This window comes from Erithacus rubecula, assembly GCF_903797595.1.
Source record: "Erithacus rubecula genome assembly, chromosome: 12".
Taxonomy (NCBI): domain Eukaryota; kingdom Metazoa; phylum Chordata; class Aves; order Passeriformes; family Muscicapidae; genus Erithacus; species Erithacus rubecula.
The window spans coordinates 12,945,294-13,017,382 of NC_136664.1; the positions used below are offsets into that span (position 1 = coordinate 12,945,294).

Here is a 72,089-nt window from a genome sequence, read left to right on the forward strand (position 1 = left end):
AGAAAAGACTTAAAATTCTGAAACTGCTGTACTATATAAAACTTGGTTTGATCTTCTTAAAGAAACACAAGTTTAACTGTCAAAAATAAGCTGTTGCTCAAATCTTTTGGAGTTGTGATCCAGGCAGGAATGTGCTTGCACCTAACATTTCTTTTTCTCCAGAAACATACTTCTGAGTATAGTTGCTCATAACATGAAATATAATCATCTGTTTAGATACTTTAAACACATTCATATCTTTTGCAAAGGTAACTTCTATCTTTTTGCATTTGTCACAAGCAGATTTTTCAGTCTAGCTGTCAAATGTGAACAAAATTATTTATTCTGAGGCTCTCCAGAGCTCTTATTAACTACATTTATTGTGGGCTTGTATTAGTTCTAAATGTGCTTTCAGTTTTTACTGTTCATAAGCTGCACTCTCATATATTCTTTTATACCATCATTCATCTAACACACCCACAGAAGAGCCACACATGAAAGACAAGACATGGAGTTCAGCATCTTGTTGTTCAGTGCAGATCAGATCTGAAGAAAATTGCACATTAGTGCAAAAGAAATGGCACAATGATGATTTGTTGATGGCACCTGCAGGAATATCACAAATGGTGTCAGCTGGCCTATCCCAAGGCATCTAGAGATATACAGGTTAAAGCCAATAGGCTTGAACTTATCCTGCAAGTTAATTGGGAATTAGGGGTGACTGCAGAGCCTCTACAGAGGATGACCATGAGAGGCACAACTTAACAAGCAGGTAGTCATACTTTGCATTATGTAACAATATTTTCCACCTCCCAAAGACAGATACTGAGGGGAATTCTAATCATAAATGTAGCTCCTAGACCAGAACTAACTACATTCAACATGGAACATCTCCTGCTGAAATTGTCAACAAAGGAAGCCCATATATATAGATCTAGGAGTCACTCCAAGACACTGCACAGAATGTTCACTGAGATAATTCCATTCTGTCCCCTTTCTAGTAATTACACTATGTTAAACATAATGTATTGCCAATTATGTTGCCAATTCTCTTGAATTGATAGGCTCTGTCCTCAGCAGGTCCCCCACTTAGCCTGAGCATTACACAACAGTGGCACAGCTGTTTGCTTCTGGTTCTGGAAATAAGGCAACCCTGTTCTCTGTTGTACTGCATGAGATCAGCATGCTTTTAAACACTTAAGTTTGAAAACAGAGATCAATATATGTAAGAAACTATGGTGTTAATGTCAAGAAAATTCTCTCCCTTAAAATTATCATCATGTTCCAGGAACTTGATCTCCACATCAGGTGTTTGAATATTTTTCCTATCATGATGAATAAAGTAGAATAATAAAGGCAAAAGTCCATGAGAGGGAAGAGACCCTAAAGAAAGATTAATTATTTTCTCTTTTTCCACCTTATTTCAAGTTGCAGTATCACAAAAATAGATGGACAATTTTTTAAAAAAAAATCCTATAAGGCAAAAAAACCACAATAGGTACCAGTGCCAATCTGGCACCCACTGGGTCCTTTGCCTTGCCAAAATGTTTCATTGAGCTGCTAGCTGAAAGTGTGAGGAGCATGCTGATGCTGCAGCTGCTGCTGTATTTGTTGTGTCCTATTCTGGTGGAGATTCTCCAAGGATTTCCTTCCAAACAGCTCATTTACAGCACAAATATAATAACCCCCCACATAAATAAATTCCAAAAAATCCTTCACAGTAGAAAGCACTTAGATGCAGGTCTAAGACAGACAAACAGAACATTAAACTCTATGTTTGTTTTAAACAAAAATTATTTGCCATGTGTTACTTGGTTACTCCCTGCAGCCCCAAATCAGTTGGGTCAAACTGCTGATTTCAACATTGTTTCATTCTTCTGAAGAGCAAATTGAGTTGTTTCAAAACATCTTTGTCAACTCTGTCATTTGTTTACATATGCTAAGTGAATGGGTGTTACAGGATGATACACATCTGCCCTGAACCACCACGGGAGTACAGGGCAGTTTAAATTAACAGGTAAATCCACAAACTGCATTTTACAACCTGAGTAAGTGACAGAAGAACTGTATTTTGCCACAGGTAGAGAGGAGGAAAAAAATTGGATTTGTGTCCTAGTTTTGGCACAGAGAATTGACCAAAAAAGCAACTGTCCACAGGGATGTCTAAGGAAGAGCTGCTAAGAGTCCTGAGGAAGAAGCAGGATGCCTTGCATGGCCCATGGAAGGGCATTGCCAGGTACCTGGCTGTGGTATGGGAGAGACCTCAGATAAAGAACCGTGTAATTTCACTGCCCCAAACAAAGGAAACTGAAAGCCAAGCTGTGCCTCTCTGGGTCACCAGCTTCATAGCAAGTTCAGATTGTTTCTCCCTGCATACAATATATTTCTTCTTGAAAAAAACTTGTTTTGAGAGAGGTGGAATGAAAACTTTTCAAGTTTGCCAATGTTTACAACATGTAAGCTGGCAAAAGTCAGCTGTTTAATACACACAGCTGTTTTATGCAATCAATGTCTTGGTAGTCTTTTTTAAATCTTGATTTACAAAGATTAATAAACTTAGGTACTTCTGTTCAAAGTATTAAAAAATACTTTTGTTAGATAACAGCTTCCAGAAAGATTTTAAATAGCATAAATAACAATAATTATAATATTTAGGTAATGGTAAGTAAATTGAAATTCAAATATATTATGCCACATAGGCTCATATTCTTGCTTTGCCTCCTAAGTTGTAGCTTACTCTGTCCAGTGTGCTAACACAATTTTGGTGTAAAGACTCATCCAGGGCTACAAAGCCTGGGTGATTGTGAGGCTGAGCTCTGAGTGCCCACCAAAAAAAATACAGGAGCAATGGGAATCTGCCCTGGTCCTTATAGGGCTTGAACTGAAAGTATCATCTTTCACACTGTAAATCAGACTGTTGTGTGAAAACAGTCTCCATACATTCATATTTTATAGTAGATACTGAATAATCCTATGTTATTCATATGTTATATAAAATAGTTATCATTATTATCCTTTTGAAATAATCTTGTGGTCCTTTGTAAAAGGAACCCACTGAAAGGATGTTTACAATAGTACAGTATTGTCTGAGAGTACAAGAAGTTAGGTTAAAAAAAATCTAATATAACTGGAAAAAAACTAGAAAAAAACTAGAAATCTTAAAAGGATCCTTGTCAAACTGGAGTTCCATGAAAGGACAGTAATTTTTATTAACCACAGTTTACTGGAGGATATTTCTCTGGCTCTGGCTGTTAGGCACACATTATGTATTTATATAAATACATAATTCAGTGTAAAAAAGTTACACCCCTTTTACCACATGAAACTCCCAAGTATGCTGAAGACCAGAGATCAGCTGCATGAATGAATTCAGCTAGAGATGCCCATTTGGTTGATCTAAATTCAAAAGAAAACACTTTTTGATCTGGTTTTATTGTACTGAGAAACTGCTGCTTCCATAAAATTCAAAGCAAGTAAATGCAGATAAGAATCTTTGTTTATTTGGAACAGTTTTTAAAAAGTTAATATGCCACTTGAGGCCACAGTGAAATCAGCAGTTTCAGATAGCATTACTTAAATTTTACACTAGATTGCTTCTGTGTGAATAACACTTTTCATAGCTTCTTACAGGCATGAAAATAGCTTTCCATTCACGAACTACAATGCCCTGAACAGTAAGATTCATGTTGTTTCCAGTGTTTTGTGAACAAGGCAGGAAGGAAAAAAAGCCTCCAGTGTGATTCCCTCCTGAGTATCAATACATGGTCCCGATATCTCAGGCTCAGCATCTGTTAAAGTTGCTGGAGTTAAATTTGTGGAGTTGAGTGCAGTGAGGAGCAGCATATGCTGCTGCCTTTCAACACATACTGCAAACTGCTGGTGCAATGCATCCTGCTGTGTAGCCCTTTAGGAGAAATTGGAAATGTTTCATCCATGCCCTAATGTTAGAGCTAACCCAGGGAGAGGCAGGACAGAGCTTGCTCTGCCTCTGTGCCTCCTTTAAGAGCAACCCTTACAGGACACACAGGGTGACACAAGGAAATATTGCAGTAATCCTACATTATTGTATTTTAAACTCTTGCAATTGAGGTAATTCTGTTAAAGATCACATCAGAGTTTTAAATTATAACACAAGGCACAGGCTGTATGACTAATACAAATTCTGTACAGCACTGGAGACGAGAGGCAAGAGAATAGCAGCAGCTGGGTCAAAGAGCATATCAGGATCCTGAAAAATCATAGAAAGACTCTAAAGAGGCTGACAGACATTCTCCAACAGCAGGAAAGACATTGGGACCGTGGAAGCAGAGACTGGTTTGAAGAGCAGCACATTTGAAAGAATGTGAGGCGTAGCAGGCCAAAATGACTTGACATTAAAGACATGTCTCTGTGGTGGGCTGCATGGCTCTAATGCTACAGAAATAGCACAGCAGATTCTTTATAAAAAAAGCTCAAATGTTCAGGGATGAGCAACCCTTACCTTCCTACTTGGTTCCATAGAGGAAATCAGCTTCTCAATTTATTTTACAGGTGCTCAAATGATTAATACTGAGATACTGGCCCTGAGATAATGCAACCTCTTCATTACTTGTCTTAGGAATAGCATCAAAACCCTTCCTTCTCCTTAGGCAACCACTTCTTTAAAGTCTCTCTTTTCATCCTGTGTGATAGGGATTGGAGGCAGATGACACAAAGTGAAGTAAATCAGTGAATAATTACTGCCCTACACAGAAGAAGCAGCCAGCAGTACTGCAAAAGGAGCAAGACAGACAGACAGAGCTAACATGCTGTCATAACCCTGTCACAGCAATTCAACTCCTCAAACTGTTTCTTTCAGCTGAGAAAAAGATGCTGCATCAATGACTTTGCAGATTAAAAGAAAAAAAATTCATCAGGAAAAAGCAAAAATAGACTAGACAAAAAGAGAGGCAAATGCAGTAATTCAATGAAAAAAATTCACAAGCAAGCATTTGACAAAATTGAATGATGCTTGAAAGCATAATCTATAATAAAACAGGAAAGTGAGGAGCAGATTACAGTTTACTCCTTTTTTATTCCAAAACTGTGATTCATCCACTATATAATTATCACAACACAACATTTTCATTTTCCCTAAATGGGAAGCTTGTTCAGCGCTTCAGTTTAAAACGTCTGAGTTCCCAACAGTTGTTCATCCACCAATCATATCTGAAGTAATCAAAAAAGTCCCTTGTTCCACTGAACATTAGAGAACCTTCACCTGTTTATCACACACATGACATGGATATACCTGTGCTCAAAAGTTCATACAGCTTAAGTGGCATGAAACACACGAATTTTACTGCTATACATATAGCAGGGCAACTATATTTGTAGGCAAATTTATATTATTTCAGAACCTGGGGGGAAATCCTCTTATTTTACTGTTATAAATTTCTGTAAGTACCTCTAAATGAAAGTCAGTGGAAGAAAATGCTTCATCCAGAGGTGCAGAAGGTATTAGGACATTCTGTTTTTATTGATCTGGGAAGTGCTGGTCTCTTTTAATCAGAACGTCTATCTTACCTCGTTACTTCCAAACCATTAGTGCAGTCTAAAAGAAATATGTAAGTACAGGGGCTTTTAATTGCTTTGTACAAATTTAGAATGAGAAGTTCAGAGGTGATATTTCCATCTGATTTGTATCTTGGCCATGATGCTTTTTTTTCATTATTGTGCAGCTAGCAACCCAGGAAAGACTAGAACTATTAATAATCATTCAATCCCGTGCATGCAGAGCAAATTCAGCCCAGTAGCTGCAGCCCAACTCAGAAAATAAATGTAATTTGCAATGAAGTCCTCTAAAGGGCCATGGTGTGCTAAATGATTTGTTATTAATAAGAGTTGCAAACAAGAAGTGCTCAAAAATAGGTACAAATAAATTTTAACAATTAAATTTTAAACATGACCTCCTTGCATATCAAAATTGTCACAATCTATAACAGCCCTTCAGAACTTCATGGTCATCACTTATTTTGGACTTTTCCACTGCTTTAAATGCAACAATATATGTGACAGTGATGGCAAACTGACTATTCAATTACACACTATTAGGCAAATATTTTTGCTTCATAAAATTTTAAGGATGTATTTCCTCTTTTTTTCAGAACTCTAGCCTTAAGTTGTTCTAAGTATTCTGCAACCCTATGCTCTTTAAGATTGAGGAATATACACAGCAGCGTGGAATGTAGTGGTTTAAGCTTTTAATTTTGTGTACTAGGCCAGTACAAAAAATTTGTATTTTATCCTAGAGAATTTTTGAAAATACATAAGGAATATAGGATATATAGTGTATAAAAAACTAGTATAATGTTGCATTACCTTGCAGCTGCAGGATTGCTTAAGAAACAGTAATTACGCATTTAGTTACCCTTTTCTCATTTGTCTCCTATATATTACATACCACAAAGCAAATTATTTTTGAGAACTGTGAGATGGAAGAACAATGGATCAATCTGAAAAGTATAGATCTCTTTAAAAAGTTACTTAAGAATGATGTCACAATTCTATCTTTTATCTGCTTTATTAATTACTATTCCATTTTCTTTTGTGTTTGTTCATTCTTAGTCTCACTGTGGAAATTAAAAAAGTGGTTTCAATGTTCTAAAGCCCATGGAGGCAGCTGCAGGCAATGTGGCAGAATTCAGATGTACTAAAATCTTAATCTAGAACACTGATGACATGGAATCCATTGCTGCCTTCTGTCTTCCCAACAATAATTTTACACCTTTTATAACGGTGTATGACCTTTCAAACATGGTGCAGAACACAAGAAAAATGTCTCACAAATATTCAGGACTTCTTTGCAATGCTTTCTGCCATGCCAAGGCAACAAACAAAATTAATTTCCTGGAAGTAGTGATTAATTTAGACATTAACTAATTCTAGCTATTTCTTTTCCTCAGAAAAATCTCACTTTTCATCAAACAGGAACATGTGGTGTGCTTAAGAAAAATATTGTATTTATAGCAGAAATTGAAAGCAGCCAATAATAATTTTAAATATTTAACCCCAGTCTTGAGATAAAACCTTCTGTAAGCTGTTTATTTAGATCAATAATTAAGAAATACCTATTCTCTAGATTAAAAATTTTCAATGTTAATTTGACTTACATGATTAATTTCTGCAGAATAGTGATATTTCTGAGAATTAAGGCCAAAAAATAAAGTAATATAATTAAAATATCACTGTTATGAATCTGGAATCCATACAAATATATTTGCCAATATTTAGAACTCTAATATATTTTTGTAATATATTGTGATATTCAAATTATTGTAATAATTCCCCAAGTTGCCACAAGTCATTACAAAACCAAGCAGAATTTCCCTGCATTAAACTTTGAAGGTTACACGAGAGGCAGAACATGAGTGGAGCACAACTTCCCCTTTGGCCAGAATGTCAGAGAAGGTCTCATTTGAAACTCAGGATATATGGACTTACAAAATCACTCTATGGAGTTACAAAATACAAAACCACAAATTTGTGTCGAGATTTCTTTTTTCTCTTGCAGAGTGTAAACCTTTCTGAGAAAGTGATATCAAGGAACTGACTCCACAGGGAATACATCGTGGTGAGCAAGCCAGGCATGATTCTGTTGAAAAGAATGGCAATAAAAATAACTCTTGCACATGGGTTCCTTTATCTTTTTGCCCATAAAGGTCTCCTTCTTGTGGGACCTGGCCAAGGACACATTTGAGTCTGTCCACCACAGAGTTTTGCTAGTCCAGACATTGCTGTTTCTAGTCAGCCATAAAAAATAGAGACTTTAGATATTTTATGGAAAACAATGTACCCTGATGCAGTGCACCACATAACTGGAAGAGAAGCCATTCATAAGATAGTAAGAAGTTATGCTTAGGTGTGTCAGATCAATAAGCAATAATGACTAAGGCAGAAAGTATTTGTGTTGAGATTAATGGTCAGTTATAGAAAGTATCCTAGTGCTATATCCAGATCCATTAAATCCACCACGTCAAACAATTAACCAAGTGACTTGTGGTTTAGTCATTATTACAGATACATGTTTGTTTTAGAAGATACCATCATTAGGATTTTGGTTTTGCTTCCATTCTTATTTGTGCAAAGTGTGCCTTCATGCAGCACCAAACCAATGTGTTCTAATTTATATCCAATTATTTTATTATCAAAATACTCCAACAATAGAAATGGAGAATAACTCGTTAGAAAAAAATTTGTACTGTTGAGTGCCAACCAAATCCATTTTTGACATTTTTAAGTGAATACAATGCCAAGCCTAAATTTACAGAACTATTTGATTAAGTCCTCCTTTCATTCTCCAGACAGATACAGTACTGCTAAAAACTTGGAAGCTCCCCATACATTTTTTGTCTTTGAGTTTACATCAGGACAACTTCCAGATCTTTTACTTCCCAACATGAATCCTAGGATAATCTAAAATGGCATTGACTTCCTTTTCAAGTGTACACATGGCCTAAGACAGCAATTTTTTTCATTTCTTAACTTGTGCACATTTGAGTTAGTACAAACTAGGATCAAGACTGAAGCACTATTTAAATGGAAGCAAACAATTTTTTTTCAATTGCATGTACTATATGTCCTTTTACTCTCCAATAAGAACATCTGGAACATCTTTATTTTAGATGGAGTGATCAACAAATGAAGACTCTATTTCATTTTACAGACAACAATTCTTCACTTCCCTTGTGGGTCCTTTAATTAATATTAAAACTAAAAACTAACTAAGAAACTTTTTTAATACTATGAGTAATATACATACTGATAATCCAGTATTGACCTGCTGTTTGGTTAAAATATTCAAGTGGAAGGATTATGAGGCCCCACTAACTTTCTTCAAACTACATATTTATTTAGAAGAAAAAGGTTAATTACCTATTCAGCAGAGAGCATTACAGGTGTATATCAATATAGAAGGTAAAATTTTAAGCTGGTTACTGTGATCATTCACTTTTGAATTTTCTATTGACTGTACATAAGAATGTGACATGATATTCAACTCTCCTAAGCACACCCAGCTCTCCTAGTGATTACACAAGCAGAATGTCACAGACAGCAGGACCAGATCTAAATAGGGATGAAGAGGCATCTCCTCTGATTACTCAATAAGTAATCCTCAAAATTAACAGAAGACACAACATTACACTTAGCTTTGTTATGAGCCTCCTAATGGGCTTCACAGAGATCACTACACAGTAATGAAATGGAAATAACACAACTGATTTAAGTCTTATTTGAACCAGAACACAAGGTCCCAGTGATGTCCAGTACACTGCTGGCCTTGCTTCTGACAGCACCAGCAGGCCATTGTGAAAACTAAAATTTTTCTATATAATAATTAGAATCAGCTGTGTATGGGCAAGTTGAAAATATCCTCAGGCATGCAATATTTTCTATAAGTGTAAATTAATCAACAAATACACTGTGCATGTGTAAACAAGACAGATAAAGGAGAGCAACACTGTAATACTATGATCACTGTAATCACCACAGTACTAAAAATTATGTAGAATTGCTTTGCATATTTCAAATCTGTAGTGCCCTGTGGCAAAATAAATCTGGTTTTAAAAGAGAAATGTATTGAAATTGATACACTCCCCTTGAAACAATTAATCTTCTCAAGCATTAATTAAGGCCTACCATCATTCACTTTTTCTTAAACTGGATTTATAATATTTGCCAACTGCTCAAAGTCTAAACAACACTGTTTATTGCAGGTATGCTGTGAAGTTATCAAATCTTTACCCATTGGTGTATTCCTTTTTCTGCTAATGTAGACACTAATGAAGGAAAAGAAGGAAGAATTATAACATAGCCAAAAAAGAGAATGAGTACATTCAAATGGCTTTTTTCTTTTCCCCTTTCCAGTGCACTCATTAGACTTTGGATGCATGGTCAGAGTGGTGATACCAGCAAACCTTTTTTTAATTGCACATTCTATTTGCCCCTGTTCCATGCGTTCGACCTGCAGAGAAGAAAGACATTTAAGGATTAGCAAGGCAAGTTTGTAATGAAGAGGATGCCTCTGTGTCTGTCCTTGTGCCAACAGCAGCAGAAGGGATACTAATTAGAGGGTGAATTATTAGCTTCCCATGGTGCACTGCAGGGGCATTAAAAATGAGTGTAGTTTGTGCTTTCCTTTTAGATGGTTAGTACTGGTTTAATATATTCTTGTTTCTAGGTGAGCAGCAGGGGACAGTTTTTATTATTATAATTGTTGCATAATTACTGGCCTAAGGTTGCCTATTGTTAAATAAAAATGCTGAGATACTAATGTTTTATTGAACAGTACAAGCAGATAAAATTGTAATATATTTTCCTGAACAATATAAGCCTGTTATCTGGCAGCTTGGTGACAACTCTAAGTTGTCTTGTGGACAAAACTATGATTTTTTGTAAAGACTAAGTATAAAATGGGATTTTCTAAAACTTGAAATACATTCAACTTAAGAAGTTTTATTTTCATTTATTCAAGAGGACCCAAGTTTGTGTAACACAACCTCACCAGATTTTACCTGAGGAGGATTGTGAACTGACCTCAGAATTAAAACCTGCAGCTCTCCTTTCTCTGCAACCACAAATACACAAATATACAAATATATTCTAAATTTTCTTCCCATATTTTGCTTTTAAAAATCCAAAAGTGTTTAAAAATGTAAGAAATTAAATACAAAAGAAACAAAAGTAAGTAAAATAAAAGAAAATGAAGAAACAGTCAGTATTAACTCAAATAAGAAGTTTATAATATTTTCCTTTGTCCACCTTAGCAGAAAAGCTGTCTGAATTTGTAGCAAAAAGGTTTTCATACATCATCTCAATTTCCTGTTGTGGTTCCTGCCTGTCAGTAGGTAACAGGCTATTTTGATGTCCCATGGTTTATCCAGGTGGAGCTCTATCTGCCAAGCCACCTGCTCTGCATCAAAACTGCCTTCAGAGAAGAATTCTGAATGCAAAGGACCAAGCCCTGTCACTTGTGTCCATGTCACATTTACACAGTCTTCCCTCTGAATTGTGCAAATTCTAAGTGTAAATCTCTAAACAGCTACCCTAAATAAACAAATCTGCTTCTTCCTACAGAGGAGAAGCGAAAGGATATAGAAGAAAGGCAATTATTTGTAATACTTTTGAAAAGGGAATAATTTTCACTAATTTTTTTCCAAAACCCATTTTAAAAGTTGCTTGGCATTGCACTGAACAGATAAATTACCAGCAAAGATTATTCTTATGATTTTTTAATGGCAGAACCTCTTGATTTTTCCTGGCTTCAGGAAAGTAAAGCAACTAAGAAATAGTTAAAACTGAACTATAATTAGAGGACAGGGACTAATTAGCTGTCTTAAAGGAGTCTTTCAATGATCTTTCAATATTTTTTTTTATTGACCCTTCTCAACTGATGGATCTGGAGACAGCATCCTGTTGCCTTAGAAGCCATTCTTCCTCTTGATAGCTTCAGTTTCCTAAGTCACATCCCTGAAACCCTCAATTCCACCAGCCCAGATGAGATGCTGTGATTATGAAGAACATTCTGGGGAAAAAAAGCAAATGCTTTAAAGCTTTTACTAAATTACTTTTTTTTCTCTCTCTAAATCATGGCTAAATCTAAATCACAACTAAATAAAGAATCTAAAATTCTTTAAGAGAAGTACTTGTAGCTCCCCTGATATATCCAAACACACAATAGATTTCAGGGAAGAAATTCTAAAGAATTGTTATATAATGAAAGAAAAGAGGATTCCACTGTCCATCCACAGCTGGTGGAATACTGCACACAATAGCCACCTTCCCTGACTCAAGTTGTCAGTATCCTTATTTAACTTTTTCCACCTTGACCTAGAAAATGCATCAGTCATTTGCTATTTCTGTAATGAAATGCTGATCAGTGCAGGGCTGTGCTGGCAGCACTATCCAGCACTTTCCCTGCAAGGTGCTGCTGGCTGCCAATCTCCGGAAACCCCTCGGTGGTGTTGAACAATCAGAGAGCACTGACCTTTCCTTCCTCTCCAATGAAAGAGCTATTTAAAAGCTAAGGCCACTGTAGAGATAACACAGGTAAGGAACTGATGGCAGGTGCCATCAGTGGAGCCTTATGCTGTCGTGATAAAAGTTTTATTTCTGCATTATTTACATTGCCCAAGCATCTCAAAGCAAAGACAAAAGAAATGGCTGAGCAGGTTTGCAAATTTCACCTAAGACAAAACCCTGGTGTTTCTATCTAGCCTAGCTTTGCATTTCTGATGTGGAAACTTCCCTATCAGAAAATCTCATAGTTTCCCACGAAAACCTTGGTGCAACTTACTATCTTTTCTTTTTTATAATTTAAAAAGATATTCCAGAAAGTGCCAGAGGAAATTTATACAGTTTCTTTCATTTTAGGAATTCATTTTATTCAGTGTTATTATTAACAAATTATTTAATTTTTTCTTTCTACTTGTACTAATCTCATTCTTTTTTCTGGTTCCAAATTTATTTTTATCTTCTTTTTCCAGTGTCAATGAACCCATAAAAGTATCTAAAAATCCTCAGTGATTATGTTTATGTAATTCTGGGAAACTTTCTCTAAACAAAAGAAGTAAAAAAAGAATCCCTTGGCTTAACTCCATAAATTCAGGTATCAAAGCATTAAAATTGACTGATCAATTACAAGAATGTTCTTATTCCAGCCACCTCTTCAGATAAATAGATTTTAACCACAAGGCTAAACTGAGGTAGATACACTTCCGACAGCAATTTTTTTTTTTTTTTTCCATTTCAAGGTTTAGAAGTACAAAAAAAAATGTATGTAAAGGCATTATGAGCATTTTATGTTCCGAAAGTGATTACACAAGAGCTAGACTCTGAGGGGGATAGTATAGTTGCACAAAGTGACAAAGGAAGGAAGCAAACACCTCTGGAAAGGACTGGGTATCTGCACTAACAGGCAACACTCACACTCCTCCTGTAAGGGAGGTCCAGCTAGTGAGGAGTCCCTGCTGGCCAGGCAGGCACTTCACAGGAGGCATTTGATGTGAAGCAGCTGAAGATTTTACAGCCCCAGTTCCAAACCCAAAGAAAATGCTAAAACAAACTGGAATTCTTCATCCCAACGTGGTGAAGGTCAGTCTGGCCTGTTCAACCATTTAAATTATTTATTCAGCCACATAACAGAGCATCAGAACCATTCACACTGTTTAACACACATTCAAGAGGCATTTAGAGGTTTTAATCAATGGCTTCAGAGAGGCACACAACTGCTGTTGGCTTTGACTGAACTAGGTAACAAACCTGTGGGGTTTTATCCTGTTTCTATCACTATTAGTTACAAATCTTGCCTAAAGACTCCAGAACTGTCACAGGGCTTACCACAAAGATTCTGCTGAGGAACATTAACCAACCTGCCCACATGGATATTGAATATTATCAATTTAAGTAAAACCCAGTTAAAATTTTAATTTCTTTTTGCTTTTTACTGTTAAAATTAATCAAGAGTGTGTTGAGAGGCAATACAATGTTTGTCAAGAATGACTGCAGTGAGCCTCCCAGTTGAAATGTTTTTGTTCCCTGGAACAACAAGCATATCTCTTAGTAGTAAATCAAGCAGCAGCAGAGAGAGCAATGCCAGTCTTTTGCACTGGTATAGTTATTAAGTATTTGCATCATATGATACTTTTTGTAAGCATAATAACAGCCTTGTGATCATAAATTCTGTGGAATGAGAGACCAATCTTTGTCTCAGCAAGACCAGATAGGATTGAGCAGCACCTTAAAGGTCTCATTGTGTAAGCCTCACTGGATCTGCTTTCATCATATTATTTAAAAGAGAAGAGATTGCCCAAAGCAAGGGTAATCAAGACCTAAAGAGTGACTGCTTAAGCAGAATGACAGATGAATACAGTCACTGTAAAAAAGAGCGGAGGGAGAGGGAGAGGGAGAGGGAGAGGGAGAGGGAGAGGGAGAGGGAGAGGGAGAGGGAGAGGGAGAGGGAGAGGGAGAGGGAGAGGGAGAGGGAGAGGGAGAGGGAGAGGGAGAGGGAGAGGGAGAGGGAGAGGGAGAGGGAGAGGGAGAGGGAGAGGGAGAGGGAGAGGGAGAAGAAGAAAAAGAAAAATATTAGGAAAAAAGTGTGAGAAAGGAAGAAACAGGAGAAGGGAGGGAATGGCAGGGGAGGGTCTCCAAAAATTATGCTCTTATGTCATGCCATACTACTTAGCAATGAATAAATGCACCATTACAAATGTTTGGGATCAACATTAGGAAGATCTATACATTCCAATATGCATTAGTCTCCTTTTTCCATTGTCCATATTCTCAGTCATTACAAAGCAAACCTGAAAAGTAAGAAATTTATGTACTCTATGCATCAGGACATCTATATCCAGCTGTACATCTATATTCTGGCAAATGTATTAGGGTAAGTTCTAGACTTTGATCTACTGCATGTACCCTCATCCAGATGGAGGGCTACTGTTGTTTGAAAGTTTTCCCTCTCACAGTAGATGCAGAAATGGAAAACTCTAATATATTGATTCCACCACACTCTATGTCAGCAAATTCAAATCTCAGTATGACTGGTCAGGATACTGTGTAAAATAAAGGCAATGTCTCAGCAGCTCCAGTGACATCTCTAAGATCTCCTATCAGACTGGAATTAATGCCAGTGTCAACAAAGACACCTGTTCTCAGCTGTTCTGAAGGCTGTGAATCTGTACTAGAAAAATACTGCACAGCAATTCATGCATTTAGGATAAACCACGTGTTCCTGGTGTGACCCCAGTACCAAACTCTACCATCTGAAATTTAAACATCACGTTAGTGATGCCAAATATGCTATGACAATGCAAAGAACATAGTGATAAATCACCACAAGCCTGTAGTAACAGACATTATGATAGATCAATAGAATTTTAAAGGACGAAAAAATACACCCCTCCAAAATAAATAATGCAGCAAGTGGTTTGTTGGGATTTTTTAATTTCCCTTGTATTTTAACACTTACTGAAGCCTGTAAAACAGTGAATAAAAATGTTCTGCAAGGCTTTTATTCAGCCACCTGCCCCCATTTTCATAAAGAATAGTTAATGTCAGCCCACAACCCTGTCATTTCATAATGACACAGAACATGTCTGTGGGCCTTGTTGTCATTCAACAGGAGCTCATGTTGCTGCAGGAGTATTGAGGGTTTGTACATGAGGAGTAGTGACCCTGAAAGTGCTCATGGAAGCTTTGTTCAGTGTCTCACATAGGTGCTGGAACTAAATCATCTCTGGCAGCTCCATATACCTGAATGAGAGCAATTGTGTGAGCTGGTTACAACACATGTGGTAGAATATAGGGAATAAAGAATATAGAATAAAGAATATAGAATAAAGTCATCCTAAGGCCCTCAGCCTGGGAACTACAAATAAAGCGTGGGAACAGAACCTCTGCACTTTCTGCATCACTTCACTGGCTACTATGGTCTATCCAGCATGAAAGCTAATATGTTAATCATAACTTCAACTCACATTAGACTTCCAGAACTGTAAAAATTGGTCTTATTATAATTAACTGAGATTTTTAAAGTTACTTTTTGTGCTACATCAGAAAAAAAAAAAATTGGTTATTGCAGCACCAAACATTTATCTAGCTACTCGCTGAATATTGTAACATGTCAAAAAGGTCCCAAAAGGTAAACCTGTCTTACAGTCAGAATAAATTAATATACTGTCAGTAACATAAATATTTGATTATTGATTTGGGTGTTGACAAAGAAGACAAACATTTACTCTAGGGAAAATACCAGGCTGAACTTCATTAGCTCACTCCAGACCCCTCTCCTGCCTGCCTTGTTATCTCTGCAGGGTATACCCAGACCCTTCAGGCAGGCAATGAGTGGTCAGGCAGTCAAGTGCACAGAGCTTTCTCTTTGCTGTTTTGTGTGTTTTGTTTCCTATGCTCCACGTGCTGCAGCTCCTCTCAGAGATGAGCTTGCCCTGCTCTGGGCTTATCCACAGCCCACAGTCTCTTTGGGGCCATGCCTGCTCCACCATGGGCTCACCCAGGAGCCACAGTCCCTTGGGGTCTGCATGCTCTACCATCGAGCAACTGCTCCTCTGTCTCACTGTTTGTTCCCCCTGTTGCCTCTTCCCTCCATTCTTCTGTCCTGCATTAAATATGTTTCCACAGAGGTGCCACAGGCTCTTCCAGATGGTTGGCTTTGGCAGCCAGTGTGTCTATTGCAAGGTGTGGCACAGGCAGCCCCTGCAGGCACCTCTGCCACCACAACCTTGTCCTTTACACCTAATACAAAGTTAGCAATTATTGTCTGTTGATCTGTAAAAACCTAGAGAAAATAAGGGCTTATCAGGAGCTTTCCTCTAAGAGAGAGAGAACACAACTGAAAATTTGAAAGAGGATTTTTTAAAGAGTTATGAATGCAAATGAAAAATAAAAGGAAAAAAATTGAGAGTCTTTTTCATCAGTTCATGCCACTAATATCCAACCCAGGTGGATATTTTTCTGAACTGGTAATAGTATAGAAAGGTAGTCCTGAGGTTAATTTCATTAGGATAAAAAGGCCAACACTATCTCATTAACCATCTGCCTTTTGTTCTGTCCTATTTATTAAAATGATGCAGTTGTAATTCCATTTACAGATGATGTTTTAATGTATTTAATGACATCAAGGAGGGTTCCATTGAAAGCTTTTTTAATAAAAATGGACTTCTAAAAATAATTTGGGGTGTCTAGGAGACTGTTGGCCTTCTTCCTTTTCTATTTTTCTCTGCAACTCATGGATCACTAATGATGGCATTTTCAGCAAGCAGACATGACATATTAGTCTATATCCTTTTGGCAATTTAACAATGAGCATTAACTATTACACTTTGGAACCAAACAATATCATTGATACAAAACTAGGAGTTTTTCAAAGGAAGATAATTAGAAGAGCAAAGAACCCTTAGTGCTGAATTTTTTAATGAAATAGAGGCAAAATTAAACATGTAAAACATGACAGATGAAGAAGCCAAAAAGACATACAATCTAGTAAAATATAAAATGCAAACTGTTAATTCTTATTTATCAGTACAACAGGGAAATGTCAAGGAGTTTTAATGCTTAATGAGCCCATCAAGCTTAGAATGCACCAATTGTACCATTTTAGTTAATTGGCTATAATATTTTTGTCTCCTCCTCTTCTTTGCCTTCAACACAGCAATGAAAAAACTCTAAACATCTTGCCTGCACATCTTACCTTTACAGTACATGGGGTAGTTTGTGGTTGATTTTTGATGAAGGCAGTTCAGACAAGATTTCAGGAAGTATTTTTTTTTGGTTTTGATATGGCTGACATTTGTTTTGATATGTTACAACATAGTCAATACAAGTAATGGTGGAACAATAATCAGTTCAGCTTCATTAGGATGCTGCTTCACCTTTCATACACAGTAAGCATGAAAGGTTTCATTAAGCTATCCATACCAGACATACAATATTAATATCAGATTTATAGTTCAGAAAAATAAATTACTGGCATTATATTAACCAGTATTCTTAGAGATCTGGTGATCTGATAATTCCAAGATAATCTGTTGGGTATTTTAAACTAGTCTTCTAATCTGAAGTTACCTGGCTTTAAAAAAAATAAATACATATACTTTATAACCCCTCTGTCCTAGTAGAAACCATGCACTCCATTTTCTCCCTGTGGGATCCAATGATCTTTTTGGTTCCATCAGTTTCCTTTGAATTATCTTCCTATCAATAGAGATGGCAGTGCTGAAGATTTTCCATTCAAGGAATATTTAATCTCCTCCCTCTAAATAATGCTGCCCCTTTAAATCATAGTAATTATGTTTTATTGGTATAAGACCTCAAAGATCAAAAGTATACCAATAAAAAATATCCATGCTGAGTGATTGATACATATTACAATTGTTAAGAGGCAGCTGACACCAGCTGGCTTCATGCTTCATCCAACTTGCCCATTAAACCTGCCCTGCTGCTCCGAATGAGTTCATAGAGCCGGGTCTCTGGCAAAACCTTGGAATGCTGACAAGACACACAATCATAACTATTCAATATAGTGTGCATAATTGTATCAGCAGGCAGACAAAAGATTGTTATTATCACTGAACAACTAAAAGGTACAGAGCTTTACTCAATAACATTAGCACTTGAATGCTATATAGTAATAGTGTCTTTAAGATCATCCTGATTGGGAAGTATTGATCCTTTCATCTCAACAGCTGCTAAGCTTTACTAGGTTGCAGATGACATGTGGTTAAGAAAAATAAAGTAGAAGTTGGAGAGAAAAAGTGGCAGGAGGGAAACGAAACACAAATATGTGCAGATGATTAAGCGGCTGGAACTACCAGGTTTGTGTTATGTATTGATTCTCACTTTTTTTTATTTGATTGATGTCAATGGCGTTTCATGTCAACTCAAGCCACAATGATATTTTACAGCCATGTTTGTGAGAGCTGAACTAAATGAGAGCAATTGGATCAGAAGTCCCTCAGTCACATTTCTTTGATTTAGTGAAGCAGGAGCCCATCGTTATTGTGCTGTTGCTAAAACCATCAGTAATTAAAGTTGAGTGCTTAAATCTTTGAAGTTCATCAAACAACATGTCCAACATGCTTGTTTACTGTGAGATGTGTTAAACCTTAAAGTCAACTAACCCAGCAAAAGCAGTCCTCTCAAGAATTGAAGAACCACAAGAAGTATGTGTTAGAAAAATGCCCATTTTCTTTAAAACATTTTTCTGCAAATAGCTCCAAAATTCTTTGAGAAATACTGAAACAATAAGGTTTTTGCTGATGCTTCCCATGCTGATTTTCCATTAAAATTTAAAAGTATTTCATGCATAAAGCAACACCAATTAAAAGAACAATGAGGTCTGATTAGGAAAAACAAACAAACAAGCAATAATAGTATACTTGTTGGGTCATTCCCATTCAGCAACACATTTGAGAAATTTACTTAAGTGTAAGAATTTACTTAAAATAAAGCATGGGCTCAAACGCTTCACTGAACCAGAATTCAAAATATTGCTTTTAAAAGACAATCCAGTGCATTTCAAATTTTGACTTTCATAACTTCTTTAACAGAGTGGGATGAGCTGTGGCATTTTTCTGTTGATAGTTCTAATTACCGTGTTTTACTTTAGAAAGCCATAGAATGACAGAATTGTTAAGGCTAGAAAAGATCTCTAAGATCAGGTTGAGCAAAGGTTGGTCTGCTGCTCTTTTTTTTCAAACTGTATGTAAAATGTAGAAATATATCAATTCCTTGAGTTCTCTATTTGAACCAATCTGCAGAACCTATCTTCTCTTTAACATGGATGTGAGTTTTAAAAATTTCACCTATGTTTACAAAAATATCCTACTTTTAAAGGTCTCTGTAACTCACATGTACTTGTGACTATAAGGGACTTTTTAATTTAATACTTTTGTATATGTAAATTAGATAATTTAATTAAATAACCTGCAGTGACACACAGGTGAAAAAAAATATCTTTTTCAGGGCAAGAAAAAAACATGTTTGCAGAAAGAAATAAACCCAGGGACTCATACTAAACTTGTCCTATGGAGAAGTTCCTATTAAAAACTCACTTTGAAAAAGTAAGACTAAATTTCAAGTTTAATTTTTTCCTAACTTTAGCAATAGTTTGCAACATAAAGCTTGTGAAAAGAAGCAAGGTTTGCCTTTCACCCCTTTCCTGTGCTACAATGAACCTTTAGTTCACTGTATTTTGATCAGCATTAGTGGTTTTTAAAGGGCACAAAAACTGCTGTGTCCTGCTGGAAGAGTCATTGCCATCCTCAGAGCTCCCTGCCCTCGGTGGGCATGGTGTCCCTGAGTCAGGGGGTAAGATCTGCTGCAGGGACAGCTGAGATCACATCCACAAGGGCATGAATAGCAATTACCTCCACTTTTCAAAAACATCTGGGATCCAGTTAAAACTCTGAATTGTGCTTTCTTAGTAACTTTTAATTTTGACTTTTTCCCTGCCTGTTTTTTGTTTTTTTGGGGTTTTTTTTTTGCTGCTTGTGAAAGTACATTTTTAAAGGGTCAGTTTCAAATTTGTTATATCTCTACAAAATACCTTTTTGCAATAAGTGTCAGTAATATAACTGAATAAGAAGTAATATAAATGTTATTTTCATGTGTTTACAAGTGTTAAAATTATTTCATTTATTTTTAATCAGATACTATATTGTCTTGTTATGATGTAGCAGCAAGGACATATTATCTGTTATAAATAGCACAAAATTAGGAAAGTATAAAGCAGATAAATTAAAATATTAACAAAAATACAAATTTCTTAAAATAAATACTGAATTTTCTGAAACTAGCTGGTCCAGCTACTGTCATTACCAGCAAACTTCATCATGCAGTAAAATTATTTTTTCAAACTCCTGAGCTGCTGTGCTGGAAGAAAAATGTTATTTCAATAAAGTCACTGCTTAAAATATTTAATTGGATTAACATGAAGTCAACTGTCCTAAATAGCTGAGATGTAATTAACTATGTAACTAACAGCTTCAAAGAATAAAAACAATCTTTAGTGACAATGTTTGTTAGCCACTGTTTTGAAATATACCAATCACTTTAACCAGTTAAAGAGAAATTACTTTAAATTGGTTTTAAACATAATTTTTGTGTTTAAAACTAAAATTCAATAGTTGCAGTAGTTAGCAAGACATACCACTCTGGTTGTTTTATCATACTAATGCCTTATCTATTGTGTCACGTGTATTGAATACTCTGGGAAAAAAACTTGTATGTTATCAAATATTCTGCTTTATCCAGTGAAAAGGAGAGCAACTGATTGGATAAAGAGGTTTAGCATGACCAAGAACCACTTGCAGTCCTGAGCCAATGCCAGGCTTTATTGTTATTTCTACCCAGCTGTTTGACCAGTTGCTTGAAGCCACCCTCATTCTCACAGGCAGCATCCCAGCCTTGCTGAGCAGCAAGAGCAGCAGGTTTTCAGCCAGACATGGTGGACACATCCCACCAGCAGGATGTGGGGTATGGAACCTGCACTGCTGCATGAGGCAAGGATTTCTGGCTCCTGTTCTGCTGTGTGGGTAGAATTCCTCAGTTAATCTGGTTGTAGGCACAGATCTGGACCCCCTAAGACCACCTGGGCATAGTTCTGCTCTTGTTCCAAACTCAAATCTACAGAATTGTTCCCACTGGTACTGGCAGACAGTTTAGTCCTTTGCTAAGCACTTGCAGGAGGTATCCCCATCCCTCACTTGGGTTACAAATAAATCACATTTTGTTCTGATGCCAGATAGTGCTGTGCAATGCACAAATAAGATATAGCCTGAATACTTAATATTTTGAGCCAACCACTGGAGACAATAATCCTATTCATGCTTCTCAGGTATTTTACCAGCTATGCTAATATAGCACTATTAAAATTCAGGATCATAAAAATCCTAAAGCAACCATTAAAATTTTGGCAACATACTTTTAATTTTGATAGTTATTTTGAATTCAAAAGTATCTAACTTAAATTTACTCTGGCAAACAGAGTTACAAACCTGAAATGCAGGCATAATTACCAGCAAATCACCAGCTAATGTTTTCAGTACTTTATCATCTAAATACCTGATGTGTACTTGCCTGCTTTTGATTGTAGAGTTTTTCCCCTCTTTTTCTGAGTATTTACAATAAAAATCTGGTGTCAGTATACAGGTCATGGGACACCTACTTATCAGACAATGCAGTAAGTAATCTGCCATAATGCAGAATGGAAAGAAACTGCCTGAATCTGTTCTTTTCCACTCTTAACCACTGCATATAATTTTACTGACAACACAAGAATCCTTTATGTTGCAGAAGGCAGAAGTGTGTCTGCACCACCCTTTCCTCAGAAGAGATAGAAATCCAAGTCCTGCAATATGATAAGTTAAGCCAAGTGCATCTCCTGGGCAGTTCCACTGAACTTAACCTAAACTTTAAATATATCTGCATATATCAAATAAATACTAAAGCTTTTAATTTCTCCCACAAAGATGCTACATGAAACAAGAATTCTGGCCATTTAAGCTTTTAAAAGGCCCTGTTTTGGCATTGTTAACTTAATAAAATCAATAGTACTTCTATATTAGTAAACAGTTCATGAGCAGTGACTACAAAGTTAACAAGTGTCAAATACCTTCTGGAAAACTAACTAAATTACATATTCAAAGACCAGAAAGCCCAAGAAAGAACTACACCCTGTTATCAAAATCTATAGGGTCAGAATGACGTTGAAAACATCAAATGCTCATCTCTCCATATGGTTCTTATCATTCCAGAGACTGCTCATCACTTAGGGCTCTTTTGTAAAGATTGTTCTTTGCATGATCAGTCTTCCAAGACCTTCACATTACTGAAAAATCCAGCTATTACTTCTGTATGATATACAATTATCCTTACAAATTTCATGATCTTCATCTTTGGGTCTCTCATTTTAAAAGTTTTTGAAACATCAAGCTGTAAAGTTAGAAGTTGAAAAAAAGAGTCCTAAATTTACCAGGGTAAATAAGTGTAGGCTTATATCAAACATATTGACATATTTGAGAAAATAAAGTGGCCATAACTATTCACATTGGTAACCTCTTTTCTATACCCTGTCCAACTACATTTTAAGAAGACCAGCTCACTAAAAGCATCTCTCTTAATTCCAAATAAATGTTTAAAAAACGTGAAAAATGCAACAGAAAGTGAACATTGATGATCAAGAGGGCATCTTTCCAAAGTATTTATAATCAACAGAAAAAAATTTTGCAGAGATTTTTTTCTCATTATAAAAATGTTCAACCCATAAAACAAGAAGAACAATAGATTTCATTTCAAGTTCCCATGAGCTGAATTGTTTATTGAAATGACATGAAGTTTTTCTTTTCCCTCAGAACAATGTGTAAATGTGTCAGTGTGTCACAGGAGTCCCCTGGCAGGAGGCATGTAGCAAGAGATGTCTGTATGCAGTGCATTCCAAATGAGAAGTTGTGAGCAACTTCACAATTGCAAAAACAAATTCCTTTTAAATACACAATTTGGATCAGAAGTAAGTGCTTTATCCTCCCATTAGAGTTTTCTTGAGCATGTACAAGTCTTGAGTTGGTAAAGTCCTAAGCATGTAATAGTCCTGCTGGCTATTCTGAACTTGTTCTAACTCAGCCTACAGAAGTACTCAATAAAATTAGACACTGCCACCAGTGGAAAGATGAAAAACTGACTTACTTGCTATGGCAAATAAAACCACTCAGCACCTTGAAGGATCACATCCTGATTGCTGGATATAAAGAAGTAACCAGAAAACCATACCTAATCAATCCAATTACTTAAGCATAAATTTTAGGTTTAGAAATGATGCAAATAAAGAATTTCAGAAATATGCAATAGATGCACCACAAGATTCTCCTTACCACCTCATATGCTTCGTATTTTGATAAAAATCACTTCAGCTTTTTGCACCTTGTTATATTTTGTGCCATTTTGTATAAACACAGTAAAACTAATTTGGCTCAAAGTCAAAGCTTTGTCAGGAGACAATGGGATCCTATTGGCCAAATACATTCTGATAGATATGTTTACTTGACATATACAGCTCAGCTGTCTTGATGATCAGTCTTTTCCAGAAATCCCAGCTAACATTGACTTCAGTGAAATTTTTCATGCTAACTCCAGTGTAATGATCAAAATCTAGTATTTACTCTGAAGAAAATGAGTAATAGTTTTGAATATGTAAGAATTATCTACAATTCTTTATGCTAGAGCAAGTTTTTGTAGGTAACTATAAAAAAATTGAGAGCAATCATAGGAAAAGTAACTTGCTCAAACATCATTCTAATGTACCTCATCTAGTAATTACTAAATAATTCATATTTTTTTAGAAGGACTTATTTATATTGTCTTATTTTAACAACACCCATTGAGTTCTAGTACCCTAGTGGTATATGCCAAGCCATGTTACCGATGCAAAAATAAAAAGTTACACAACAAAATTATTAAGCAGAGGAAGTAATTATCAAGATAACCTTCTATCTCCTACAAACATTATTCACTTCAAGTAAAGAATCTGGATGGCTTGGCTGAAGACACAATAGTGATGCACATAAATATCTGTGACACAGAAGACAAAATTATTTGACTGTCACATAGCAGGTGGTGCAAGTTCTACCAGTTGAGAGATTGTTACTAATATTTATCAGTGTTGCAAAATTACTTCATCATTCCCAAGTCTTTGTTTTGCTAGGCAAAAGAAAAATGAAAATACACAGCACAATATGACCCCACTCTAACACCTTTACATTAGAAACAAATGCGAACTATGGGATTGATTTTCTGAAATGCACAGGAAATCTTTGAAACGAAACAGTGTTTTTAGAGAACTCATATGGATCTAAAGCCTGTGTGGTTGTCAGAAGCTGCTGAACAGAAAACCTAAAGGAGTGCTTTGGGAAGGATGGTAAGAGGTTTGGAGGTGTCATATGAAAGTAACCCTGGATTTAATCAATGTTAGTCTGACCAGAAGAGAGCTCTAACAAGTGAGCAGCAGTAACGTTTGCCTGAAACACTCCTGCTGGGTCTCTTGACTAACTGAAGCAACTTGTATTTTGTCCAAGTGGTTGTATGCAAAAATAGCTTTAAGGGAGAAAGGCCACAGAGACAAATATTTTTGAGCTAGGATCCTCATAAACAGCCATCCCTGAGAGGAACTAAGATGAACTCTGTCTACTCTATTGCTATAAATAAAATGAAGCACCAAATAGAGGAGACATAGCATGTGTGCTGGATTGGTGGAGCAGGTTGGGAATGTTTCTGCTTATCATATCACAGAACATAATGCAGGGGGAGGTGGAAACTTCACCTATTTGATTCTTTAATGCAAATTAATTTTTTCACTTGTCAAAATTTTATCAAAAAATCAGTGGAAAGAACAACCATTATTTTTAAAAGTAAACAAACAAACAAGACAGCTTTGATTTGAAATGAAAACAAACAGCAACGAAAGGATAAGCTTTCATCACTTTGGAGACCTTGGCATTCTTGCAGATATAGTCATGAATTAATCATTGAAAAACTTAAACTCAAAAGATCATGCATTTTCCAATGCAAGTAGTCTCTAAAGTGTACTGAAAATGGTTATTAAATTATAGTTCTTTAAACTCCTTGCATCAGGAATCTGTTTCACACACAGCTAACTGAAAGAATAGAGTGATGATAAAGTCCCTATGATCTTACAAAACCAAAGAAAATTGTGAGTAGGAACTAGCAGTATGTCACCATGTATAACAGAACTAAAATCTGTTAACAAAACTACCATACATATAGTAAACAGCAGGAGTTTTGGAATGCTATGCAGCTTTTAAATTATTAGCACTAATTTGCCAAACCAAAAAAAGAGATCAGGAAACACATTAGAAGTGAAGACAAGTCTACCTGTATTACTGTGTCAAAATTACACTTCCAAACAACCAATTAGTAAAGACAACCTTTCAGCCCAAGAAGCCATATGTAAAGTGGGACGGCTTCATTACAGTGGCTCCCTAATTAAAATGTAAAGGCTGCTGATCATTGCATAATTAAACAACATGTCATGTGGTTTCATCTGGCAATTGCAAGCAGCTAGGCCTGAAATCATTAATGAATAAGACGTCGTCTAAATGAGTCCAGAGACTGTACAACTACATTCTGTCAGAATGGAGAGCAACCTATGGTCATTATGGAGATAATATCCTCCAAAGGGATTGCTCTGTACAAAATGTTGAAGTTCTTACTTTCAAAATGACTTTGACTTTTATATCCAGTTTTCTTACTAATTAAGCCCAAAAGAAAAAGGCTAGCAGGGCTAATTAACTTCCAGCTACGGTAATCTAAATATGAAACTGCAGAACCTAAGATTTTCCCTGTGGATATTCTAAACATTTTTCATAAGTTAAAGCTCTGCTATTGAGAAAATATTTTTTAGGTAACCTTACGCCTTGATTGAGTATTCTTTATGTGGCTTCCCACTTTGCAGAATGCCCAAGGAACAAAAAGCATTTGCAGCAACAGTTCTCTGTGTTTGCATACCACAGAACGTCCATTCAGCTTTCACTGATGATGCACAAGAGATACTAAAAACAAAACAGTGAATTTGCAGTTCCATGATTTTGGGGGCGGGAATTGTTTTGCAAAATAGTAATGCCAGTCACAAGGAAAGGGTATATTATGAAAACACACACACTCACCAGTCTTTGCTTTAGGAGTTTCAAAGCATAATAGACAAAGTAACACAAGTGCAAGTTCCTTTGAAAAGCTCAAAAAAACCAAGAGATGTGCTAAGTTTGTAACAAACATATCCTATCATCCTATAACTTTCACTCTGAGTACAGCTAGAGTCTAACTCAGGTTTGAAAGAATTCTTTAGGTCATTCCCCACATCAATAAAGAAAGCAGACATTATTTAGCATGGAGCTCCATTTCAGTAAAGTAAATTTGCACCTAAACTGTAGAGTATAAGTGGACATGATTTTCTTCTTTATACTATTCATTTTATCATCACAATTTACACCAAATTCTTTCTCTGGTAGGAACAGTCTGAGAACTGGATATAGGTCAGTGAAACCCTGGCAGACAAGCCTATTCCTTCCCTGTTCCATGCAACCATTCTTTCAGTTTTGAATTTATCAATCATGCCACAGCTAACTGTCCTACAAATAGATTAAAAAATAAAGGTGAACACATAGATATGTTTCATTTTCTAATATAACACAAATAAAACAGATTTGGTTCTGTATCATCCTTCTTTAAGGACAGAGTGTCCCAAAGAATTTTGTTAAAAAGCATCTTACTGACAGCACATTGAGTACAGAAAAAATATGACATCCAGAGTGATGCCACCAAAACCTCAGATGTATTCATAGGCAACAGAAGTTCTTTTATTGAGAAGACTTGTTTGCCCAGGAAGCCAGAGTTTATTTCTTTCTTTTCACACCAAAAGAAAAGACCTAAGAAAAGTTTTTCTTCAACACATAGCATCCTCTTAGATTCTTCACAGCAGATGTCCTAACTGGTTTCAGTTAGGAGACACGGTTGTTTCACACCACCAGAATATTGCAAATGGAAGGCTGAACAAAATGTTGGTGGAAATAATATTAAAATACAATGATTCTGAAGAAATGGAGTAATCTACACTGTTCTGCTAATACCATGACGTCTTCTGGAGTCTGAAAAAAATCCCATATACAACCCTACTGATGTTATGAAGGATGATAACTCTAACTGCAGATTCAGTTTAATTTGCAACAGTCAGTAAATGAGGAATTTCTGCCAATCAATACACTTATGTGTGTATATATATATATATATATATATATATATATTTCTACCACAGTTCACATCATAGCTATGATAGAGGAAGCACTGGAATGTACAGGCAGAACTGAAACAACAGGATAGACACTGGCAGTCACACTGGAAATGTTCACTTAAACTCTTGCACTCCTTGAGGAGACAATATACCTGCAGATTTTTGGAAGTGAGAATGTTTTTGTCATGTTTATATCTCCCTGCAAATATCAAGTTCCACAAAATTTAAGCCCCAGAGATGGGTATTCCTGCAACTTCCTGTGGTATTAGGATCATGTGCTCATTGTATCACAGATGGTGGTCATTTCCAAGGCCCTGTCCATTCATATCCTCTGTCTTCCATTCCCAGTCCATACACAGATTACTCAAATTGCTGCTTTTATTCACCTGAAGTGATTCCTTTTCAATTGTCTGATCTTGTAACAAGTTGGGGTGTTTTTGCAATCAGAAGCATCTCACCTGCCAGGTTCTTGAATTCAGAGATATTGCTTTTGTAGGACAGGCTGGACATCCTGGAGAGTGACAGTGGTTTGACATCTAAAATGCTCCACTCTAGTGTTTAATGAAATTAACTCAGAGCATCCACTATGGGCCACAAACAGTGCTCTGGAACCCAAGGGACCTTCTGCTGTGCCAGTACTGTGCAAACCATTTTGGGTTTTTAGCTAGTCAGATGTATCTTCCCTACAGTGCTTCAGCCAAACTTAATTGCTTGGCTTACCCCCAGGCTGCAAACTGAGGCAGCTTCAAAATGAGGGTGACTTATATTCACTATATTTTAATTACTGTCTTCTGCACCGTAACAGTGATGGTGGTTCCGTTAATAAAGGGAAATTAATTTCCCTTCACTTGGGTCAGTAATAAGTCCATTTTGGACTTTCACAGAGACAAATTCCTGTTTATTTTTTTTTAATATATTATATATATATCTGCTTAAAAATCAATAATATCCATGGAAATAAGGAACCATAGGTCTGTAAACACAAGATGCACTCAGGTTTTCAGCTGCCTCCTGGCTGGTTACATTATAACTACAAAATAAAAAGAGCTATTAATTATTCTGCTCTGCAGAAATTCAAGTTCTGTACAGAGCACTACAGTTAAATGCTGAAAATGGGCACAGTTCTAATTCTTTCATGTCTCATTTCCAAACTTATTTCACATTTGCTGAAATTCTTCAATGCAGCTATGGACCTTCCTACAACTTTTTGACTCCAACTGAAGAGCCATAAGCATATCCCATACTTTAGCCAAATGAAGCCTGTCAAACTAGTGGTCAAATTCATCCCAGACACCTCAACAAGTAAAATAATTCCTAAATATCAATTTCATGATCTTGCAGCTAGAAAGACAAATAAAACAGGCCTTCATAATGTCATGAAAATACAGAAGAATCTATGAAGTCCAGAATCCTTTATAACTGTGCTATTTGCTAAAAAGCATGACAACCTCACGAATGATGAGAGAGTGATTCTGCTGGATGCTCTTCAAACATTCTGGACTAGAAAAAGACCAAAACAGATTTTTCTGTGCTTAATGCAGTTAAGCAAATAGTGCTCAGTGTTAAGCAAATAGTAGTTTAATGGAACCTTCAATCTTCTTTTCCAGAAAGGGAAAAAATTTGCTTGAAAGAGGAAAATATTTTAGTTACTTTTGGCAGGATTTTAAAGAAATATCTGCCATCATTGCACCTCTTTATACTGCTAAGCAGCATTAGCACTATGTTTTAATCCCTATTTTCATGCTGTATGCTGGACTTAGGCCTGATCTTAAGGAAGTACAGGTCAGATAGCATTGCCACTCAGAAATTGCCACTCCTAAGTACTACAACTTAATAATATTTAAAGATAGAAAACTGAATAATCCAAAGTTGAAAATGTCAGCCAAAAACGAGAAGGTAAGGAAGAAATTGGAGTGATTATTTAAAAATTCAAAGTTGAATCTCCACAGAGATGGCAAAAGTCAGAGGGACCACACACCATTTCACATCCTAAATAATGTTTTAAAAATACAATTATCATGTAGGCATATATTGAGAGACTCCAGCTCTTCACTGGCTAAGAAAGTTACTGATTAGCAACCAGGTAAGATGCTTTGGAAGTCCTAAAGTAATTGTGAAAATTATTACATGTAGACCAAAAGTCACCAGCCTTTTTTTTTATATTTTTGTCCTTGCTAAACTTCATTTTCTTGAACCCTGTATCCAACTAACTAGGGGGGTTTGAGACTTGTGTATTAACTCTCAAAGAACTAACTCATTTTTCCTCAGTTACTTGGATAATTTTGACCCTTTTAAATTTTTTTTAAAAGGTCTTGGCATTAAAACAAGTACATTACAGAATTGAAAGACATTAAAACCTCATAATATTCAGGTCAAGGTCCTTTTATGGAGCTTGCTGTTATGTAACTCCATGTATTTTCATATTCTAGGACTACAGTGGGAAAAAAGGCTCAAGCCCATAATATCCTACACTTTCTGACAATTAGTGATATGACCCTGAGAATATGATTCAAAGCCCACAGAAATCAGTAGCAGCCTTCCCCCAGTTATAACATTTGTCTTGATGCTCTAAATATTCATCTAACACAAGTGAATAGAAGAACACAAGATAAACTTTCCAATTTTTATTTAGAAAGTTCTGCCTGTACCCTTTTGCTATTTCAAAGCCAACCTACCACCACATTCACCAAACCTGAAGCTGAAGAATCATCTGCAGCTGATTATTTCATTTTAAAAAAAAAACAGCTGACTGTTCCAAAAAGTCTTGCAGAGGTACATGGAAACTGTCAATTCTTCAAACAGAACCAAGACAAGATTAAACCTAGACATTTTAAATCTCATTATTGTAATGTGCACTAAATTCAGTTGCTAATGGGATTAGGTTTCACTGACTACATCCTAATCTACAATCCTGACTATGCAGTTAACTAGATATGAGTAGGTTACCTAAAGTAAATCCATAAATTACTGTGCTTCTAATGATACATTCAGAGGTCTCTGCGCAACACTCAGTAATAAAAACTTTCGCTTATGGAAAATAGCTGCTGACAATGGCATTCACTGATGCTGTAGCCTGCTATACCTCTTATTAGAAACCCCCTATTCTCTCCCACATACATATCCCTGTAGTATCCTGTGGAGCATCTCCAGTGCATCTAAGAAAGGGTAAAAGCTTTGGGTTAATAATTCATTATGAATAGTCTACATTTCATGCAGTGTGTATCCAGGTGATACTATACTTAATATAAATTCAAAATGTCAGCTAAAAAAAAGGAAAAAAGAAAAAAAAAAAGAAAAAAAGAAAAGTCTTTCTGCCTTTAAGTGTGAATCTTGAAATAATTTTATTCATGGTACCATAATAAACTGTCACTATCTTGACAACTAAAAATTAAGTGTACTGTACTCCTTGGAAATTCCCAGAAATATTTTTTTGTTACAAAAAGAATAGAGAGAAAAGACAACACATTGAAACCCACGGCCAGACTCCACATGCACGGAAACTTCATTCAGATGCCACTGCTTAGGATCTGTAGAGCCCTTAAGTCATAACAACCTATCAGAAAAAAATCACCTGAAGTGATCTCAGCATACCTAAAAATGTTCAATGTCGTTTTGAAAGCAGTAATTCAAGTATTTAAACTCGGGCAAGAAAAGTCTTGATGGAAAATACAGGGAAAAAAGCATGTTAGTGGAAGAGAAACTGCCTTAATTGGGTAGTTAAGAGTATTGAATAGGATTATAAAAAAGGCAAAACTGTCAGAATGCAATTCTTCTACTGGCCACTGGCCAAAGCAGTGCAGATTTTTGAGGGAAGAATAAACCACCACACATTATACAGTGTCTCCCAGACAAGATAATTCTGAAACAATTCTCAGCATTTCACTTTATATGAGTGAGAGCAAATTTTCACTCACTTTACAGTTTCTCACTGAATTTCTTCATCATTTAAGCCCTTGTCTATAAAACAGAATATGCCCCAATGCAAAGTCACTGACAGTAACTGTACCAACACATATTTCTAGTGTGTACAAGCAAGTATTCTAATTGCACCAGAATTTATTCTTTTTGAATCATTTCACTCTTGCAAAGGGCCTGTACCAGAAGCTGTTTCAATTCAGGTGCACCAGTTACTCAGCTGCAGCTGGAGCAAATGTCCACCTCAGAAAAGCTCTGGAATGATTAGAGGTAACAGGTCACAGCAGCTCCCTGCTGTGAGACCTTAATTCATCTTCAGCTACCAAAGTGCTTCTCTTCTCCACATGAGCTACAAGTTTCTCTCTCCCCAAACTTTAACCCTCGTTTTTTAAAGGCTAACCATTCTTCTGACCTAAAAACCTTGCTATAAGTAAGGAGAAACTCACCAGGAAAGGAAGATAGAATGAAGATCCCAATACTGTTGAGCACTGTTGGGTTTATTTCAAAAAGAAAAAAACTTGCATTACTTGATGTGAATTTCGAAGAGCTGTCAGAATTATCCATCCAGTGGAAGATATTTCTACTTAGTAAAATGGAGAACCTCATGATAGACCTTAATACCTGCTGCCTCTGACAAGTAAGGAAGCTTTTTTTCCCATGCTGGTAGCAAACATTTCTAAGTATTCTGTCATTCAACTTCTATATGAAACGGCACAAAGGAACACACAAGAAAATTAGGCTGTATATTCAGAGTTCAGAGCTACATTCACTTGACCGTAGCCTTTAAGTGGCTACTGATAGATTGCTAATTTGTTGCTTTATATTCTACATAGTATATATAAAGATATAATATTATATATGTGCTGTATATCGACAGTATATTATATATTGCATACATCCTATATATTCTAATAGCAATATATGCTAGGTAATGATATATGTATTTTTAAAATATATTTATATTATATATGTATGCATGTAGGACATATACATCTCTCCTGAACCAGTAGACATCATATGTCATGAAGGTTGTTCACTGTTGTCTCAGTTTTTTAAATTGATCAAATGAAAAAATATTTGAATTAAGAAAGAGGGCTTGAACTAGGTTTTTACAGTACATACTATTGTTACAGTCCATTCTGAGAAAGGAACAGGAGAGATAGAAGTCCAGCAATGAAAATGTAGGACAAACACCTTTAGATCAGGATTTCTCTTTCCATTTCCTTCCCTCCTACTACCAATACAACTTTCTCAATCAACTTGGCAAGATATACAGACAGCAGAGAAGTAGCAACAGTGTTAGAATCATTTCTCTTAGGTCCACAAGGACAATTTCAAGCAGATGAAATTATAAAAACCATAGTATTTTAGTTTAGAAAAGACCTCTAAAACCAGTGAGTGAAGCCATTAATCCAGCACTTGCCAGTCTGTAACTAAACCACATCCCTAGTGCCATGTTTTTTAGATACCTCTGGGCACAGCCTCCACCACTTCACTGGACAGCCTGTTCCAATGCCTCACGACCCTTTGGTGAAGAAATCTTTCCTAATATCCAGTCTAAAACTTCTCCTGACATAACTTGAGGCTGATTCCTCTTGCCTCATCCCCTGTCAATTGAGAGAAAAGGCCAACCTCTACCTGGCTCCACCCTCCTGTAAGGGATTTGTGAGTAGTGAGAAGGTTCTCACCTGAGCCTCCTCTTCTCCAGGCTGAGCCCCTGGCTCCCTCAGCCACTCCTCATATGATTGACCCTTCAGACCCTTCACCAGCTTTGTTGTCCTTCTCTGGATATGCTCTATTACCTTTAGTGAGTGTGTGCTTCCTTTAGTGAGGGACCCAAAGTGTGCACAGGATTTGAGGTTTGACCTCACCAGGGCGAATACAGGAGAAAAATCACTTCCCTAGTCCTGCTGATCACACTATTGCTGATACAGGCCAGGTACCCTTGGCCTTCTTGGCTGGGAACACCTGGCTCACATTCACCTGTACTCAACCAGCACCTCCAGGTTCTTTCCTGCCAGGAGATTTCTAGCCACTCTTCCCCAGCCTGGATTCCTGGATAGGGTTGCTGTGGCCCAAGTGCAAGACCCAGAACTTGGCCTTATTGAACCTCAGACCACTGGCCTTGGTCCAGTGACCCAGCCTGTCCCATTGCAAAGCCTTCCTACCCTCCAGCAGACCAACATGCTGCCCAAATTGGTGTCACCTGCAAGGGGACTGAAGGTGCACTTGAACTCCATGTCCAGATCATTGACACAGATATTAGACACGACTGGTCTCAACACAGCAGTCAGTTTTTTTCCAGCAAACAGGGCTCTTATCCAAGCCGTGAGCAGCCAGTTTCTCCAGGAAAATACTGTGGAAATTATGTCAAATGTTTTGCTGAAGTCCAGGTAGACAAGACCACAGCCTTACCCTCATCCACTAAGTGGGTCACCTTGTCACAGATGGAGATCAAGTTACTGAAACAGGACCTGCCTTTCATAAACCAGGGTGACTGGGCACAATCCCCTGGTGTCCTGCAGGGCCAGGTGATGGCACTCAGGATGACCTGCTCATGGCAGACAGAAGAAATATTTGTCTTGGGAAAATCCTGGAATTTTGTACTGTATTGTTTTCATAACTGTACATTAAATATAACTGCAAATAGGACAAAGAAAAAGGCCTCTTGAAGGCCCCTTATCCTGAGGATGGCTGCAAATTGGGGACCATCTGCACCACTTCCAGGGCAGGCTAACACATTTAAGAGACAGTGTATCCTGGCATTTTCTATCCCTCAGGAGAATTTCAACTTCCAGACTGGACTTTCCAAACACAACAGTTCTGATAACAACATTAAATATTCCAATTCTGAGGGAAGAGTTGCTGCACAAAAAGAGATCCTCTTTAACAACTGTCAACATCCAAAGTGACAGTTTATTATCACTAGCTGAAAAGCACACTTTTGCCACAAGTGGAAGTTACCATCCCTTGATGCTCTAACCCCTGTGAGGAGGACTAGCAATCTTAGGATTTGGTATCTATTGCAAATATTTGATACGTGTGTTACAGTATGAATAACAGCTTAGTGCAATACATTTATTTTATTGGTTCACCAACAAGGAGCACACCCTTCAACTTTTGTGTTCTCAAATGCAACAGCCCAGCTATTAAAAAATAAATTGCCCTTTTTGTGAGTCCAATGTGTGACATTTGGGGGAAAAACACTCCCTTTCTTCTTTCCTTTTTCTGTGTCACTAGAATAATTTCTTCTTCTTCAACTCACATTTAAACACATTATACACAACACAGCTGCAGTGTATGAAACTAGCATAAATGATGGTGTCTTCAATTCTTACTATTACATGTTCATTATCTAAAACAATTAAAACTTAAGGGAAATTACAAAGTATCTCTGAAGTCAAGCTGCAGGAAGGTTTTCAAAATTACTCTTCTACAATTGTAAGGAGTCTAATTACTCTGACAATCCATCACTGTCTCTTGTGTCATGAGATACAGCTGCTACTGTTGGACTCGTAATATTCTGCACATTTCTTACCTATAACAAGCCAGCAGGAGCTGAGTTCATCCACTGAGTGTTCTTTTATTGTGAGCAAGCTCAGCCAAAAGACAACTTATATCAAACAAACTGGAGAAAATTCAAATATCAGCACATATTATAGGCACTAGTATCTCTTCAGTTGTCAACATTTAAATTTAGGAGCAGGATTGAAACTACCATCAAACTAACCCTTGGTGATATGAAGATCAAATCAATGATTATGGGCAGTCCTGCCATGCAAATGATGCAATTACACACATTTCTATATAAGCTTTCATGAGCAGAGTGCATAAATGGTTTGAGCTTCTTCATCTATGTGGTTTTAACTTCCTTTTTCCATTCAAAAATATTAAATCCAGACTGAAAAGCTATCTTAGAATCCTACCAAACATCAGTACTCTTCCAAATAGCATTACATGACTTTTATTTCTATTCAGGTTTTTCTGCCCCTTAACTTGCACTTGCTTCATATATCTGAAAAATATTTATATGATTATTGTTACAATAAACACAGGTCCCAATATCAAAATATAAAGCCTGAGATAGGGGAGAGATTCAATATTCTGGTCTTACCATGAGCCTGAATCATTCTACCTGAGTAATCTTAAACTTAATCATTTATTAAATCAGCACATACCTCCACATCCCCCCAAAAATACTTAATGAGTCACCACCTTGTCCACATGGTCAAAAGGAGGAGGTACTCACAGTACAAAATTAAAAAATTGGGGTTTTTCTCCTGCTTGAAAAGCATGGAGAGTAGTAAATTTGCTATAAATTTGTTCTTCACTTACAAACCAAAAGACAACTCAAACATTACATGCAAATTAAAAGGAGTGTTTTTCAAGGAAAGAAAAAAGTTTAAAATCTTTCACTTACAATTTTAAAAAATTATAATAACATACATGATCTAAATCAAGGCAGCACCTACAAAACAATTTATTTACATGCTGCTAGATGTTTCATCATCTTTAAAGTGCCTTTGGAAAATTAATTTCATGCTTTCCTGATCTCAGTTACTTTGCAAGTAAATATTATGCATATGAATGGCTTGCTTGCTTTGTTTCCACATTTCATAAAGTTTCTACACATTTAGACATTCCAGTATTCATGTTTACTGCTTTGAACCCTGTGAAAGACCAAAGATTTTATGAATTACAGAAATCAACTAATAAATCAATCAAACAAGATGTTTGCACTGCTTAAAACATAATCAGAGGCTAAAGAACTAAGCTCAGACAATAAGTAAATTAGATTTAGTCTTGCATGTAAAGATCACTGATATCAAATGCTCACTTGTCTCAATTTATTTTAAGCAGAAGTGAGGGCAGTGGCACCTACGAATGCCTAAAAATAATAAATTACATCTTATTGCACAAAGTCAAAGGTTAAACTTATTATTGCTCACCACAGGCCAACCTTAACCCCAGGATTAACGCCATAAACAAAACAAAAATTCCGTTTGCACACAGAATGCACGAGGCTAATGTCTCTGAAGAATTACAAAAGGGAAATGATGCCCCCTACTGCTGTCAGAAAATGTTTCTGTATAAACACAATATTTTGGTTCAAAGGAAATTATCATGTAAAACCAATGAACATGTATTTTCAAACTAACTAGGACTCATTAGCATGACATATGCCAAGGATAATGTATTTCTTCTTTGGACTTTAATTAAAATATATGAAGGGCCTTCCTTGTAGAGAAAACTCTCAGGAACACAAACAGCTAGAGAGGATATAGAATCTTTCTCGGGAGTTACATGTTTGGTGAAGCAACTATGAACATTCAATGCAATTTTTTTGTCTTCATGCATTCGGTTACATCATACTTCAAATAACCTTTATGTAGCAGTGATATTTTTCAAACAGCAAAGTTGATAAGATGATGTTTGATGTCTAGTAGCAATTTGACACAATTCATTAAAAGCTAACAAAGACCATACCATGCCTTGGAGTTGTGGAAGACCACGCCGCAATTCCTAACCCAGTTTATGGTTCTGGTATCACGACACTGTGAATTTATTGTAATAGATTTATGGTGGGCAGGTACCAACAAGGTTATTGTTTGAAATACTTTTCAGGGAAAGGGAGCTCAGACACTGAAGAGCTTTTACCAGCGTCTCATTGTTCTGCTTTTAAGCCACAGTAGATCCAATGACATCAATACTGTTAAGTCATGATTTCCACCAGTGTAAGTGAAAAATAACCCTCAAATTCTTAAAGATATTGGACACACTGAGCTTCTTTATTTCAAAGTAAAATACATAAACATTACGGGTACAATTTGCCTTTGGTCTGTCCTTCAGCATCCTTGCTGTTCTTAAATGTATCAAATCTTAAAATTTCTATCACCTACCTTTGTTCCAGGCTGCACAGTGAAATGGCTGCAGTTCACAAGGTCTTTTGCCACAAAAATACCAAAATTAAATCATAAGCAAAGGTAATGAGCTGACATGAAAAGGCACAGTTTTTTATTACTAAGTCCTATTTTATTACAAATCTTACCATGTGTGATTTATTTAGACAATACTACTGTGACCTTGCATTGGTCATTTTTAGCTCAAAGCACAATGAAACAGTGGTATAAGAAGAATATTGCTACCTGATTCTTATGAGGATGTTTTCTGCAGTGAGTGTGAGAAATGAAAAATGTTTGCGTTCACTGTCAGAGCACACGAACTGAAATTGCATCACCTGTATATTGGGAAACATTTGGTTAAGAACAATTCTGCCCATTTATAGTAACTTTACAACTCATCAATAAGAAGAAAAATTTCATGATGTGTTACTGTTTCAAATGAACTGGACCCAAGGCAGGCTCAGTGATGAGGTTTAGCAAAATATAAATTTTACTCAGACTTGTAAGATTGTATGTCATAAACATATGTATCATGTTTTCCCAAGAGTATTCTCAAATCAAGTTCAGAAAGCAGGTTCCATCCAGATTTTTCTTTTTCTTTTTACTGTTGATGGTCTTCTAGCAGGAAGTTTGGCCCTCACACTACTGCCTGAGTACACTGGTGCAAGTTCACAGCAAAAACATGCTCTTCTAATCCTCACCTAATATAAATCTCCATGGATTACCAGATTTAGAAGTAGATCTAAATAAATATATCTTTCTAGGATCAAAGAGATGATTTTAAACCGGTCAAGAGTAGGCATTGTCCAGGGAGCAAATTCTAATAATTGCATCTTATTCCAAGGCAAAATTGCATTTACTGTGCTAAAATACAGCTCAAATCCCATTGGGGTTAGTCCTGATTGTATGTTGTTTCCACATGCATGATGTAAGTGTGTTGTTAAGGATTTACTAGTCTGGAGAAGGCTGCTGAATGACAGAACAGCAGTATGAAAAGTGGATAACATGACTGACAGAAGTGTGAAAAATTTTCATCATCATATAAAGCAAATTACCTTCAACTTATTTTCCTAGATATTGATGTAGGACTCTCCAATAAAATACTATTACTTGTAGTGGAATAAGCTGAAAGGGGATGGTATCATCCTGAAAACAGTTTACTGTTTTTCTACCACTGTGAAACCAAGCACATAAATGGAGGCATTCCATTTCTCTAAATATGCTTTCTAAATGTGAAAGAGTTGAAGCAATTTCCAGAGGTCTCTGTCTTGAAAAAGACCTCTACTGATATTTAACTGAACTTCCTTTGCTCTGAGACATACAATGAAATACACTGGAATCAAATGTAATTGCATCATTGTTGTCTATGTAAAGAAAAATCAGCTTAATTTGCTTTTTTAAATACAATTAAACAAGCCTAGCATGCCCAGTTGTTGCAACTAAAAGTTTATTGAAACTGTTGGAAATATTCTGATTTACATCAGATGATTAATAATTCCAATGTTTCTAGTAGAATTATATTGAGGCTTATCCTCACAGAAAGGCTTTGAGTCCAATTTTTGACTACAATGTTTTCATATATGTTCCCAACACATATATCCCTCAAGAGAGGATTAGTTACAGTGTAAATATATCACAAGCATCTTCACACACTTTGACAATGTACAAATCACTGTATGTACAGAAAGTCTGGCCCAGCTTACTCTCCATACACAAAAATTAAAAAAAAACTTGGTGTATTTGGAGGGAATTCTCATCTGTAATTGAAGAGAAAATATTGTTCTATATCAGAAAACACAAACCAAGTATTACCATACTGATTCATACAATAAAATAATACTAAAATTTAGGGTCAGATTCTGGAAAACCTTACAGAAGTAAATCAGCATTTAGCCTGCTTAGCAATCAAACTGAAGTCAACAGGACCACACTTTCAGATGAATGTTCATTTATCTTGGTCTTAGCCTTATAATAGCTAGATTTTGTGCAAGTTATCTGCAAATTGACATAATTCAGACACACAAGTTTCTATACCTATTCTCATCCTGCTTTGCACAAATATAAAGAGAAAAACAAAAAGCAAATCACCCCCAGTAAGGCTTACTACAGGCTGTATCTTTTAGAAGCATTAAAAAGTCATTGTAAGCACATCTTCACAGCTCATTGCACCCATTTCAATTACTGGTGAATCTTCCCACCCACTCTGAAACTGAACTGAACCTCCCAGAGCAGACAGAAATCAGCTTTAATGTCCTATTCTGTTAGCAGTCAGCTACCTAACAGGTACAGCACATCCAAGGACATTGCTCAGCAATTAACCATACCCAGTGCTTTACAAAAAAAAAAAAAAAAAAAAAACAAACAAAAAAAAAAAATCCAATAGTCAAAGTACTAGCAAAATATTTATGATTTTTTTTAAAAAACAAACACTTGGCTGCAAGAGTAATGAAACATTAATGACACTCACCTATAAAAAATTATTTGAAAGAGCTTTATGAAATCCCTAGATTTTAGCAAGATTAGCAAGAACAGTGCTTTAATTTTGTAGTTGCAGAAACTTTGACAAAGTACTCTATTTTAAGCTAACTTAGAGTGGCACTTGAGCATGGCTCACTTCTTGCAGCCTTTCTGCATTGCTCAGAGCCAGCTGCATGGTGCTGACACCCCTTCAGATAACACTTGTCATTTCGCAAGCAATTCAGTAGAGTTCAATACCCTCTCATAATAAAGACTGTACTCTTAGATTATCATTTGTTTTGTCAGGTATCCAAGTGAAGCTGCAATGTTTAAATACACAGTAGTCACGGTGTGAAACCTTTAAAATTACTGGTAATATATAGCTAAATATTTACATTAGAAAAAAGCCCCACAGAACTGTTTCCTGGAAAATTTCCCAGGCGAAATAACAGCCTTTGCCAATACACCTGCAGCTTTTGTAACTAATTAAGAAACTTGAGCCAACTCACTCAAAAAGCCTCAAAAACCAAATGGGGAGTCCATTACTTGGAAAAAAAATACTACCTACCCTCAACAATTGATGCATGTGTAATTGCAATACTTATGTCTTTTCATCCTTTATAAAGACTCAATTAGTTACAACAGGTTATTTTGAAAGGAAATTGGAATTAAGAGACTAATTAATTCTAAAATTAAGGGATAGAATAAGTTTCGGTTACAGAACCACAAATTTGAGGTCTCTTGTCCACCATTAGTTCTATATAACTTTCTTGTGAATTTATAGAATTTATTTGAGAATATCACTCTTAAAGTATGCTACTAGTTTGTGTTATGACTGCAAATTACAAAGTTTTTGCTATTCCTATTTATGCAGGAGAATCCTATACTCTAGTATTTTAAGTCACAGCCTCAAACAATCAAATATTTAAATTTATAAATGCAAATAACCCCAATGTAATACTGAGAATCAGAGCACCATCTGTAAATACATTCACCAGCACAGGTCTGAAAAACAGTTTGGAAATTTGGTTTCCTCATTTTTCAACCAGTACAGCTCCTGTTACAAGAATGCAGCCCAAGCCCAAACTACTCAGGAAGACCCAGTTTCATAAAATCATTCACACAATCAATTTTCAATTGCAGAAATTCTAATAAAGAGCAAGAAGTTGTGCCAGGTAGCTGAAGCAGGCTCTTGAAAAACATGAAAAAAAAAAACCTCCACACCTATTTACACATTAGCATTCCAGTATTTCCTCAACAGTAATACGAATAATGAACTTGGCATCAACTCAAATTTAGGAAAATCTTTAATATATCACACAGGTGTGCCAAGCTGAAAACCAAGAACAGGCATCGGGTATGTCAAATTCCTTTGACTGCTACCAGCAAAATATTGCACTTTTTTGTCTCCAAAATAAACTTACAAGATACAACCAAAGATCCAGGAAAGTGGAATTTCCCTCCAACAAAACAGAGCCTGTCACTTTGGATATTTTGCTGCAAAATAAATTCCTCCCATAGGAGGAAAACAAAATGATTCTTCTCTGACAAATCCACTTTGTAAGCAGCCTATTGTAAGATGTCAGAGAATTTTCAGTGCTCTCAACCTAGCTCACATTTGGGTTTTGTACATCTGCATTTGTGCATGTGGCAAGAGGCTTGAAATTTCTCCTAAGTATGAGGAAGATTAAGTTAAGGCTGGAGTTCCAAAACAAATAAAACCAAACAAACTTTTTCTAGTCCACATCACAACAGCACAGGGAGAAAGTTCCAATTTGTTTTAATAATTGTCCCACGTATAGAATCATTAGTAAATCTTCTCAATGGCATCCTTTTTTTCTGCATCAAAAGGGCTTTAGTTTGTCTTGAATGTTACAGTGTCAGGTCCTACCTAATCTCAGCAGGCTGGGTCACAGAACCTCAACCACTCACACTCACAGTGACCTCCCTCAGACCAGTATAATGCATTTGAATACAGATTTATCAAGAATATATCTAGAATTATACACATGAAATAAATTCAGCAATGAAAACCATGTTTTATAGCATGCAGAATGGCAAAACAAGCAAGAAAATGTCACAGCACCAAGCCTTGCCCACATCATTTAGAAGTCAGTAAGCCTTCTTTATATGAGATATTCCAAAATGCTGCATTGATGTGGTAGAAATCAGTTTTCTTTTCTCTTTGAATCACATTTTGTGTCCCTAAATGCTGGTAATTTCTTTTTTAATATGAAGTTCCTTGTTTACAATGTCATTTGTAAGTAATAATAGCTAAAAGCAACATTGGCTGCAGTATCTGCGTTTTAACAGTGGATGGCACCAATCACCTCAGATATTGCCTCCCTAAATGTCAAATTACATTCTTATGTCTGACCCTTACAGCATAGTTCAACGGGAAAGCCAAATGCAAATATCTAAACAACAAAAACAGGGGAAAATTGTCTTCAGGAAAGTATTTCAGGAAAGCAGGTTTCTTAAATATGACACTCCCTGTCAAAATCCTGTCCCGTGCAGAATGAGTCTTTGTGTGCAAATGCAGCAGGTATACAAATGTTTTTTTTTCCCATTTTACCACTTTCACAGACAAATATTTTATTTGGGCTCGAAGAATGACTTCAAATTCAGATTGAGAAGTGTGTATACCTGGACGTAAGCTTTTAGCGAGATTTTCCTGTAGGCTAAGAACTGCAAACTCTCATTTGCTTGAAAGGTTCTAATAGGGATACAAGTGGCTTTATAAAAATAATATTTTATGTTTCTGTTATAAGCCTCTCCTGGTTTAATATACAAGTAGATTAAAACAAAATATGTACATTTAAGTGCACAACAATAAAATATTTGTCCTCCCTTTGGAGGCTGTATTTAATGAACAGCAGCTAAAATCTAACTTCACAGCGATGTTAAAGAGATGGCCAAAACAAGCTGGAATCAAATAGTTCGGCGGGGAACTTGGAATATACTAACTCGTGTCTGGGATGTGTGAAAGGAGACATTTACTCCTTTACAGCAGCTGGTCCGTATTGCCAGCTCCGGGCACTCAGAAGTCAACGGCAGTCCCAGAGACACTTTTTAAGACCTGATCCTGTCCTTCACGGCTCTTTAACAGTTTGGGGTGGAGGGGGCGAGCTAAATAAAAATGTGCCCTCTGTATTTTCTGAGCTATCAGAGGTAAAGATTTGGGGATGGGAGCTACATTTCCATCCCTGCACTCAGAAGGGATAAAGCTTGGATTTCTTTTTAATAAATGGGATCCAAGCAGACCGTACCAGAGCTGGCTGTGCCAAGAGTGTGTCACACCGAGGTTTCCCCAGGCAGGCGGGAGCGGCCCCTCCGTGGGGCTGCGCCGGGCGGCCAGGGAGGAACGGCTGCGGGGAGCGCTCGCGTTCTCCCGGGACACACCGGGACGAGAGGAGCCGAGGGCCGGGGAACGACCGGGAAACGGGACAGTGACCGGAGGCGAGAACAGAGAGACCGGGAGGCGGAACAGAGACCGGGAGGCGCAGAGAGACCGGGAGGCGGACAGAGACCGGAGGCGGGAACAGAGACCGGGAGGCGGGAACAGAGACCGGGAGGCGGGACGAGAGACCGGAGGCGGGACAGAGAGACCGGGAGGCGGGACAGAGAGACCGGGAGGCGGAACAGAGACCGGAGCGGACAGAGACCGGGAGGCGGAACAGAGACCGGGAGGCGGGACAGAGAGACCGGGAGGCGGGAACAGAGCCCGGGAGGCGGGAACAGAGCCCGGGAGGCGGGGCGGGGAGGCCGCGCCTGGAGGCTTCCGGTGTCGTTCCGGGCTCCTCAGCCATGGACGTGGAGATGAGGAAGGCAGATGCGGGTCCTGGAGAGGGTCCTGCGCAGGGTGACAAAGCTGTATCAATGGACTGGGAGCATCTCTCTTTGGGGAAAGGCTGAGGGAGCTGGGCTTGCTCAGCTCGGGAAGAGGACGACTGTAGAGGGGACCTCATTAATGATGTGTATAAATATCTAAAGAGGGTGGTGCCGAGAGTATGGACCAGCTCTGCTCGGCGGTGGAACTGATGCACAGGAAGTTCCACCTGATACGAGGAAGAATCTCTTTGCTGTGCAAGCGGCTGCGCACTGGAACAGATTGCGCAGAAGGGGTGTGCCGTACTGACATAGCCCGGGCGGGCCTGGCCGCAGTGCTGTGCCGTGTGCCCCGGGTAGGCGCGGCTCGGGCAGGCCCGGCTCGGCACGGCTCACCCGCCGCGGCCCCGCCCTGAGCCCTCACGGACGGGGTGGCCCCGCCCACACCGCGGCGCTAGGGGCGGGCCCGGGCCGGGGGCGGGGCCAGCTGCCGGTGCTAACCATGGCGGCGCGGCTGCGGGTGGGCGCTACCCGGCGCCGTCGCGGGCCGATGACGCGGGCTGTCGGTGCGGCGTTTCCCGGTGTCGCTGTTCCCGGTGCGATGAGATTGTGCGCCCCGCGCTGATGGCGGCCAAGCGGACACCGCGCGGCTCCGCGCCGGGGCCCAGGGTGGATGAGTTCACCGTCCCCGCCGAGAAGAGCCGCCTCCTGGAGCGCAGCCGGGGCCGCATCGAGAGCTTGTTCGCGGTGGAGCTGGCCATGCTGGGGACGCAGGGGGACTGGCAGCCCGCGCTGCAGTCTCCCAGTGCCAGTGCCAGGATCTGGGTGCAGCTGGCGGGCTGCCCCAAGGCCGTGAGCGGCGCCAAGGTACGGGGCCGGAGCGGGGCCGGGGCCGCGGGGTTTCCGTGCGGAGAGGCCCCGCCGGACCGGCACGGCCGGGGCCGCGGGCTGCAGGCAGAAAGGGTGGGGGAAGCCGAGTGCCCCAGGAGGAAACAGAAACAGCGCTGCTTTGGCAGGTGGGTGTGTGCCCGGTGCCAGGGAGTCTCCGGCCGTGTTGACATAAGCGTAGGGAATAAAGCAAAACAACTCAGCTGGAAAGTGCAAAGTTCATGGGCGCCGCGTTATGAAATAGTCCAACCCGCAGCTGAGGATGAGGGTGGGCCGAGTTTTGTTTTAAAGCGAGATTAGAGTGTTTCGCTTTCCTTCTTCCTCCGAAATCAGTAAATTCCTCGGAGTTGTTTGGGCGTTGCCATGTTTTGCCTTGCAGACTTCGCTTATTCTGTGGCATTTAGTGTCTCGTTAACAAAGCTCTTAACTAAAGCTTAACAGCGGCTAATATTTCCTTCATGTAAAAGTTGTCAGACCTGAGCAACTTCACCAGTCTGGAGCAGGTATTCTCTTTTTGACCCAGCTCTAATGCGGTAAGAGAGCCGTCTGTGCAGCTTGAATCTGAGGGGCAGTAGTTGCTGTAAAGTGACTTCACACGTGTTAAAGGTCTTTTATAACCTTGGGGGGAGTTTCTCAGCAGTAAATACTGAAATTGATATTACTCATAATGAACCTGGCAAGTACAGCTGTGTTGAATCATGTGATGAGGAATTTGTGTGAGCAGTAGCTAGGCTGAAGGTCCCTTTCAAACCCAAAATCTCGATATATGGGCGTTGGTCGGTCCTGTTTTGTTTAACTACACTAGGACGTTAGTGGGGATCACTGGAGTATGTGTTTTGTTGTCTGATTTCAGTCTTGGCAACCCACTTTCAAAAGCTTGATTCCTTAACTGTGGTGTCATGCACGTGTTCCTCAACAGCAATGCACATTCTTTACAAGGAGTTATAAGGAAAATACTATGAATATATAGGGTTTGAGATTAATTGACTCTGAAATTTACTCTAAACCAATTTGCCTGGGCTCTGAGAATCCAGAAATTATTACAGGTCTATTCTTCTCCTGGCATCTACAGTGCAACTTCCCTATTTTTCAGGAAATTAAAGTACAAGAAATAATAGCACAAGATTTCAGTTTTCTAATTGCTGCTTTTCTGAACAAGATAAAAAAATGTTTTCTCTCTTAATACTTTAATGGGTATAAGAAACTTGATTTCTCTTATCGAGAGCAGTTTTTAGACACTGTCTGGAGGAATTACTGTCTAGAAAGTACAAACAATTGCTCATCTTCTGTTGAAAGGTTTGGTTATAGCAATTTATATTTTAATTAATGAGTCATGTATAATGTATAGTTCCACTGCTGCTTAGTTAGAAAAAAAAAAATTTAGAGTATCCTTTTCACCAGTTGCTATCTTGCTGCTCTGCAAAAGCAGTCATGTGATGAGTGAGGCGTGGAGAGTAGCCCGTGGGTTTTGCTGCAGAAGCAGTTTGTGCTGATACACTCCTGAGGCAGCCTGCCTTGATACGTGATGATGTAACTCGAGGTGATAGGAAATGGTGTTACATTAATCATTACCTTGTGTTGGTTCTCAGTTCCATTTAAAGGAATTCATGTTTGAGACTAAATATAGATTATAAAACATGGTGTACTTGGGATTCTGCAGATACAACGACTGCATCTGAGAAGCTGGCTTCATTATATTAAAGAATTTTAAGCACAGAAAGAGGCAATTTGGGGAAAATAATGCTATCTGAAAGAATAAACAGTATACTGTATTGATATAGTTTTGAACTCCTGACACATTTAAAACAAGGTAACATAGTGGAATTACCTGTATTAAATTACAGGTGACAGAAATAGCGTTGGGATTTTATTTTATTTTTTTAAGTCTTTGAAAAACCTGAACTTCAGGAACACAGAAGTATCTAGAGCCTGGAGATTTCTAAGTCAGTAAAAAAATAGGATGGCTGCTGGCATTATAAGCCTTAGAAATTGTACTTTGAAACTTTTTAGGAGTTCACGTGTATGGACTATGTAGAGCTCTAGTGAAAGGCATTTGCTCATTAAGAGTTCTGTTTGGTGAAAGAATGGGGATGGGGAAATAAATCTGTTCTGACAGACATTTAAATTGTTTACTAATTAAGTTACTTGTTACTATCAGGTATTAACAAGAGAATATTAAAGAGAGCCTTCTGTGAGATCTATTTTAAACATCATTTTAGATATTGGTGTTTTATTTCTGTTGTCCTGTTTACTGGCAGTGTTTACTTAGTTATATTAGGTTTTTGCAACTATTCACTCTGCTCTTTTTCTCCTCTTAGGAGTACATCAAGGGACTGTGTGAACCTGAGTTAGAAGAAAAGGAGTACTACCCAAAGGACATGCACTGCATCTTCATTGGTGCCCAGAGCCTGTTTCTCAACAGTCTTATTCAGGATACCTGTGCTGATGTAACAGTGCTGGAAATGGGGTTGCTCAGTATCAAGGGGGTGCAGAAGCTGTCGTTATGGCCCAAAGTCACGTGCAGCAGTTTGTAAAGCTTTTTGAGAATAATGAAAGCTTATTAAGTGACAATGAATCAGAGATTAAAAAGCAGTTCAGACAATTTGTAGAAGCACATGCAGACAAGTATACAATGGATTTACTGATTTTGCCCAGTGCACTAAAAAGAGAACTCCTAGCTCTCACCCAAGCTGATGTTTCTGGAGGGGAGACTGCCATCATAGATCTCACAGGCTCTGAAAGCCCACAGCAGCTTAGACAGAACAGCACCTCCAAAGTCATTGCTGCAAACAGAGATGGAAGGGCTGGTGGGGAGGAAGCAAGAAGCAATGCTGGCACACCTGTAACTGAGCTTATGAAGCAAATGGACACTGTGTTTTCCAACGCTCCTGAAACAAGGTTTGTTCCCATAAAGGACCCTTTAGAGGCAGTGGCCTTTAAAGAGAGGCAGTCATGTAAAAGGAGGTCTTCTGATGGGGAGGAAAGGCTCCCTAAAAAGCATTTCTCTTTGGAAAATGATCAGCAAGTGAAATCTGCTTTACACAAGAATCATTCAGACCCCGATGCAGTTATTGATCTGGTTTTGGACAGCTGCAGTGAATCAGATGGTCCTACTTCCTGCCTTAAAGAAGGTGATGCTCTCACTGAGGAAATGGAATATAAGATTCTTGTGAACTTTTTCAGAACAATGGGATATTCCCAAAATATTGTAGAAAAAGTTATTGGTATCCTAGGGACAATCTGTGGGAACCATTAATATTGCTAGAAGAAATTGAAAAGGAAAATTTAAAGTTTAAAAAAGAACATGAAGAGTCATCTCAAAAGCCTAGAACTGTCATTCTTCCTTTAGGAAATAATATAAATAATTCAGAAAAACTAGAAGACAAAGGCATTTCTGGGAATAAAAGTCCACTTAAATCCAGTCACACTTCAAAGGAGACAAAAAATGAGTATCACAAAGTAAGAGGTGCTCCAGACACGCAAACTGATGCAGAAGATAAAATGCATAGATTGGTATGCAAATCTTCTTCCCCTCCCAGCAAAAATTCTGTTCTGTGCTGTAAACAGAGAGATGTTATTGCCCCTGGTAAGAATCACTCAAAGTCAAGCAATATAGAAACTGATGGTGGGGTAACTTTCAGCACTGTGCAAGCTGGGGCTCTAAAAGGTGTTGGCTTTATAGCCAGAGGGAGCTCAGATATGCAGCATATCTCAAGTGAGAGTAAAAGTGCATTTCAGCAAAAATCTGCAGGGCCCTCAAGTGTGCAGAACAGCCACCCTGGTTCTGAGGAGCAGCTGGGACACTGCAGCTCTTCTCAAGCGAGGCCCCTCCACCAGCGCTTTTCCCAAACATCACATTGTGACAATCCTGTCCCAGACTGGTTACTGTCTTCACAAAAATACCCTTCGAATCCAGATAGAGACACCATGGGCCCACATCCAGATCATTCAGTTACTGGAGTTCAAAGATTTTTGGACTCTCTGAAGAAGCCATACAAACTGGAGTTGATAAATGAACCTGGAAAACCATATTTAAAACATATAATTATTGATGGAAGCAATGTTGCAATTTCGTAAGTATTGTTCTTTTCAGCTATTTTCTTTAACAGTTCAGTGGACTTTCAGATTAAATGGGGGCTAACAGGTTGCAGTGGCATGTGTTAAGGTTTTGTTAGCTAGGTTTTTTGTGTGCACGTGCCATTTCAGAGTAACCTGATTCGAATCACCAGTGTTCAGCCCAATATAACACTTCAGTCAGAAGTAATCTCAGGGCAGGCTTTGCTCTGTTGCAATCACTGTTATTCATGAAGTTTAGTTTGCTTTGCCAGTGCCTAACAGCAAGGTTAAATTATTGTCAATTTAAGTGGTTTGGGGGATTTTTTGTGCTCTTAACATCTTGTAGTTTTAAAGTAGAGATTCTCATCTAGTAGTGACATATTTCTTCTCTAACAGCATTGTGTATTAGTGCTTGGATCCTGGTTTGGTTTTTTTTGCGAATGTATATTTGTATATTTGCCAACTATAAATGTGCATTACTGAGGTACCAATATTTCCTTCACGCACCCCAGTGGATTGCCCTGCTCAGCAGCTGGGCTGCACACACCCACTTTGGAGTAGGGCATAGTAGCTGGGTGCTATTGCCATACAATCCCTGAAAATATTATATAACACCTGGTTTCTACCCACCAAATGAAAACTGGTGTGAAATGTAAAGGACAGAGCTGCCTCAAAATAGCAGAACCATTGAGATATTTGAATGTCCCTCAAAATAATCAATACTTGGGGGCCTGTTGGTTTGATCATGTAGGTATTCTGCAGCTTCCCTCTGGCTAAACAAAGCCTCATTAGTTTCTTGCATTTCATAGTGTGAAGATTTGTTTGCAAAATTGCTTTGAATTTTTCTCAGTTTTACTTCTCGATACCTTGAGAACTGCATCTATGCCTGTACTGCTTCAGGGTTCTTTTGGCTCCCTTTGATGGGGATGTGGGTATTAATTTGTCACCCACATGCTTAGACTAATGCTACATGGATTTCTGAATTGTTGTTTTCCTCATGTCATGAGTCTAGAAAACTGCAAAAGCTGCAGAATTTTTTCTTTTGACATGTGCAGCACCTTGGTCTGTTATCACATTGTCTCAGGGTACTTGTGGAATGAGAGAATGCCCAGAGTTTACCCTAGCTGCTAACAAGTTGTTTTGTTTTGTTTTTTTTTAATTACCTGATTTTGTACGCAGAAAACAGGCCTTTTGAGGGCAGACTGCATATCCAGTTGTTCGTAATTTAAATTTTATTAAAATGGAAGAAACTCAGAATGAAAGAATAATTGAATGAAATTCTATCTTCCTAGAATAGTTTGTACTTATATATGTAATAATGTGTGCTTATGGTGGTGCCTCCAATCAGAAACATCAGGCGCCCAAACAAGGTGGGAAGCAAAGGGTAAGCAGTATTATCCTTTGAAAACTTGGTAAACCATTTACCTGAATCATAGCCCAAGTGGAGGGGCACCATTGTTCTTTGGGGAAGCAAGCCCAGGAGTTACCAAGCTGAGTTGTGACTGGGAGGGGGAAACTTGCTGCTGGCCAAAGTCAGTCATCCTGTGGCCTTATAGGTCCTGAGGGAGGCCCTCTGAGCTCTTCTGGGCTCAGCAGCTGTGCCAGCACCTCCCTGGGGTGGGACACTGCTCACCACTCACAAATCCTCACCTTTGTGATACTCAGAGGGCTGTTCCTGGTCACAAAGCTCCCACCCACACGCCTCTCCACACTTCCTGAGCTGTGACCCCTACCAATACAAAGGGAATTGGTGTGGGCATTTCACCGACTCTGAGTGGAATTCTTTGAGTATCTTTAGGCATAGATAATTAGGTGTTCACGTTGTGTATCTCTGTATGTGTGTGAATTAATCATGGTATGAATGTTACTGCCTCAAATCTGCAGTTAAGTCTTGTTACAACTATAGTGAGCCCTATGGAATTGCTTTGTAAATGTTGAATTTCTCAATGATTCAGTGCTGCTAAACCCTTTTGTCCCCTTATCTTTGCATCCTCACCCCCTTCTTCGTTCTTGGCTTCTGTGTAAATCAATCCAAACTGATTCTAATTTATCTTTGTATGCCTTAACCTGTGCTGTAAATAATGAACTTGCTCTTCACAAGTTCACAAGAGTGAATGTTGCCACCAAACTCTGTAAAGCATTATTTTCACAAACTCATATCAAACCCTGCCTTTGGCAATACCTTTGACAGTGTTTTTTTAAGCCACCAAACTACTCATTTGAGAACGTACTTACTTTAGTTACAAACCAAAGAGAAAGTGTTACATGTCCCAGAAGGCAATCTGCTCTTTGCTGCTTTGTGCTGCTTATGATCATCTTTTGTTTAATTTAGGAAATACCTTTGTAGGGCCTTCATAGGATTTTAAAGAAATGGGACAGGCAAAACCAGCATTGCCAATGGCTTTTAGAGAAGAGATGCAGTCTTGCTATGATGATTTGCTGTCCCTTCAGGTGTTTATCTAACTCAGTTAAAACATTTAATATTTAATTTGGTTTAGTGGTGACATATTTTTTTTGTATCATAGCTTACAATAATTCTATATGTTGTTTGATAAAGTTGCTTCTATTTGCATGCTTTTTTAAGTTGTAGCAGAGCAGGTTTTCTGATCAGTCAGGACGAATCAGGAGCTGCTTTTCTAAGCTTCAAAACACTTTAAAAAACAGTACACTGTGTAGTTCAGCCATCTTGGAGCTCTAAAACAGAAGGGAAAAATAAGCAGAGAAGGCATAAATTTTGACAGGAATTTCTTGAAGACCAGTTAAGAATCATTAATTGATTGAAAAATATTTAACAGAGCTTTCCAGTTTAATGAATAGGATGCCTAACTTAAATTAGTGGGATGATGACTGCATTTAAAGTTTATGTCCCAGAAGATCTACAAAGTAACTCTTCTGTGAAAATTGTCTTTCTTTATTTGACTGTGCTTGACACCAAGAATGCTTATTAAAGGCAAGTGTGGCTTAGCATTTTTTCCCTCTAGAAATTCTATTAGTAAGTTGGAGTTTTTTGCATTTTATATTTCAGATATGGGTTATTCATTTTTCTGCCTTTTTACATAAAGGATTCATCTTCAAATTCAGAAGTCCCTAATAGATTTAAATTTTGATAAACCTAGTTTTTAAAGAATTTACAAAATTGGAAAACTATAAATGAACGCTACTAAAGGCTGAGTTTCACTGTAAAGTATTTATATGGAAATCTTCTAAAGACATTATATTGGGAAGTTTTCTTGGTAGGTTAAACTATGGTTTAAAGATAAGATTCTCTTCAAAACTAACAGGGCTTACTATTAGGGTAAATAATATACACTTGTCTATTATTTGGGAGACTGGTTTAAAAAAGGAATATCGCTTGCTTACTGTTAAAAGTACTTTGTAGTGATTTGACATCTAATTCAAAACATAGATTATACACTATTTTGCAATAAATGTTTTGGCTGTTCATGCCATCAGTGCTCAGTGTATCTTATCTAGGGAATCATATCTTTGTTTTGTCTAAGTGTAACCTCTGTGGAAAATGCTGGTTAGACAGTTAATTGTGCCATGTGTTAAATATGCAGATAGGGTCATTGGGATAATTCCAGTTGGGAAGGGCCTCACAAGGTCATCAGTTCAGATCTTTATGTCCCCTCATTGTAGGCAGTTGCTGTTTTTTCTGGAAAGTCACTTAAGGGAGTTGTAAAAACCGATAATGATCATCTTATATTTTTATATGAAGGAAAAAAGGTTAATGCCAAAATACAATGTTTAGAGAATATTTCTTCAAAGAAATTTCATTATTTTGCTTCAGAAACAATTGATTAGACTGTTGAAAGGAAGGGAGAGGAGGCCCTTATAATCAGAGAGCTGTTCAGATGTAATCTTTGTTAATCAGTTGAACCAAAATGTTCTTTTTTGTAGTAGGGCTGTATTTGGAACTACTACAATATTGGATTATTATAGTTTTAATCTGTAGTCAATGGAGTTCAGAAACTATCACTGTGGCCTCTTTTTGAAGCTAAACCGGCTTCTGATTACCATTGTTGTTGTTCCCAGGAATCTGAAAGGAGACTGAGCTATAAAGTTGCAAGGTGATGTATCTGTTCTCTTCTTTTGCTGAACAGCTCATTCCAGTTAGATTTTTCATGTGTAACACCCATCTGCCTTTTCTTTAGCTGAGGCTCTATGTGGGACTTTCAGCTTCACTTGCAAGGTTTTGTTCCATTTTCTTTGTTTTTCTGGTAGTAAAACCCTAGTGGATTTCATCTCCCATCTTTTTGTTTCACCTTCAGTCACGGTCTAAGGAAATTCTTCTCCTGTCGAGGAATTGCAATAGCTGTTGACTACTTTTGGAAACGTGGCCACAGAAACATTACTGTGTTTGTTCCACAGTGGAGAACAAGACGTGACCCTTCCATTACAGGTGAGGGTCATTTCATAATGTTTCCTTAATTAAACCAGACTATAACTATTTCTTTGGATACTTCTGTGAAGAATAAATGGTGAAGGGATGTTTCATCAAATGTTGAGCAGGAGCAGTCTGGCTGCTCAGCATGAGTAATTTGGTTTCCATACACAGTGTGAGAGACCCTGAAATGGTGTTTGGGCTAACAGGCATGCCATCACTGGAGGCCTCTTTGGGTTGGTTTTTGTTTGCTCTTTAATTTCTAGTTTTGACCTCCTCTACCCAGTTTTATAGTATGAGCAATTCTTCAGCTACCAATGTCATTTCTATAGCTTAATTGGTACAAAAATAGCCCATCTTCTCCCTGCTAATTATATCTCGGACTAATTGTCAAATCATGTTTTAACAGAGCAGCATTTCTTAACACAGCTCGAAGATGTTGGAATATTGTCTTTAACCCCTGCAAGGATGGTTTTAGGAGCAAGAATCGCTGCCCATGATGACAGGTACAGAATATACATATTTTAAAGTCTCTTTAAACATCTGGCTAATGGTTGTAAAAGCTTAATATTTCATGAGCAGTTTTATGAGGTAGGTCTGCAGCCTCTCTAGACAGAGATATGCATCCAACTTGAGACTGAGTTCTACCACTGTTACATTTTTTCACTGCTGTAGGAAACATTACTATGTATTCAGAAAGTCATGGAGAACTACAAATTTTTATGGTATTTTAAAAAAATTTTTAAAAAGGCAGTCAGAAGAATTAATCTTCCAGTAATGTTTTTGTGCTTTCCTGGTCATCACCCTATTCCTGAAGTACCTTTTATGCTTGGGGCGTAAGTCAGCTACTGATCAGATACTATTTATTAGCTCCCTTTTCTTCTTCTTGCCGTGTTGGCACACAGACCTTGCTGTGTGTTAGGAGCTGTGTATTTGTAACAATGTGTAAGTTCATTTGACCACCAAAGATTGACTTCAAAACGTGGGGATCGTCTGCCAGTGAACAAGACACAGTAAGCTTTAGGAGTCTGCACTGTGGGAGTTTTCTAGTACTTCACAGTGTTTTATATACACCCAGCCTTTCATAAGAAATGCTCTGGCTGTGCAGTTGAGATTACTGTGAAATAAGTGTTATAATAACATTTTCACTTTTGTTAAAAGCATGTGCTTCCCTTTAAAAGGATGTGTCCATTATCTTGTAGCTAAGAGTTTCAAATGGCAAAAAAATGTATTTTCAGAGACATTATAAAAGAAAGCAATTGTGCTTTTTCCTTAATAAATCAGTAGTTATGTTTTCTCATAATTTATTTAACAGAAGGGTTTTTAAGAAGTGTTGACAGAGCAGACAACTAACATGCAGAACGCTGACTTGCAGAACACAGACATTAATGTTAAGCAAAAAAGTGTATAGAAAAGTGTATGGAAATGAGTTTGTGTAGGATTGTGGAATAAACACTGTACTGTTCCATAAAATAAGCCATTTACCTGTGCAGATATTTAGATCATGGGGTTTAGGGGCTTTTGTTTGTGTGAGTTTGTTTGGGTTTTTAATGGGGAAGAAAGCCTCCCATGAAGACTCTGCTGTCCTAAATAAAGGCGTGCTACCCAAAACATTGTTGTAAGTTTAAGGAGGATAACAACAGAGTAATTACCTAGTAATCAAGGTGGTTGTTTTCATGCAAATAGATTACTTTTGGATGATGAAATGTTTCATTTTCTAGATCTTTGGATTGTTTTCAGCAAAGCAAACTGTCTTACTGATCTCTGAAATTAATTTTACAGATTTTTATTACACCTTGCTGCTAAAACTGGAGGTGTTATTGTGACTAATGATAACTTCAGAGAATTTGTGACAGAATCATTTGCCTGGAGAGAAGTTATTCAAAAAAGGTAATTATTGAATATCTGTGAAATCTTGATGTCTATCCTTGCAGTTGTAGGCATTCTACCTACATGTGGGATTTTACTATCTTTAATTAATCTGTCATGCAATTCTGGTAGATTCAAGTAAAGTACTCTGTGAATCACTATGATGATTCATGGCCTTAGTCATGTGTTGAGTAGTATAATATCCCTGTTATTAATCTGTTCTGTCATGTATGTATACTAATTGCTCACATAAGCAGGGGCTTGGTGTAACAGCACTCGTGTCACTTCTGAAGGTCACTGTTGGATCTTGTTTGAGCAGTCCACTTTCACAGCCTCTCTTGTCTGAAAGCTCATTTTTTTTACAGAGACATGATAGCTGATGAGGATATACAGTATCACTTTTAATTGTTCAGAATCAATCACTCTTTGTTCAAGTGGGACAGATTGGCACAGCTAAACAAAATGAACACTTGTAGCGTAGCCATTTCCCTGCAATTGTTGTTCTTTGGGTTTCCATGATTTCACTTAGTTATCAAATATCCCTGCTTCATCTCGTGGACTTTGTTTCTGCTCATTCCTTCTTGTTTCTTTGTTAGTTTGTTGGGTTTGGGTGTTTGGGGTTTTTTTTTTTTTCCCCATTTCACTTAAATCAGGTTATTTTATTGCTAAGGTGTGATCTGCTGTTAGTGAAATTTTCCAGTAGTTCCTCGGTGTCCCTGACATCTTCTGAGGGCACATCTGTTACAGTGGCTGGGGTCAGTGTAGCTCTAATGAAATAAGTAACTAAAAACTTGCCCTGGATTCTCACAATATAGCTGTGAGACCGTGGAGGTGATGCTGGCTAATTTTGTAAGCATTTAAGTCCTTTCTTGAGTGAGTTTACCCAAGTCAGGTTCTATTCTCCCTCAGAACTTTAGCAAGAATATTTGGCATGGTATCTCAAGTCTGTGGTTTTTTTTTTTTAAGAGCTTATATTAACATCTGCTATCAGTTTTACTTCTGGGGAAATTCCACTGTACCAAATCATCTCCTTGCAGACAAATTTCAGTTGAACTGGGTTTTTTTTTTTTTCAATGCAGATTTCTACCTGTCTCAAAGTGATTCCAGAAAAAAAAGTTTTGTATCTTATCTGTAAACATTTAATGCTGTATTGGCTACTTATGTGGTTTTCTGCTAACACAGGCATTTCAGATCCTTGCAAGGAACGGGAGTTAAAACAACCAAAAAATCTCTTATCATCTAGAAAATTCCACCATAGCCTTGTTGCAAGTTTTTTGTCATTAAAACAAAGCTCTGTATTTTGCAGTGTAATAGAGAGTTCACAGCTCCCGTGAAATTTTTTTGACAGGGAATGCTGGTTGTATTAGTTAGGTTTACTAATTAATCTTCAGGGACTCCTGATGTGGTGTCTACTCTAAGGAAATTCGTCCTGTGCTACAAAGGTGAAGGACAACAAGGGTGTAATACCTTGTTATTTAAAAGAACTCTCTTGCAGGTTGCTCCAGTACACTTTTGTTGGTGACATATTTATGGTTCCTGATGATCCTTTGGGAAGAAATGGACCCAGATTAGATGACTTCCTTCGAAGTGAAGGCTATTCTAGGTATAAACACTGTTTTCACTTTTGTCTGACACAGTTATTTCACATTTGAAATACACTGTGCTCCTGGTTCACTCACGCCCGTAAAGCATAGTAAAGATAAGCAGGAACACTGTAGCATATAGCAGTTAAAAAAAAAAAAAAAAAAAACAAAACAAAAAAAAAAAAAACAAAACACGTTTTTCCTGTTACTTCAGTTGGTTCAGAAACTGCTGGTGACATTTGCCTCTAATCGCCATCTCTCTGGGAACTAAGATAAGTATGACAAAAGCTTCTTCTGAGATTTGGCAGTGGTGTCTTGCATGCACTTAACAGCACCCAGAGGTGCCAAAGATGTGGGTATGTGTTGTTAATTACACCTGGGTTGGTCACCTCTTCATGGTGAGACAATAGGTGCTACAAACACTCTTCCCTGGGGTTTTTTTGTCACTGGGAGACACTTCACCTCATGGTTGAGGGTACTTTACTGTTGTCAAAACCATTTTTGAGGCATTGTTATTAAATCTGTTTGGTTTTGAGTAATAATTATAGATATTAATGAACATATATTGTTCATTTAAGATTGATGTATTTTTAAATATGCACATATTCAAAGAATGAATTTGCTTTGTATGAGCTACCAAGACCTGAGAATGAATTTGCTCTTTTGCACAAGATAATATATAGTTCTTTCACCAGTTTAGGAATTAGAAATGCTAGTAATTTTGAGGAGTATTGAGAGGGCTTTTAAAAACAAGTGAGGTAACTTAAAAATTTGCAATAGAAAAGGCAAGCCAAGCTTAAGGATTAATACAAAGAATAAGCAATAATCTATTGTAAACATTTGAGGAAAGTGGAACATTTTTATATTATAGATTACAAGCCGAATTGAAAATAAGTGTGTTGACATTAAAAAAAGCAAGTGCAGTGCTAGAACTCCGGAAGGAAATGCTAAGTATTCAAGCTCTTGTACAAAACCTTTGAGATGACTGTGTTTTACCTGCCTGAAATAAAATCAAAACAGACTGTTCTGAGGTAGGTAAGTGTGATGATTGTAGAAATGGAGAGAGTCTTTTGAGAAGACCACAGAAGAGCTTGGTTTTTTTATCTGTAAACTTGGAACTGGATGGGGGCAGGAAAAACAGAGAAAAGTTGCCGGTGAAAAGCATTAATTCTGTTCCTTCCCTGTGATTTTTCCACATGAGTTAAATGATACAGAAAGCATAAATGGCACCAGGAATAAATCAGAAACTGGGAGGATCTTCAGCAGTTAGAAAACCTTTCCATGCTGAGTAATGGGAGGTGTCATAACCCAAATGCTTTTAAAATAGAGCTCTGTAATTTAGATACTGTTTCCCGTGGTGGTAGGAAGCTAGGCTGTAACATGAATTCCACGTTTCTTTGAGATCTGCTGGCATCCAAAGTAGACTGAACTTTAAATTTTGTAGTGCTAGCAGTGTGTAGAGTAGCAGAACATTAAAAGTCTGAAATGAAATCTCAATAATTAAGGAAGAGTATTTAAATGCTGAGATTGTTAAAACAACTTCATTGCCCTGTTAAGGTTACCATACAAGGGAAACAAGGCCCTGATCTAGATAGGAGCTCAGCTCATTCAAGAGCAAGAGTTCATGAGGAATAGTCTCATGAAGCAGTCTTGGAAGCCCCTTTGGTCTGTCAGCATTTTCACATGTTCCATGTCAGTGTACATGTGTTCAATGTATCTTGTTTGCTATACATGCATAAAACAGTCTTTGACTCTTGCTGTAACCTGCCAGGTAAAGGACTCACAGCATATTGAGGCTGTTCCTGGGTGATACTAATGTTAATTGTGCCAGATTCAGATTGAGAACTGTTACACCTCCTGTTTTGTTTCACTTTGTAAGAATGCTTGTCATTTGATTCCAGTCAGTAACTGGCTGAGCAGTAGGGAAGTTTGTTATACGCATTTCTCTTTTCTCTCTCATGTGCAGAGAGAGCTACAGCTAGCATCTCCCTTAGCTTAATTAATTAAACATTTTTATTTTGTTCCATAGAGATCCTTGGTCAAAACAGAAGGCTTTACAGACCAGTGGACAATATTCTTCTGAGACACCTTTTTTCCTCCCCGAAGCGAGCAGTAGCAGCCGACAGCCTGGAGGCAGAGTGCACGATGATCGTTCATCCCCCTGGCTTCCACGGGAAGAAAACAAAGAGCCTTGTCCAGCAATTCCACCACAGAGATCTGCCTCAGAAACAGTCCAGCTAAGAGAAGCCTTGATCAAAATTTTTCCTGGCTATGATCAAAGGCAGAAGATCGATCAAATACTAGCTAATCATCCATTCATGAGAGATCTCAATGCACTGTCTGCCATGGTTCTTGACTGAATGCTTACACAGCTTTTATATCACACCTGCTCTGACCAACGATTACCAATGTGAAGAAAAATGTTGGTCTTTTATGTTACTTTGTGAATATTAAAAACCTAATTTTATTTGTATAAACAAATATTTTTATGTATGTTCTGTTGCTAATAGATGCCAGGTTTTGGTAAATTAAAAACTGCTGCTACAGATTTGTAGTAATATTTTCTATGGAAAAAAAAAAAAACTTCTGCTTCACTTGAATTGCTTATTAAAGCAGTGGCAGTACTCTTGAGCAGTGTGTTAGTAGTTTTTCCACAACCCTTTTCCTGGAAGGCAGAATTCCTGTCGGTTGGAGACCCGCGTGCGGGAGCAGCTGCCAGCAGGTGGCGGCCGTGGGACCGGGAGGATCTCCAGGAAGGGCGTGAAAAGCCAAGAAAATCCATTTGCACTTTCAGGCTGGAAATGCTGAGCAGATAAATTCACAGCTCTCATCGGGAAAAGGTGTTTTGAATGCTTTAAAAGATCTGATCTGGTTTCTAAATTGGAGATTATGTTGACTATCAGTATTCTTTCAGAATAGTTTTAATATATTGCACTGATACCTGTTTGCCTTGCCTGTTCTCAGTGTGAATGGTGTGGTGTCAACAGAGCTGTTAACAGTGCTGTCTGTATGGAATTGGGGTTTTTTGTGTGGAGCTATAGCTGCAGTCAGCTTTAGCTGACTTTAGATCTGTTCTGGGATCTATCCCAATAGTAAGGGGGGGGAAAAGGAAGATTATTTATGAAAGCTTACCAATAGGACCACTTCCAAAAGCAGAGCAAAGTTAAGACTGTCACTATATCTGTACACACATCAGTCTATTACTGCTTCCTTGTAGCCAGTCCCTGGTACCAAGTGTTCGCATGAGTAAAATCAAATTGGACTGTAAAGAAAATGTGGGCTCCAGAACCTATGTTCAACTTCTGATATGCTGAGCCTTATCCTAAAGCATTAGTGACTTTCTCTCCTGTTCTATGGGGGTCTGAAATCACTCTGCTTATATGCAAAAGAGCTGAATATACTTGAGGAACTGGGGGTTTTGAAAGACTCTTTTTGCATGGCTCTTTCATGTTTTCTGAAGTCAGAAACAGAAGGCAGTTTTTGTTCTTCCCTTAACACAGGCAACCTGAAAGAGAATTGCAGCAAGAACAAAAAAAGTTTTAGGAACAGTAGTTACAGCTTCTCAAAAATAAAGGTGATGATGAAGAAAGGCCTTTAATGTTTCTACATCTAAACTGACAAATTTTAATTATTCTTTATTCTGTATGCATGAGAGATTTGCTATTCAGGTGGGCAGAGTCCTTCTGACCAGTATGTTTGCCAAATAGTTCTTACCTATAAAGTGTTATGTAATCTCCAAGTTATAACCCTATAAAAACTTAGGCAGGTTCCTAAAGCCTGTTATCACTGACTATAGTTGGTATCATTTTAATAAATAGTAAGAGAATAAATCACCACCTCCCTTGCACTGCCTGAGGGGCCTGTGTACATGTGTGAACATGCTCTTTGAAGAACTTGTCTTCTTTTCATTACATATATCCCTGGTTGCATATGTTGTTTTCACTTTTTAGGTGCTGGTGTGGAAATATGAAATAATGATTACATTATATTTATAGTCACAGAGGAAGCTGAGTTGGAAGGGGCCCACAAGGATCACCCAGTCCAACTCCTGGCCCTGCACAGGATAATTCAACAATCCTACCCTGTTCCTGAGAGCATTGTCCAAACACTTTGTGAGTTCTGTCAGGCTTGGGGCTGTGCCTACTTCCCTGGGGAGGCTGTTTGGTGCCCAACCACCATTTGGGTGAGGAACTTTTTCCTGATCTAACCCCAATTCCCTTAACTCTGTTTCAAGCCTCTAGTCCTGTCACAAGAGGAAAGAGATTAGCACTCTCTTCTTTCTCCAAAGTCTGTTTCTGAAGCATGCCTTGTGCTATTCAACCTTTGGTTGCTGCAAAAACACAACTAGAAGCAGTGTTTTGAGTGGAAAATAACAGGGACTTTCCCTTTCGTGTGAGTGAGTCAGCATTTCCCTGTCCCTCCTTTTAAAGGGGTAAAGTCCTGAGACTGATTCCTGGTGTGAGGCCAAGTGCAGCATTTCTGTGACAAATACAACAGTTTGCTGTTAAAAGGAGTATTTTCCATTTTAAGAGCATGTAATGTAAGCAATTTTATTGCAGTTGTAAACAAGCAAAGCTCAGATGAGTCCCAGTAGTCAGTGCTAGTGCTGCTGTTTTCCTTCCTGTTTTAGTGCCATATGAGGGTAGCTTGTGTTTTGGAAGAGCATTTCTGAACCAGAGAGAGAGTGCCTGTGAAAGTTCCATGACAAACAGTGACTCACACGGTGTCTTTCTAATACTGGCAGAATTCCTTCTGTTTTGCAAGCTTGCAGGCTGTGTTTGATATGAATGCCTTTCTTGCTAGAATTTTGTGTAGCTGCACTAAATGCTCTTTTTAAAACTGGGCCTGGTTTATGTTCTGGATGGCTCTGTTTTATTGGAAAGGTTGTAGCTCTGCCATAATTCATGTATAAGACCAGTTATTCTCATAAATACAGTTTAGAATAATAATGACTTTGCAGATTCCAAGGCCTAATCTGCTGTCTGGTATTTGGAGGAGTCGGGTTATATAAGTAGGTGTTTCTCTGATGTGTTCAGTTTCTCTTTTTTATCACAGAATGGAAACCCAAGTGCCTTACAACAGTGCAACCCATGGTGTTCAGACTATTCCTAACCTTCCTGACTGCTACTGTTTGTGCTCAATTTTGTACATAAATCTACTAGTTTTGTATATGTTGGTATTTAACTCTGCATACAGTGCAAATACTGCAGTGCTCAAGTAGATGGTGTAGACAACAACTTTTAAAAGACACATAGATTTTAGATTTGTACTTTTTTTATCTGTGTATTGTATGCATTTATGTTCAGAATGTGGTTCCACTGTACTGTTCTGCTGGATTGTGTATGACAATCCCAAATTTTTGCTGTCTGTCTTGTGGCTTGCTAAATTCTGTCAGATTGCATTATATAATTTTAAATGGCTAATTCAAATGAAGCATTTTTAACGAAGAAACTGGGTTTGAATGCATTGTTTTCCATTTTCAGTCTCCAGTATTTTTAATTGTTTTAGGAGTGATATTTTAAGTGTACATAAGAGAACGAAAATATTACATCTTTTTAATTAAACATATACAACAGTCCAAACACATAAGAATTCTACTGAAATATATCAATTAAGTTTTATTTCATTATCATTTTTCACTAAGTATAGGAATAATTGTGATTCAAATCCAAAGTATAATTTTTCTCCCTGGTTGTTGAAGGAGCACACGATATTCAAAGCATCGAGTCTTAGTATTGTTAATTTTAGGATAAAATTTTTCTGAGCAAAATATTAAGAGTCTATTAATTAAAAATAAAAGGGTGGGTTGCGTGTGTTTAGCACAGAAACACGCACACACTCCTCTTTAAGGTTAAAGGTGGAAGCGAGCCGGGCGCTGCCGCTCTTGGATTGCCGCGCTGCGCTGTCCCCGCGCTGACAGCAGGGGGCGCTGCCGGCCCGCCCGCGCAGGGGGGACTGTGCCCGAGGGTCAGCCCGGGCAGGGGGGACTGTGCCTGAGGGCAGTGCCCGGGCAGGAGGGGCCGTGCCCGAGGGTCAGCCCGGGCAGGAGGGGCTGTTCCCCAGGGTCAGCCCGGGCAGGAGGGGCCGTGCCCGAGGGCAGTGCCCGGGCAGGAGGGGCTGTGCCCGAGGGTCAGCCCGGGCAGGAGGGGCCGTGCCCGAGGGCAGTGCCCGGGCAGGAGGGGCCGTGCCCGAGGGTCAGCCCGGGCAGGGGGGGCGGGGCCCGAGGGTCAGCCCGGGCAGGAGGGGCCGTGCCCGAGGGCAGTGCCCGGGCAGGAGGGGCCGTGCCCGAGGGTCAGCCCGGGCAGGGGGGACTGTGCCCGAGGGTCAGCCCGGGCAGGAGGGGCCGTGCCCGAGGGCAGTGCCCGGGCAGGAGGGGCCGTGCCCGAGGGTCAGCCCGGGCAGGAGGGGCCGTGCCCGAGGGCAGGGCCCGGGCAGGGGGGGCTGTGCCCGAGGGTCAGCCCGGGCAGGAGGGCCTGTGCCCCAGGGTCAGCCCGGGCAAGAGGGGCCGTGCCCGAGGGCCGTGCTCGGGCAAGAGGGGCCGTGCCCGAGGGTCAGCCCGGGCAGGAGGGGCCGTGCCCGAGAGCCGTGCCCGGGCAGGTGGGGCCGAGCCCGAGAGCCGTGCCCGGGCTGGGAGGGCCGTGCCCGGGCAGGAGGGGCCGTGCCCGCGGGCCGTGCCCGGGCAAGAGGGGCCGTGCTCCAGGGTCAGCCCGGGCAGGAGAGGCTGTGCCCGAGGGTCAGCCCGGGCAGGAGGGGCTGTGCCCGAGGGTCAGCCCGGGCAGGAGGGCCTGTGCCCCAGGGTCAGCCCGGGCAAGAGGGGCCGTGCCCGAGGGCCGTGCTCGGGCAAGAGGGGCCGGGCCCGAGGGTCAGCCCGGGCAGGAGGGGCCGTGCCCGAGAGCCGTGCCCGGGCAGGTGGGGCCGAGCCCGAGAGCCGTGCCCGGGCTGGGAGGGCCGTGCCCGGGCAGGAGGGGCCGTGCCCGCGGGCCGTGCCCGGGCAAGAGGGGCCGTGCTCCAGGGTCAGCCCGGGCAGGAGAGGCTGTGCCCGAGGGTCAGCCCGGGCAGGAGGGGCTGTGCCCGAGGGTCAGCCCGGGCAGGAGGGCCTGTGCCCCAGGGTCAGCCCGGGCAAGAGGGGCCGTGCCCGAGAGCCGTGCTCGGGCAAGAGGGGCCGTGCCCGAGGGTCAGCCCGGGCAGGTGGGGCCGTGCCCGAGGGCCGTGCCCGGGCAGGAGGGGCCGAGCCCGAGAGCCGTGCCCGGGCTGGGAGGGCCGTGCCCGGGCAGGAGGGGCCGTGCCCGAGAGCCGTGCCCGGGCGCCGGTGTCGGCGCCGGGTTTCTCTCGGTGTTCGTACCGCCTGTGCGAGCCTCCGATCGCTGCCCAGCTCCGGGACCGTGCTCTGCTCCGCTGAGAGCTTGTGCTTGATAAGCGCGTGAAATTGCTGCTAATATATTTACCTTTGATGTGAGTTCCTTGAATTCGGGAGCTGCTGGCCAGAATGTCTGCTGTTTGAACAATAATGATTGCCAGGAGTTAAGATATCGGCGCGTGAGAAATTACATCACAAAAGAAAAAAAAAAAAAAAAAAAACAATTCCTGAGGAGCATCCCTGCGCCTCAGCCCCAACATACAGCCCGTGAAGAGAGGGAAATTGGGAATGTCGAAAAGCCACAGCGGGAATGCCTGGGAGGATTTTTTGTGAGGAGAAGGAGGAGGTACATTGTGGTTTATAAATACTTTGTGTGGGAGATCTTCACAGCAGAGGGCTTTGAATTCAAAGAGGCACATCAGAGTCTTTTACCAGATCTACTGGCAGAACACCAAGAGTATGGATAAGGGCGTTCTTGACATTCTGAAGTGAAGGGACATTAAAATAGTATTATTTGGCATTCATTTGAAATAAATTAATGTTTTCTGTCACGGTTGTAGCTGTCTAAGGATTCTCTACTTTAGGAAAATAGAACTTGCCATATTTTAACTTTTAACCAAACTTCTATTGTCTTGGCCTGTGTCCTTATCAGCTGTTCACACCTAATCTAAAGAGAAATTTCCTGGGCTGAATATAACTTATTGTGAAACATATACCATCAACACACAGCTTCCCAATGTCCAAACTTGTTTCACTTCCAGACTTGAGCCAGAAACACACATTTGAGTAAATGAATAAGAATCTAGCAATAGTAAGGAAACAGGTTAACACAATGCCAGGGTGATCATGAAATTAATTTGCAGAGTCTCTCTCAACGCAGTGTGTGCACATGATTATTTTTGTATAAAACCACTCAAAGCATTAATTTTGACTAAGAATGATTAGGGCTCTGATTCATAAGCAGTAGATGTAGTGGCCTAAAATGGTAGTGGGGGTATTGCAGGGGAGTCAGTGCAGCTGCTCTTGCAGGACACTGTTGTCACAGCTGGCACAGTGGTTTCAACTCTTGTAGGTCATGAGTCTGAGCCCTCAGTTCTCTACTGTCAACAAAAATGCAGAGGAGATATAGTAGCTAGATTGTTATCCTTTGTTTTACAGCATCCATCAAAGCCCTACTTTGTAAATGGAAATCAAATTAAGCTTTCCAATATTACAGCAGATATGAGTCTTCCAAATGATGATGGATTGAAATAATTCACGCAAAAGCCCAGGATATCTCATCTATCCCATCTGGTGGATTTAGTCTCAGGGCCTTTCAGGGACATTATTCAAATGTTTCTGGTAGGAGGTGAATGTAATTGCTGCTTGAGGAGCTATTTGGGAAGGGAGGTTATGATTTCTTTTAATATAATATTTAATTATATACAAATAATAAAGCAGCTTAAATAAGTTTGTAATGTTTCTGTAAAAATATTATTACCCTTTCTTTCCTCACTGATGGGCTCTTGCTTGTCTTTTATTTGCCTCATAGTGCACCAATGGTGAGTGATGCATAGTGAAAAGGATTTAATGGGAGTCTGCCTTAAATTGAAGTGTCTGCCCAGTGTTTAGTCAGTGCTGCAGGGGCAGAGACAGAAATAGTCTGGTTCTTTTTTCCCCTACCTAAGGTACATGTGACACCTTGTTACTAGGACTGCTGTTCAGCTGTGGTGGTTATGGATTAAATACTAGTGCTGCATGCACATATTTTCCTCCTATAAAATAAGGGGTAGGTGTACTTTGAAAAAGTCTCACTAGCATAATATCTCCTAATGCTGTAAACATACATAAGCACAGGCAAGATGAATTCAGCTGAACTAAAGAAGGCAGGCTGGTGGGCAAGGAGGAACCTTGTTTGGTATCAAATAAACAGAGTCTGTGTGCTGTTGTGACACAATAAAGGCAATAGTCCTACACCTCCTATGAAAGTGGGGTTTTTCTAACTGAAAAATTGAAGCTATGAACACTGGTTTCCAGTTTCTTGCTGGGTGAAACAAGCACAAAATCTGTCCATTAGAATCTTGTTTCAGACTATCTCATGGTTAGTGAATGCAGGAGGGCTGATCAGATATCAATGTGCAGAAGGGTGGGGAATATGATCAGCAACATTCAGAGCCTCTGAAACACATTGGGTGGGTGTAGGGAGCAAGTTCTATAACACAAGTAAAAATCTGACAGTCTATTTGAAAATTGTGTTTATATTTCAGAAAATACTCTGTGAGTTGTAACAACTTATTAAGTACCACAGGCAGTGTTACTGTCTCACTCTGCAGACTGTAATTGTGGAAAGGGCTGGGTATTGAGTCATATCCTACTGTAAAGTACAAGTTCAACAAAATTTTACACTTTCTAACATTTGATCTGAATTAAGAGCCTTTTTGAGAGTTCTATGTTCTACTAAGTGATTTGACATTCTAGGCTACTGAACAGTCTTGGAAATAGATGCACATTTTCTGTTATGTCTGTCTTGGAGAAAATAAGGAATATGTGTATGTGTACATCTGTGTGTGTGTGTAGTGGCTGCAGCCTTCTCTGTTCCCTTTCAACCAGGTTGCCCCCTGAAGCTCTCAGCAAACACCATATTGAAGACATTTGTGATACTCAGTCCCCCTGGACTCCCAAAGCAAGGCTCTGCAGACAAGGTAATTTAGCTCCCAGGTGAACAGAACATATACTGGAATGATGGGTAGCTGATATTATGGAAACACCTGACAGACTTTTCTGAATTAAGGTTCTTCTATGTCACATGCTCTACAAATCCACAGTAAAAGAGTCATGTTTGGGCGTTTTCATGTTTTAACAGGGCAGGTTTAGTTCAAGAAGGTAGTGCTCATGGCACTTAGGGGCCTAAAGATACAGAAGGGAACTCTGGCATTTTCTGTAATGCATAGATACAGAAATACTTCTGAAGGACCACAGTGTTTCAGGTAAAGTGTGACTTCAGCACCTAAGCACTTATATTTTTAAAGAGCCCATATTTTGTCTTCATAGAATATAACTAAAATGTGATATCTCTAGAAAGGAAATCAGATGTAGATTTGCAGTGGGAGGTAAATGTATTTTTTCCCATGCCCAAAAGTTTGGCTACAGTTTGTTGCAAGATCTATGGAACTCTGAGAGAGGGAAAAACTCCAGTGAAACTGGACTTAATCTGTGGACTTGCAAAAGTGGGTGCAGCTCGACTTCTGATCATTGCTTCTGTGAAGATGGAAAGGGTCTCAGGAGAGAGGCTCAAAGCTAGAGGTATAACCATGAAGCAGCTGCATGGAATGAGCAGTTGGAATTTTGGAGTGTGAGGGAAAGGCAGCACTGGTTTCATTTCAATTGTTGGTGCAGGTAGAGATTGTGTTTAGAGTGTCCATTCTGTGTTTGGTGCCTAAAAAAATGAGCACCTGAGAAATCTGTGAGTCCTGAGATACTGAGCATCAGGACCAGTAGTTGTCATTTGCTGGCATTAAAGGCAGTTAGCTCAGGATCTTGTTGCAGAGACCAACCTTGAAATGCTTTCATAGGAACTTCAGTGTGCATTAAAGGGTCTGGTTTTGTCCAAACCTGCACAGGATGTTACTTTTCCAGAGCAGAATGAGCATTTCCATCTGAAGTATGCCAGAGCCATTCTGAATATGTCTTTGGCACATAAAACGTATTGATGCTTTGATCTTGCGTTAATGAGAACTCAGAATCCTCTTGGCCTGAAAGGGAGCTTGTCAAGAAGCTCTGTCTCACTCTCCCTCACGAGTTTTTCTTTTCCTGGTGTTTCCAGGCTCATAGTTCATCCTCCACCATAACTTGTGCACCTGCTGTTCAATACAAAAGTTTTAGCATAAACATTTATGTCGCTTACTTGAAGCATTGGTACACAAGCAGGTTTTTGGTGGGCCTTTTTGTTGTTATTTTTTGGAGTTTCTGATTTTGAGTTGTTGTTGTTGTTGTGTTTGGGGGTTTGTTTGTTTGTTTGTTTATTAATATATCATAGAATGGTTAGTGTTGGAAGGGCCACAAAGATTATCCACTTCCAGCTCCGTGCTGTGGATGGGAACCCTTCCATTAGAATAAGCTGTTGTGGGTTTAAAATGCAAAACCAGCAAGCAAAAGAATGCTTGCATAAAAGTGAGAGAACAGCCATGGTGATTTGGTGTGGCTGACAATACTGTTAATCTGCCTGGCCTGGCAGTTGGGAGGTAAGCTTCTTACAAGTGTTTGTCTCCTTAGGAATTCCCCTCTGCTTAACCAGTGATAAAGAGATGATGGTCCATTTAGCCATAAGGGCTTCTCTACCAGCTGCCTCTGTATTTATTAGCACAGATTCTATAACACGAGAATAATTTATAGTACAATGCCATATCTGATTACAGAAGTGTTTTGTGAAATTTTCTTGTGAATTGTTTAATATGAGGCAGCCATGCAGAAATGCTTGGATGTGTGAAGTTAGTGAGCCATTTAATTAATTTGCAAGAGCCAATGCACTCACAAATGGAATATTGAACATACCACTTATTTCATTCATGGAACAAAATTGCTTTTGGATTGGAAGATGAAAAGACTTGCAGACAGGCATGTTTCTCTGAATTCTAGAGGCATCATAACTGTCCTACAATTTGGGTTTAATTTGTAAGTGTCCTATTATGGAGGGTTATATTTTTACTAGTTTAATAATGCAAATCCTTCTAGTGAATCCATTATTGAATTTGCTTCACCTGGACCAAAAAAAATGTAAATCTCTTCCTTTATCTTTGCAACAAAACTATGTTATACTTAAAAAAAAAATTGTGTGACCTTAGTTTTTGGGTGGGCATGTCCTATTTTTTCAGTGGCAGGTGCATTTTGGAAGGGGTAGGTTTGGGGTTTTTTGGGGGGTGTATTTGTTGTCATGGGGGTGGGTTCTTTGAGAGAGAAGGGGACTCTTAGTTATTCGTATTGCCTACAAAAATGCCATGTGTGTGTTTAGAGTTCACACAAACTGGGTTAATCTGGGACTGTCATAAAGGGCATATGGTCTTGCAAGGAGCATATGGTCTGGAAGAAATAATTCATTGTAGTGCCCCAGAACCTTCCCAGCTGGTCTGTCCATGGGGTAAACTGAAGTGAGCTGAAGTGTTCACTGGGGAAAACTGCACATTACCTGGGGAGGCAGTATCAGATTTCATTATTTGAACCAGGATGCTCAGTTGCCAATGTAATCTATTTACTAGAACTGTTTTCCCCCCAAAATATAGCTCAGGAATTAAGGAAAAACCTTGGCACAAAGACCATCTTTGGAAATAGTCCATATGACAGTTAAATTGCTATTTAGGAAGCTTATAGCCTTATGAATTTCCTTGACAATGTCTATTAAATACTCTAAAATTATTCTTGAATATCATACACCATCTTTCTAGTTCCACAGATGTTATTCAGCTGACCTTGACAGAATTACATGTTTGGTTGGTTTTTTAGAGTTTGGTGAAAATTGTCTCCGTTGCTAAACTTTTTCCACTAAATGTATTATTGAAGAGGCTGATGATGTTTGCTGTGATTCTGTACATTAGTTCTGTTTGGCCCATTGTTTGCCTATTCAATGGCAAACATAAGGTTTTGAATTAGAGAATAGAATAGAATTTCATTGGTAGAATCAAGGCAGCCATCTAAAGATCCATGGTTTTTCAGTGCTTGTAAAGTTCTAAGCATAAAAACAAAATACTTGGATATTTTTTATCCCATCTACAGCAACTTACATCTCTTAACTTCAAATGCTTATGCAGAGTGCTTGATTAGTGATGTATCTATGTAAACAAAATGCAGTGGGGCCTTAGAGATCCTTCTGTATTGGTAGATTTTATAGCTGAATATATGCAAAATAGGATTCAAGATTCCCTATAAACACAGTAATTGTGAAAATCTACTGTCACTGAAGCAAAAGTAGGGCTCCAAGCTTGTGTGGCAGACCCAAAGAGAATTTTCTAGAACACCCTTTTGATGAGAGGTATAGAAGAAAATAAATTCCTTGTGTCTAGATATGAGAATTTTGATATGAAAATTCTTGTTTTCATGAATACCACAGTATCATGTCTAAATGCTTCTCTTTTCCAAGTAGCAGAGTCAGCACTTAGTATGCTTATTCCTTTATTCCTTCTTTTGGGAGGGGGAAAGGAAAATTAGTGTGGGGCTTTTTTTCATTTTCTTGGGCATTATCAGGACTTCTGTTCCTTACATGGTCTGCAGTGAATGCTTTTGTGAATCTAAGCATGTTTAATAAAAGATATTATTTCTTTTATTGTCTCTGCTGTTGCATTTGGTAAAAACTAGTGCAATATAGGGTCCAATTTTGCTTACTAAGGCAATATAATCCCAGATCAATTTGAGTCACAAAGGACCTGTGGGTTTGTGTTTGCCTTCCTGGGAGCCAGGATCCAGCTCCATCCCAGCACAGCTGCTCACAGCCAGACACTCCTCACTTTGTTCTTCCACAGGGTCGTTCCATCCCAAATGTAGGACCCTGCTCTTGTCCTTGGTGAATTTCAGAAGTTTTGTGCTGATTTAAGCCACCAGCCTGTCTTAAGTCCCTCTGGATGCATTCAATCTCTTACTGGTTTCACCCAGTTTAGACATGCCAACCAAGCTGCAAATTTGTTGGGGGGGTCAAGCTGAAATTTTTAAAGCTAAGCTTATAATAAATTTGAAAATGCTGAAGAGTTTTCTCATTATGATTTTAGTCTATGGAAGTGCATGATTGCAGAAATGCTTTCTAAAACTTTAAGGAAGTTAAAGTTAGTAGAGTAAAACTTGGGTTGAGAAGTGTGACATGTTTCTGTGCAGGAACAATTAAACCACAGTGGGTTCATGTGTTTTTTCTGTGTGTACATTAGTTGGTACATGGAGTTGCAGAAACAAAACATCTCTCATATATTTTGTAGGAAGGAAATAATATTCCTCTGCAGCATTTCAGTTTCGTTTGGCATTTTCACAACAGCCAGGACATGTAAAACAGGGAGATCACACACGTAGAAAACCTGTGTGTCAGTGTAAGAGCCTCAACATTCCAGTCTTTTGGCAGCAGAAAATCCTGCCAAGGAAAACTAGCTCGATACCTAAGCAGAACAAGTCAACAGGAAATAGCCCATGAAAAGGTTTCCAGCAGAAAGCCACTGGGGCTTCTTAGCACAGTGAGTATAAATTTCACGGATTACAGGCTTGTTTAGTCATCAAGGTAAATCTGGGCAAGACAAGATCTCTTAACACTAACACAATTAGCAAATGGTATGGAATTGATCAATGTTCCATGTATTACCATTTTGCTTTTAACTCTGACTTTTTTAGATGGTCTTTGCCTGTCGAAGTGCATTACATTTGTTAATTAACTCCATCTGCTGAAAGTCTGGTCTGGCAGTTTAATAATATAATGAGTTGCTTTATTAAAAAATTGTGCTTGAATGTGCTACTGTTGATCAAAACAAAGAGGGTTTAAGGCAAATATATCTTGGAAATATCCTTATTGTGCAGGTGATGTCAACATATCTTAACCTATTTTGTCCATAGTTCTCCATGTTTGAGATTTATAGAAAATTGTATGCCATGCATTTCATTATGCAAAACATTAAATTTAACAGAATAATCTTGATCACTCTAGCCTTTTTATGTAGATAATGTTAAGAAATTTAAATAAGCCCACTGAAAGCATGAATGGGCTTGAATTTTGCAGCTTTGAAAATGCAAGTGAAAGAAAAACTGCAAATAATTAATTTCACGACTTCTTGGTGAATTCTGTTTGAATCTGGTAGAGATATTTGTGTTCATTTTTTAGACCTTATTCAATATGCATTCCTTACCACTAAATGCAGATTTTTTTTTTTGGCAAAGTCATGGATGTAGTGTTACATTCTTAATGAATATGGGGAAGGAAAGGATGCAGTACTTATATTCATTGGGTCCATATGTTTAAGTTGCTTTACGTTATATATTGCTATTGTGTGTAGAAGTACTATCATTTCACATATATGCTAAGGCAAAATAATGTCTTGATATAACAACTTAATTGTTATTATTGAATCCCAAGCAAATTTCTGACTTATTTTTTTCCTCTGGCTTCTTCATTACATGTACTTAATTGTGAATCAGTAATACATTTTTAAATACTTAATGTTTGCTATACAAGGAATCTCTGTGCCTGCTCCTGCAGAAGCCACGAGCATTCTGCCATGTTCATAATTAGTCTCCTGCTGTTGTATAGTTAATAAATAGAATTATATTGCACTTTCATAGCAGCCAGTAGATTACATAGCCTGATACAAAGTTGACAGGCAATTGTAGTTCGCCTAATAATCTGGATGGTTGTCCTAGGGCTCAGCTTTTTTGCATCCTAGGAGATTAAATGCTGCAGATAGAGAATTAGGAGAGAGGATGTCATGATGACCCATCTAATGATGAGTAAGTGGCTAAGTGAGAGATCCTTCTGCCACCCATGCTGATAAAAACATATATCAAATACAGTGGAACTCCACTGATAGGAAATACTGACTTTTTC

At 38.7% G+C, this 72,089-nt stretch overlaps 1 protein-coding gene across 1 annotated transcript; it reads left to right on the plus strand.

The window, feature by feature from the left end:
* Nucleotides 1–43,887: 43,887 nt before the first annotated feature.
* N4BP1 (NEDD4 binding protein 1) lies at nt 43,888–58,738 on the plus strand. The gene is given in 9 exon segments (XM_079315845.1): nt 43,888–44,280; nt 46,620–46,785; nt 46,788–47,545; nt 47,548–48,374; nt 52,629–52,759; nt 53,151–53,247; nt 54,524–54,631; nt 56,106–56,213; nt 58,223–58,738. Coding segments are annotated over 9 exon segments (2,769 nt in total). The 5' UTR covers nt 43,888–44,037; the 3' UTR covers nt 58,554–58,738.
* Nucleotides 58,739–72,089: the final 13,351 nt, after the last annotated feature.